General features: G+C 36.2%; 2 protein-coding genes across 3 annotated transcripts; one reads left to right on the forward strand and one right to left on the reverse strand.

Moving 5' to 3' along the window:
• Window positions 1-12781: 12781 nt before the first annotated feature.
• On the reverse strand, window positions 12782-32777 carry LOC145242322 (uncharacterized). 2 transcript variants are annotated; one of them, XM_080105332.1, is made up of 3 exons: window positions 32715-32777; window positions 32382-32501; window positions 12782-18482 (listed from the first exon to the last, which is right to left on the reverse strand). In XM_080105332.1, the coding sequence occupies exons 1-3, from the start codon at window positions 32729-32731 to the stop codon at window positions 18383-18385; spliced, it is 237 nt and encodes a 78-aa protein (XP_079961458.1). In that variant the 5' UTR covers window positions 32732-32777; the 3' UTR covers window positions 12782-18382. The 2 variants fall into 2 exon arrangements, with proteins under 2 accessions (XP_079961458.1, XP_079961457.1); XM_080105331.1 differs by having other exon boundaries at window positions 32715-32755.
• Window positions 32778-53066: 20289 nt separating this feature from the next.
• Window positions 53067-64639, forward strand: LOC145242323 (uncharacterized). Its single transcript, XM_080105333.1, has 2 exons — window positions 53067-53189; window positions 63385-64639. The coding sequence occupies exon 2, from the start codon at window positions 63475-63477 to the stop codon at window positions 64501-64503; it is 1029 nt and encodes a 342-aa protein (XP_079961459.1). The 5' UTR covers window positions 53067-53189; window positions 63385-63474; the 3' UTR covers window positions 64504-64639.
• The last annotated feature ends 7450 nt before the right edge of the window (window positions 64640-72089 follow it).

Genomic DNA, 72089 nt, shown 5'->3' on the forward strand with positions numbered 1-72089 from the left:
TGTTATGCATCTAGGTTGCATGGCAGCAGCAAGATCCTCATTCTGCTTGTCCACCAACATGGTGCACGCTCTTTAACGATAGGGTATTCATTCTGACGTGGCATGGTAGCCCATTAATGAAAACACTTTTCATCCAGCATTCTGGTGGCATTTAACCTCTCAGCCATGCCAGCCATTGCAACTCTATCGTGAACTCGTCTACAGTTTCTACTGGCGAATCGTAAGAAGGCTGCAAATAAGTAGGCTTTTACAAAGATTTACTTGATTTCCTCAATATCATTCTGTTGTTCTCCTGAAAGCTGCCAATATGTTTTCGGAGCCATACCTTTCAATCAGTGACAGGACTTGGTTATTCAACAAGTCAATTCAAGATCTTCCAACCATTTCATTGAAGTGTCCATTGCCATGCCACTGAATTTGGGAATTAGTTGAATATTGATTTTTTTTTAACATCATAGTTCTAATAAAGACAAAATAGATGTTTGCAAATTGGTAATCTATCCCCCCCCCCATTTTGCACCACACTGTGCCAAAACCAAAACGTAGATTCCATGAACAAAGCTTCTTTCTTAGAAGTGCACGCCTGTGGAACTCTGTTCTGTTTGCCTGTTTCTCACCTGACTACAACTTGGATGTCTTCAAGTCCAACATAAACAAATTCCTGACGAATGCGCCCTTAAGTAAGACACTTTATCAAATCTCAACACTCAAGTACTGTACACGCAATAACCCTTATATGCGAGTGGCTTCTGGGCCTTGATAAGTGGTGACCACCTTGTAAAAAAGAAAAAAAAAACTTCCCAACTACAAAGTGTAAAGTTGAATGTAATAATAATCAAAGAAGAAAGCCCCCCTCTGCGTGTGTGCATGTCGTGCGGTTATAAAACTTACCTTCGGATGGGATCTGAGAGAAAGAGAAATTAAAGATGGCAGCTATAGATTTATAAGGTGTAGTCTCGTGGAATCTCACGAGATCTCATCTTCCACTGCACACGTATGCAAATGGAATGGGGACAGTTTTCTGATAAAATGTGTGTTGGCAGAGGCAGTGGGGAGAAATGTGCTGGAAGTTGAGAGAGAAAATTGTCAGTGACGAATTCTAGCTGGACTTTTGCGCATTGTATTTGGTTTATTTTGTTTTGCTGTTTACCAGCCCATTTAACATCAAGCTATTTCGGCATAATGGGGGACAAATTCGACCTTAAATTAATACCGGAATTCGACGGCTCGACCCCGGTACTTGACTGGGTGAAGAAGGTGGAACTACATTATCTGTTGTCTAGTGTGAAAAACATTGAACATATGGTTCCTCTACGTCTGTCTGGCGGGGCTTTCGCAGTATATCAACAGTTTAGTCCTGAGGAAAAACAGGATTATGAAAGGATCAAGGCGGCATTATACAAGGTGTTCGCTATCGACCCCACCACTCTTTGGGAGCAATTTGAGGCAAGAATCTTGCATCCCAGTTAAACTGTCGACGTTTATTTGGCCGAGCTGACAAAATTAACGGTGCTGTTTGGTGGGCTGCCTGCAAAGCAACTCCTGTGGGCTAGCTCAAGCATAGCTTCATTGTCCCTTAACTACTTGGTAGACCGGGCCAGGACCCTGATGAAGAATACTTATGAGAAGAGAAAACCAGTAGTCGCTGCTGCACAGTGCGCATTAAATGATAGACCATCCCAGGGGCCCGTCCTGCGCGGCGAAGTCATGTGTTATAGGTGCAATGACCAAGGCCACATTGTGAGGAACTGCCGGCGGCGACTGACAGCTATTTGCTGCTACCAATGTAATAAGACTGGTCATATGGCCAGGGATTGTTCAGGAAACGGGGTCGAGGACAAGGTGCCAGCGTCGACCTCTTCCCCAAACAGAAATTATACAAGCCGCTTCCGACCATGCAGGTCTATGTCAATGAGACATTGTGCTCAGCACTCTTCGACTTTGGGTGCTCCCACACCGTAGTGAGTGCAGGCTTCTGCCGTACTTTGAAGAAGAAGACTATTAAATTAACCACCCTCAGTTGAGCGACGCAGACATGTTGCGGGGTTGGCACTATGAACATTCGTACTAAAACTGGAAATTTAGCTAACATTGAAGCTAGAGGATAGTGTATTACATAATCATGATCCAGCCATTAGTTCATCTTAGATTTATCTAACAGATAGTTGAATTGGTATGTTATACTTATGTTACCATAATATCATTGTATGTTTCAGACCTCCATCATTTTGGATGAATAAAGTTATTATCTCAAAATAGTATCGGCGTACTTATCTATGATGGAGGTACAGTAATGCCTATAACAGACGGATTCAACCAACTGAGAGACAACTAGACCAACATCATCACTAGCAGAAGATCAACAAAACCAGCAGGATGCCAGTGGTAAAATGCCCGATTCCTAACTGCGACTTCAAGACAGCTGATCTTAACGCAGCAATTGTGGCAGCACTTCTGACAAGCCATGCGCTAGTGCACACCACAACTCTCGCAAGTACTGCAAGCTGCAACAAGGTAGAAAAAGGCAAACGACCTACCATCTCATCAGCTGGTACGAGTGAGGACTGGTCATACTTCCTCTCACGATGGAAAGACTAAGTTGAAGCCATCAAAACAGCCATGAGAGTTCTGGCAGTGCGTGAGGAAAATACAATGGTGGCTCGGGTTACACTGAACAATATAACACAAGACCGTGAAGAAACTGTGCATTCATTTAGTGCTCATCTCTGTAGACAAGAAAGAGTATGCAAATTCCTTATACCGTGCCCCAGCTGCAGCCATGAAGTAAATTACATAGATGCAATCCTACGTGATGTGCTTGTTTGTGGACTCAATGACTCTGACAGTCAGCTAGACCTCCTTGGGGACAGAAATCAGAGCATGACCCTTGAACAAACTTTTCAGTTCATTGAAGCCAAGTAATCTGGTAAACGCTCTGCATCCAAACTACTTGATTCCCAAGGGGCCGAAGCAGCACACATCGTCACAACAGAAATGTTGCACGTGTCGTAACCAAGAAAACTGAAAAACAAGAGACAGCATGCACTTATTGTGGAAAGAGAGGTCGCGGTGTCAGAGCAACTCTCCAACTTCACAAGAAAGAGTTCCAGCATACAGTCAGACCTGCAACAACTGCAGAAGAATGAACCACTTTGAGGCTGTCTGCAGAGGCAAACAAAAAGTGACGGACACTAAGACTGAACATGAAAGTGCTGTATTTGACTCCCTCTGTGCTGCAACCAGTTATGACAAAAACTATGACAGACATGTTGTTCATCTAGACCATCATCTGTACAATCAGCTATCAGACACCTGGGTGCGCTAGTCATCACAGCCTCAACCGTTCATTCAAGTGACTGCTCGTGTTGATCCCAAAAGACTACGACCCCTTTGGCATAGACTCAAAGATCACACCAAAGCCAAAGGCAACTACCATCACTGCTATGGCTGACACAGGCTGCCAAATTTGTCTAGCCGGTATCTCAGAGAAACACTTAATTCCCGTGACAATGAAGATGCATGCTGCTAACAATGTCGGCATAAGAATTCTTGGAGCAACTATTCTCCGCATCTCCGGCAAAGAAACCAGACGAGAAACCTATGAAACGCCCCAAGTTGTGTACGTGACTGACAAATCCGACAAAATGTTTCTAAGCAGAGAAGCATGTGCAGCACTTGGCATTATTACACATAACTTCCCAACCATCAGTGAATCACAGAGCAACAGTCAAGCAGCAATGAACACTATCAGCCAATGTGTGGTTCCCCCATGTCCATAGGAAGATAAGAGCAACCCTGCACCGCAAATCCAGTCACAATCAACATCTTCTGAAGACTCTATGTCCACCTCAAGTAAAAACAGTGACAAGTGTAAATGCCCCAAACGTGAATCACCACCCCATCCACCGTCGGCTCTGCCATTTCCTGCAACTGAAGCTAACCGAGAGAAACTTCAACAGTACCTACTAGACAGGTACAAATCCAGTACCTTCAATACATGTCAGCATCAACCACTTCCTCACATGGCAGGCCCACCGATGCAGCTCATGGTCGACCCCAAGGATACACCTGTCGCGCATCACACACCTGTCCCAGTACCACTACATTGGCAGGATGAAGTGAAAGCAGGCCTAGATCAGGATGTTCAACTTGGCTTCATCGAGCCTGCCCCAATTGGAGAACCGGTCACTTGGTGTCATCGCATGGTGGTCTGCGCAAAGAAGAATGGCACTCCACATTGAGCCGTAGACTTCCAAAAAGCAGTCATCATCAGTGAAATTGAACATGGGGTCCAGATATTCGACAAAAACAAACCAACTTGCCTAGATACAGACTGGTCGAGTAATGGCATTGGATTCTGGCTGTTCCAAAAACATTGCACATGCATCAAAACTGTGCCCTTCTGTTGCCAAGACGGGTGGAAGATAACTCTTGTTGGCAGCAGGTGCACCAACCCCACAGAACCCAGGTACGCACCTGTCGAATGTGAAGCCCTTGCAGTTGCTGACGCCTTGGAGAAAGCAAGATACTTTTTTCTGGGATGTGACAAGTTGATCGTCGAAGTAGACCACAAGCCCGTAATCAAGCTTTTTGGGGACAGATCACTGTAGGACATCCCCAATTCAAGACTTCGCAATCTGAAGGAAAAGACCTTAAGGTACAAGTTCACAATGCTACACATGCCTGGTGCCAAAACACCGTGCTGCCGATACCGTATCTCACCACCCAGTTGGAAGGCCTGACAATATGGTTCTCATTGGTGACATAGCCTCTGTTGATAGTGGCAGCCGGAGTGAGGTGCCACAAACCATCCCAACACTGCAGCACAAAGCTTCGGATGTTATGACCGGAGAGCCAGATACCACCTCGCAATGTGGTGAAGCCATATTCTACTCATCAGCCTTGTCTTCAGTCACATCATTGCAGTGTATCTCCTGGGACAAGATTAGAACTGCAACAGCCAGCGATGAGGGCAAGTTCATGCTAGTACAGCAAATTGAAAGTGGAATGTCAGACATCCGAAATGATCTGCCACCTTCCTTGAGAGAATAACATCAGTTCCGCAACCACCTTTCCACCGTTAATGGTGTCATTATATACAAAGACAGGATAGTGGTTCCACCGTTACTGAGAAAAAATGTACTTAGAGCGTTTCATTCTGCAAAGCAAGGTATTTCATCCATGACGTCAAGAGCAGAAACCTGTGTTTTGGCCTGGTATAAGCAATGACATCACCAAACTCAGAAACTCTTGCAATCATTGCAACCGAAATGCCCCATCTCAACCAAGTGTGCCACCAATGCCACCCGTCTACCCCTTGTGTCCATTTTAGTGTGTATGTGCGGACTTCTTCCACTACAAAGGCAGTAATTACCTGATGATTGTTGATAGATCCTCAAACTGGCCCATCGTTGAAAGGACACACAATGGTGTCTCTCGCCTCATTGACTGCTTACGATGCACATTCGTCACATTTGAAATAGCAGATGAGTTATCTTCAGATGGCGGTCTAGAGTTTACAGCTTCAACAACCAGAGATTTCTTGAAGACCTGGGGTGTGTATCATAGGCTCTCATCTGTAGCCTTTCCACATAGCAACTGTAGAGCAGAAGTTGGGGTGAAGACCGTGAAATGCATGATTACAGATAACACTCGACCAAATGGTGAACTGAACACCGATGCTTTTCAGTATGCCATGTTGCAGTATCGAAACACTATTGACAGAGACACAAATTATCTCAGCAATGTGTGTCTTTGGGCGGGCGATCCGAGACTTCATCCCAATCTTGCCTGGCCGCTACAAACCTCATGAGACATGGAGTGACACACTTACTCCGAGAGAGTCAACCGACACATGAAATCTGCCAAACGCTTAGCTGAATATACAAAGCGGCTTCCACGTCTCAGAATGGGAGACCAGGTCAGGATCCAAAATCAAACTGGTCCTTGTCCAAGAAAATGGGACAAAACTGGAACTGTCATTGAAGTTCATCAATATGACCAGTGTGTTGTACGCATGGACGGATCAGGCAGAGTGACATTTACACAACAGGAAGTTTCTACGAAAGTACATGCCGGTGTATTCCCCTCCTGAAAAACATACCATTGACCATGATTTGAGATATCACTTCAAAGGAGGAAATACCAACCCACCTACACCAGTGAGTGGGATACCAATAACCCCAGCTGTTCCATCTCAGACCGTCACAGACTCGAAATACAGGACAACAGTGGGCATGCACCAGCTTCACCAAGTCATTGTTCACCTCCTGTCTGTATTACACCAGGTGAGCAGGGTAGACCACCTAATGTCACTCAGCCTAAATCATCAATGCCATCAGTCTTGGGCAGACCACCACTAGTGGATGACAGTCAACCTCCCACGCCTGCGTCTACCAGGCCACCTCCCACACCACACGGTACCAACTACACCGAGAACGAGCGTGACACCTAGAGTAAGACCAGAACAATTTTCCTTTGACCAGACTCCAAGACGCTCCAGTCGCCCACGACAAGAACCAAAGAGGCTCAGGTATTATGAACATTAAATGGGGCAGAATAATCCCTGAACCAGAGGGCAGTCTACCCAATGATGGTTCATGACTGTCTCTTTATTTTATGTACAAGCAGTACACTTATTAATTCTTATTTTAATTTCATTTTCCCACATGATTTGTGGTCATAGTGCAAAGACAGTATAAAGACACTATTAATATGTGCTTTGAAAAGAACATCATCCTATCTGTAATCATCACTAGTAACAAACATTAAAGCAGTCATTCAGAATACTCTCAAATGACTCGGGGAGGGATAGAGGATAGTGTATTACATAATCATAATCCAGCCATTAGTGCATCTTAGATTTATCCAACAGATAATTAAATTGTTATTATACTCATGTTACCATAATATCATTGCATGTTTCAGACCTCCATCATTTTGGATGAATAAAGTTATTGTCTCAAAATAGTATTGGCCTACTTATCTAGAAGCGCTAGTAGTATTCGAGAAACCGCTCAGCTTTGACCCTGCTCCTAGGCTATGATGCCATCAGAGCCCTAGGTGGTGCTCACATAACGCAGACAGGGGCGATACAGTTTCAGGAGAAGGTTTCAGTGTGTGCTGCTTTGAAGATTGATCAGCCAGACTTTATTGTCGAGTTTGACCAGCAGCAGAAAGCTTGGACAGCCATGTGGAAGTGGTCAGAAAACCAGGAACCAGCCAAACTGCGAAATGAGATAACAGAGTACCATGTGCCTGAAGAAATGAGGCCTGCATATGAAGAGGAACTTCGTGATTGGATCAAGGATGGCTGGTTGATTCCCTACCCGGATGAGAAACTTGGACATCTCAAAGGCCTGATTCCGCTGATGGCAGTCGCTCAGCACAACAAAGCAAAGGTGTGGCCAGTGATGGACTATTGCGAACTGAACGTGCATGTTGATGTGTTCATGGCAGATGCTGACGTTTGTGCCAGCAAGTTACGCAAGTGGCGCCAGCAGGGTTCCAATGTGTCCCTGCTGGATCTAAGAAAAGCATACCTGCAGGTCCGAATCAGTGAAACAATGTGGCCATTTCAGACAGTGGTGTTTGCTGGCAGGAGGTACTGCCTTACCAGACTAGGCTTTGGGCTGAACGTGGCATTCCAAATAATGAAAACCATTATTAACACTGTGTTGTCACAGGAAGAGCCAATAAAAGGTGGTCATCCGCGTACCTTGATGACATATATGTGAACAAAGACATTGTGTCATCGTAACGTGTGAGGGCCAAACTGGCTGAGTTTGGTTTGACGTACAAAGGTGCAGAACGTTTGGTGAATGGTGTTTGTGTTTGACAGGAGCGAGGAACTTTGAAATAGAGGCGTGGAACTGCAGTTCCTGAAGTGCCCGATGTCTTCACGAGGCGAGCAGTATTCTTCCTGTGTGGAAAACTTGTGGGGCACCTATCAGTGCGTGGATGGACTCGCGTGGCAACAGGCATCATAAAAAAGGAGGGCAAGCGCAGTCACCAAAGGCTGGGATGATGAAACAACCGAAGATCTGTTGGTTTGCATGGTGAAGGAGATCATCGCAAGGTTAAAGCAGGATAATCCGGCCAAAGGAGACTGGTGCGTGCAGGGAGACAAACTGAATGTGTGGGTGGATGCGAGCTCTCTGGCAATTGGTGTGCTGTTGGAGAATAATAGTGCTGCAATTGAGGACGCTTGCTGGTTGCGACCGGCGAGTGATGCTGCTCATATCAACCTGGCAGAGCTTGATGCGGTGATAAAAGGTATCAACCTGGCATTCCAGTGGAAAGTCAGGAAATTACACATACACACAGATTTACTATGCGTGTACCACTGGATATCAGACATACTGACAGAGAAGACTAGGGTGCGCACTAAGGCAGCCAGCGAGATGCTGATCAGATGGAGGTTGGAGACCGTAAAAAAGCTGGTAACAGAGTATGCCTGTCTGTGGATGCGGTACTGGTCACTTCCAATTGCAACCTTACTGATAGGCTCACTCGGGTGCCACAGAGATGGTATGACACCATGAAGAAGAAAGCCGAGCCAGTACCAGTATGTGCTGCCTCTATTGAGGTGGCAGATAAAATCAGGAAGATACACCACCTCACTGGACACCCTGGAGTGAGATGGACATGTTATTTTGTGTAGTTGTCCAATCCGTCTGTGTCCAAAAGTGCAGTGAAAGCGGTAGTCAGGAAATGCCTAACATGCCAGTCAAACGACCTCGCCCCGGTCAGATGGCAGAAAGGTCATCTGGGAGTAAGCGCAACTTGGAGCCGACTGGGTATGGACATAACCCACTATGGCAGCCAGCACTTCCTCACCCTGATCGTTTGTGAACCGACAAAGTTTGCAATCTGGCACCCGTTAATATATATATATATATATATATATATATATATATATATACACACACACACACACACACACACAAAATAGTGGATTCGTTTGTATGGCGACAATTCACTAGAAATGTGTTGTGTGTTTAGAGTTTACTTCATTGCAACAGAATGAAGAAACAATAGATGACTATTTGGTCAGAGTGCAGACAAAAGCAAATAGGCGTGAATTCAGTACCAACAAGGATGAGAGACTCCTGAAACAGATTATAAAAAGATTAAAATGTTCATTCGAGGAGAACTCTTATAAGTAAACCAGATCTAATACTGAAGATAGCTGCTGAAAGCATAAGGGCATATGAAGCTACAGCCCAAAATAGCACGTGCTACAAGGATGCAAGTGAAGTAGAAGCTGGAATATATCACGAGATAAAGATAAGAAAGGCCAAACCGTGCACAAATGTGAGAAGAATTCACAGAAAAAGAAAAGACTGCTATGCCTTCAAGAAAAAATGTAGAAGATGCTATGGACTTCATCATTTTGAAAATTGCTGCCTCACAAAAATGCGACAAAATAGAAAACATAGTCCAAATAAAATGAGACAAGGAAGTTCCTGTGGAACCAGAAACCAAAATTCATACAACATGCATAAAAGCAAATATTGAAAAAGAAAATTGTGAATGTGACTTACAAGTTTATCCCCATGGAGGGCACAACCATTGGTCGTGAAAGAGGATGGTAACCATAAAAAAGAATGGTTATTGACTATTCGCAAACAGTCAATAAATATACACTACTAGATGCATACCCCATGCCCAACATTGAAAGCACTGTGAACCAACTTGCACAGTATAAATATTTCAGTATAATAAATCTGAAAAGTGCATACCACCAAATCCCCTTACATCCCAATGACAGGCCTTATACTGCTTTCCAGTCTGGGGGTCAACTGTACCAGTTTACTAGGATGCCTTTTGGGGTGACTAATGGGACTGCTTGTTTCCAAAGGAAAATGGATGAATTCATTGGAAAACATTGTTTACAGGAAACTTATGCATATGTTGACAATTTGATGATCACTGGCACTACCTTGGAAAAATACGAGATCAATCTTTGGCGTTTCCAGAAGGCTGCCAGACTGGATAACTGGACTTACAATGAGGAGAAGTGAAAATTCTCTACCCAAACAATTGATCATTTCGGATACCGGATATCTGAGGGAACCATTAATCTTGACCGAGAATGTCAACGCATACTTGTAGACTTACCAGCATCCCAAAATACAAAGTTGTTGGAACATGTAATTGGAATGTTTGCATATTATACAAAATGGAAAAATAGGTTTTCAGACAAAATTAAAAATCTGAAATCCACAAAAATCTTTCCGTTGTCAGACGAGAATTTAACATCCTTCAAGACACTGAAAACTGACCTGATAAATGCCAGCCTAACTGCAATCAGCGACGATCTAATGTTTGCTGTGGAAACTGATGCATCCAACAACTCTATATCCGCTGTACTTAGTCAAGACAATCGACCAGTTGCCTTTCACTCAAGATCTTTACAAGGCAGTGAATTAAACTATGCATCATTAGAGAAAGAGGATCTTGCAATAGTTGATGCTGTCGAGAAATGGAAACACTTCTTAATTGATAGGCACTTCATTCTAAAAACAGACCAAAAATCTGTCCGAATCATGTTTGATACACAAAATCATGGCAAAATAAAAAATGAAAAGATACTGTGCTGGAGAATCAATCTTGCATCTTTTAGTTTTGACATCCAGTACCGAGAGGGAAAAGAGAATGTGGCAGCAGACACTCTCACGTGAACAAGTTGTGCTACACTTATGGACAACAAACTGTTAACATTACACAAATCCATATGTCATCCAGGTGTAACCAGAATGATACACTTTATCTGAAGTAGAAGCTTGCCATACTCAGTTGAAGAAATCCGTGCAGTGACAGCTAATTGCCAAACATGCAACATTATCAAACCGAATTTCCACAAGCCACCAAACATATATCTAATCAAAGCAACTCAGGCATTTGATCGCCTTAGCATTGACTTTAAGGGACCACTACCTTCTTCATCTCGGAACAGATATTTACTAGCCATTGTAGATGAATTTTCCAGGTTTACCTTTGCTTATGCCTGCCCAAACATGAAAGCCAAAACTCAACAGCTGCCTATCCAATCTATTCTCTATCTTTGGCATGCTAGCATACATACACAGCGACAGAGGATCTTCATTCCTTTCCCAAAAAACAAGAACTTTCCTACACAATCATAGAGTTGTCATAAGTAGAACAACTCCATATAATCCGGAAGGCAATGGCCAAGTGGAAAGGTACAATGGCATTATCTGGCAGTCAATCCTTCTAGCTTTAAAAACTAAAGGTCTTCCAGAGTCACATTGAGAAGAAGTCCTGGCTGAAGTTTTGCATGCTAGTCATTCATTGCTGTGTACATCAACCAATGCTACACTATATGAACGACTTCAAATTTAACAGACGCTCAACCACTGGGATCACCTTACCTGCTTGGCTAAGTCACCCTGGGAAAGTACTGATGAAACGGTATCCTAGAAACAACAAACATGAACCACTGATCGATGAGGTCGAACTGATATAAGCAAATCCACAATATGCGCATATTAGAAAATCAGATGGTAGTGAGGCAACTGTCTCAATTAAGCATATAGCCCCAAAGAGCAGAGGCCATAATGAATCACCACAAGAGAATATTTCCAGGGATGTACCTACATTAAGCCAGCCCAGAAGTCTACCCCCTAGAGACAATGATCAGGAAATGCACATTACTGGGGATTTGCCAACACCAGCTCAGCCAGGAAGTCAGTCCTCAAAGAAGAATCATAAACTACCCCCTAAAAGAACTGTGAACGACTCTGTAAAAAAAACACACAACTAGCCCACGAATCCTGTGTCGTTCCACTCGAGTAATACCCCCCAATCGATTAGACGTGTAAAGACACTAATTCATTTGTTTAGTAATTTTAATGACATCGCATGACATCTTACTTCTTTTCGATGTGGCAATGATTGTGGTAAAATAACAATGACTTGAGAGTAGTCTGCCCCTTTCTAGGAAATTGTCTCCCTTTGTTTGATATACCGAGTCGCCATCTTGTATATGTATCGTGTGTTTTTCTAGTTGAATAAAACCTAAATCTCCTAAAGGTATTCTTTATTCTTGTAATTCGCCACATGTTACGAATATGCTCAGACCTGAAACAACTGAATATGTGCATCAAAAAAAACACACTAAAAAATTCCACCCTCGGCATCTCCAGTAAACTGGCAGGTGCTAAACATTTTACAAAACTAGATGCAAAACATGAATACTCCATCCACCACAATGTTGTTTATTGTGTTCCTCCCAGTCACGCGACCTCTACTCCATTGTGTGGTGCAGCGTGCCCCCGGTAGCTTCACCCATACCCTGAGTTTAATTGTCTCTGTGGCCTCTACCTCTCTGCTTGCCGGCTCAACCCAGGGATGTCTCCAGGATTATGTGAACGTTGACAGTTGCGGAACCGTCTCTGGTACTTGTCCCAATCTAGGCGACGTATTATACCAGTAGACGGCTTGTTCAGGGGAGGTGCCTCCTCTTTCTGCAACTGCCTTTATGGTGCGGTGGTTTCTCTCCATGATCCCATTGCCACTGGGTCTGTAGGCAGCTCTGAAAAATTGTTGGATATTCCATTTTTTCATTTCTTTAGATGAAGAATTGAACCTTGCCCACATGTTTTTATACTCCGTTTGGACAGACATTTAAGATGCCGGTTTGGTCTTAAGATGTCACAGAACATATAACAACAAAAATGGACCAAATACTGGGAGATTGTGACAAAGATTTAGAATATTTGATATAAAGACAAATGCAAAATAAGACAAAAACAGATAAAATTTTATGGTTTTATTTGGGATGAAAATTGTTCACACCCAAACCCAGAAAAATGTGACAAAATTAAATCAAAACCTACACCTGCCAACTTAGAAGAACTCCAACATTTCTTAGGTATGATACTAATTGTTAGAATTTAATTTCTGAATTTCCAGGTAGTTTTTGGAATTGTTTTTCATGAGTCCAGTTGCTTCTATAATTACTGGATTGATAGACATCTTCTTAAGACACGAGAAACACCCGTCTGGCTGGAACTACTGTCAATAATTTCCCCCACTCTTTATCTGTGCCTAAATCCAAATGTAGATTCCATGAGCAAAGCTTATTTCTTAGAAGTGCACGCAAGTGGAACTCTCTGCCGCTTGCCTGTTTCCCACTTGACTACAACTTGGACGTCTTCAAGTCCAACATAAACAAACTCCTGACAAACCGCCCCCTTAAGTAAGACATTCTATCAAAACCATCAATACTAATGATTACTACAATACTATCTCATTGATTACTGTACACGCAATAACACTTATCCCTGAGTGGCCTTTGGGCCTTGATAAGTAGTGACCTCCATGTAAAAAAAAATTCTAGTTCTTTTCATGTCATACATAAGACCTTGGTATTTTGTAATCTTTTCATAGTAGAACTTAGTTCTAAAACAGCTACAGGTCATTTGGAAACGAAGCCAACAGATGCAATCATGCTATAATTTGGGAGAAATTCCTAGAACGGATAAAGCGTCAAGTTAATTTTCGGATTGCATGCTTCTGTTTGCAAAATTACTCACAAACCAAAACAGAAAACATTGATGATTTTCTCACGAAGTGCAGGCTGCAAATACATAAATGTAAGTTCAGAGAACAGCATGAATTGGAAGAACGTGTGATTGATCAGATAATTGTTAGAATTTAATTTCTGGGGTTGTAAAAGCAACTACTAAGCAAAAGTGAGGCCATGTCTACGCCAGAAGTACTAAATATGTGTAAAATTGACTACATGAAAAAGTGGGCGAGTTACAAGGAAAGGGTGCCAACCAAATAAACGCAATACAGCAAAGACATGAGAGCACAGAATCTGTGGTAGATGTGGGCTTCACTATCAATGCAATAATTGCTCTGCTTAGGGCAGCTATTGCTTAGCATGTGCACGAAAAATTCACTGGGCTAAGGTGTGCCAGATCAAAAAAAGTCAAGAAAAAATTGACAGGCAACCACAAACGAACAGGCCTACCAAACACAAGAAATTTGTGCCGGAACAATTTACATTTAAAAACCATCAGAGCTGTATTAACATTCAAAACCAGGTGGCTGATGAATTTGAGATTTAGTTATATTCAGTGAAGGACCACAGAAAAAAGAGTTCTCACTCACAAGCATTCACCACATTTGACTTTATAATACCAAACAGGAAAGCTGTTCATGAACTGAAAATCAAGGTGGACACATATGCAGAGGGAAATACATTTCCCTTATGTACATTCCAGCTAGTGTTTCCAAAATGTATACACCAGAATAGACATCAACACAGAATGAAACAGCAATTATTACTGCATGCAATGGTTTAAGTATCCTGCAGCACAGATCCATAGAAATCTAATATGCCTACTAAGGGGTATGAGGAGATGTGAAGTTCTATGTGATAACCTTGAATGGATCTATTTTAGAATTACCCTGCATTCTAAAATTGGATTGGTCACATTAGTTTCATAGAGAGAACAAAATGTGTGTCCATAATATATTATGTAACAGGTGCCCCAGTTTATCCTCCAAATTATACCACAATAAACTCAACAAGATATTTGATGGAAGCGTATCATGACTAATTCGAACAGATTGGAAACTTCACAAGGGAAAACCACATTGTACTTCGCCCCATAATTCAGGCACCCAGGAAATGCCCCATCCACATGAGGGACGAGATAAAAGCAGAACTAGATGAACTGGTATCCCAAGAAATAATTAAAAAAAACTTGATGAGTCAACGGACTGGGTGGACAGCATTGTATATGTATGCAAGAGCAATGGTAAACTTTGCCTTTGTTTAGAACCTAAAGATCTAAATAAAAAAATCATACACTGGCATCACAAATCCCCAACCATGGAGGAACTCTCACACAAACTATCTGATGCTAAATTCGTCTCCAAAATAGACTCCAAAAATGACTACTGATCAGCCAAGATAGAGAGTCACAGTTACTGAACAATTCACTTTTCAGGAGATATTGTTTCAGTTGGCCTAGTTATGTCCCAAGATGTTTTCCGACAGAATATGGACATGATCATTAAGAAATGCCTGGAAACAGCATTAGTCAATGACGTGATCATAAAACCAAAGCAGAGCATGACTACAACTTATGAAAGTTGATCGAAACTGCATGGACAGCTGGCCTCACATTCAACAGTAGCAAATGTGCAATCAATCAGAAACAAATCAGTTTATTTGGCACTATCTTCAATGAGAATAGGATACACCTAGATCCCCAAAATGTGAAGGGAATAAAATCACTTCCCAACCCAACTAATGTTACTGAGTTGCAAAAGGTACTCGAAATTAGTACCTATATGGCACCATTCATTCCGAAGCTTTCAGGCCTCATGGCAAACCTCAGAAAACTCTCAAAAAAGATGCTGACAATGAATTATAAAATCACATCTTACACATAAAGAGCAAATGAGAGCAACAGCTCCTAGAATCAGTTGATAGTGCAAAGCCAGTGAGCAAATCTGGAATAAAAACATAAAAATATAAATTGATATATTCATACATTTGCTCCTGGTGCTCAAGTTCTTTTTAACCAGGTTGTTGAATGGCTGTAAATTTTTCCATTATCATGACAGCCATTTAAAATTCACCTTGGGTTTGACAATAAGTACATCAGCTGTGTCAGAAACATTTTTGTATGTGGCTGAGTTCGGTACTGATGTACTATTGGACCAGTAAGGTGCAGATTTTGTGACAAGAAATTGTCATTCATGACTAAGTGTTGGCTTCCGGTAGGAATTATTGTGGTTCCTATTGGGATCAGGCATTTTTTTAATCTACAAAGGTACTCTTCCAGAGTGATGCATTTGAACGCAATTTCTTGCATTTTTGCATTCAATCCTAATCAATATTTTATTTCATAAAAAATGGAAATAGAAAGAATTTTCATCCTTTATTTAATATGTATCCTTTATTTATCCATTGACATTGGAAAAATGATTTAATAAAATGTCATTTCAGATAATCACTTTTTCATTATTACTTTACTAATTTCATGTTTCCAATGGACACAGTCTTTGTTGCTTAGGTGAAACGTTGCTAAGAGAATGTTGATTTTTGGCACCAAATTCACAAGAATATGACTTCTCTTCATTATAAGATCAAATACTTAATTATCCTTCTTCAGTAAATGATTTATTGCATATTTCACAAGAATATGGCTTTTTCTCATTATATTTTATTTTTCTTCTCAGTTTGCAAGGGACGGACAATCCTACTGGATGCAAACTATTCACCCACTAACTCAAATATTCAAATCGATCTTTTTAAGATTCCTACCATCCCTTTAAGTGCAATTGTTTGAATCTTTCTTGCACTTTGTTCACTGGATATATTTTCCAAGTAGTCTTTGGAATTGTTTTTCATGAGCCCAGTTGCTCCTATTATTACTGGATTGATAGACACCTTCTTAAGATTCTAGTTCTTTTCATGTCATCATAAGACCTTGGTATTTCGTTATCTTTTCCCTTTCAGCTCGGTTTAATCCCGCATCATTGGGGATACTAATTTCTACTAAGGTTGCTTTATTCTACTACTTGTCCAATATCACTGTCAGGTTTTATGGCTCCGTTTTCTAGGTACATATATGCAAGGAGTGGATAGTCATAGTGTATGATATTTTCGACTGATTTTTCTACTATGTCCCCAGGATTTGCTGCTGCATTCAATATTCAACTTTTAACAGATTGTTTAGTAGCACACTGTTGGGTCATATAAAAGCCGTCCCCTGCAGAGCCTTACAGTTGGATGTCAGGAGACTCACACACTCTACTTCTGTGTGACAGAACCTGCACTTGCTGTCATTGATTAGACCACTCGTTTTCTTAAAAGCATTATTCTTCAATTCTTGATCTTGGGCAGCCATTATAATAAACTCCTGATCGTAGTGGAACGATCCTCTTTTCAACTAGTATATGGAGCCTTCTTTATCTATATTGTCGTGGGTGAATTCACCCAGAAAATACTTGGCACGCTGTTGGTTGGCCCATTCTTCCAGTTTGTCACGATGAAAGTTCTTTGTGTGTTTTTGGCGACTCTTTTTCTCCAATGTGTATTTTCATATGTCTTGCCAAGACTGATTTCATTGAAAAAGACGTCCCACAAACCTCACAAGGATAAGGCTTTTCTCCAGTATGAGTTCTGATATGGTAGTTAAAACTTATTTTATGTGAAAACGATTTGCTGCATATTTCACAAGAATATGGTTTTTCTCCACTGTGTATTCTCATATGTTCTGCCAAGTTTGATTTTCGTGCAAAGGAATTCCCACATATTTCACAAGAATACGGTTTCTCTCCAGTATGTGTTCTCATATGTCTTGTCATGTCTGTCACAAACTTCCCACATATTTCACAAGAATATGGTTTCTCTCCATTATGTCTTTTCATATGTTTTGTCATGGCTGACTTCTCTGTAAAGGAAGTTCCACATATATTACAACAATATGGATTCTCTCCAGTATGTTCTCGGATATGTTTTTGTAACTGACCTATCCGTGAAAATGACTTATTGCATATTTCACATGTAAATGGCTTTTCTCCACTGTGTGTTATTGCATGTGTTGTTAACTGTGTCTTCTGTATAAAGGAATGGCCACATATTTCACAAGAATATGGTTTCTCTCCAGTGTGAGTTTTCATATGTCTTGCCAATGATGAATCACGTGTAAAAGAAGCCTGACAAACCTCACAAGAATAAGGTCTTTCTCCAGTATGTGTTCGGATATGATGCTTTAAAAGTCCTTTTGCTGAAAATGCTTTACTGCATATTTGACAAATATGTGGCCCTGCTCCAGTATGCACATTCATATGGCTTGCTAAAGTGCCACTCTGTGCAAAAGAACTTCCACAAACATTACAAGAATATGGCTTCTCTCCAGTATGAACTCTGATATGCCGTGGTAAATCTCCTTTGCGGGAAAATGATTTGTTGCATATTTCACAAGAATATGGTTTCTCTCCAGTGTGTATTCTCATGTGTCGTGTCAAGTGCGATGAGCATGAAAAGGAAGTCTTGCAAATTTCACAAGAAATTCCATGTGTTTCATCCATCCCTGTATTATGCTTCTTCATCGACATTTTTAGTAAAATATAAATTATCTCCTGTGAAAATAAAATTGCTTACACCAAAGGATATTTTGTGTAACAATCCAACAATATTTCTTTTTAGTGTTAATTCATATATTTTTGACATTAACTATTACTCCATGTTCCAAAGACTCCATTGTCAAATACTATATGCTACAAGAATATACTATGATGGTGGAAGCAAGGTAGAAATTTGGAAATGAAAGAATCAGTATTTATTTTAATATCTTCAAGTATATTTTAACATGAAATTATCATCCTATTTTTTAAATATTCCAATTGTTGTTGTTGTCAATTTTCCAGTTGTGTATGGAAGAATCAAAGACTTAAATGTTTGAAAAATATTCCAACTTGAAAATCTGTAAAACAAAAGAAAATAAAATGATGTACAGTTTTCAAAGGTTGATATGTTTATTTAAATTTTGAAATATAGATTTCATTTTATGCCCAAATTATTCTTATTTATTTAGAAATTTTTAGGTCAAACGAGAAGTCAACTTTTAGTAATAAAATGATATATAATATATTAAATAGTTTCTCAATCAATAACCTTTTATTAAACATTTACAAATCAACTTCTATTGTTCTCCAGAATTGTATACTTTATTTTAGATTTTAAATTATATGTCAATGAAAGACTGATCACTTTATATTTTAAAATATATTTGTATTACTGTTTCGCATTATATATATAACATGGTATAACCACATTGACACATAAGCTCTCAATAGATCAGTGAAGTTAAGCCATGATGAGATGACCATTTGATAATACGTGGCATGGTATGTATTGTGCTGGGATGTAGAAATTTCCAAGTTAGTATTTGAGGGCGTTTTACAACCACTAGGAAAGTTGAACCCTTCATCTTTAATAAAACTTGCATCTAGGAGAAGGGAAACTGAAGTAAAAAAATATAGTCTACTGTTTGCTCTGTCTTGTGGCAATCTTTTGGACCAACTAAGTTTAGCAGAGGTTTCAAAAAGTCTGGATGTTCCTACATAAAGCCATCACTACAATAAACAAATCATATATGTGGATTTCGGACAACTTATTTGCATGAATCTTATACATTAAAGCCCGATGGGAAAGTCCATATGCATATGTTGTGGTTAATGTTAGTTTTTTTTTTTACAAACTTCTAGCATTTTTGAAATTGACTTCATCGTCATAATCAAACTACTGCATTACTAAGTGTATCAGAATTTTTGTAGGAAATTTTGACACCCCTAACACGAAACTGCGAATAAAATATAAAAACCTTGTCATTTCTCTTTTCAAAGTGGGTTGTTTATTTTCTTTATGGATTATACTTCCAAAATAAACTATTAAAGTTGTTTTAAATGTAATAGAAATATTATTTTTTTATTTTTTAAAAAACAGTAATGAAATTGATTAAATTTTTGCGAGTTCAGTATTTTTACATTTTCAAACTTTAAAAATTTATCAACATTTTTCTATTTTTACGATATTTTCAGGGTCAATGTGAAATTTTATGCTCTTTCCAATAAACCGAATATAATATTTTAGACAAACATTTTTTTTTAATTCATGCTCCCCAATTTTGAAATGTCTATTAAAATGTAAATAATTAATTTACTCACCAAAGTTTTATATATCACAAATTGAAGATAAAAAATCAATAAATAATATATTCAAATTTAAAACAAAAAAGGAGTGTTTTTTAGAAATTTACCTGTAAAGTCCGAAGTTTAAAACCTTTTTTTTTAGAAAAAACGTTGTTTGTTTTTTTTGTTTTTTTTTTAATGAAACCTGGGTCCTTGCTTCTTTAATTGAAAATAAATTAGGGTTTGAATTACATAATAATTACATTTTCCGAGTAGTTATAAGCTTGGAAAGACAGGGGGTCGAATAATCCAATATTTTTCACAAAGTTTCTGACACACGGTGTATTTGCATAATATAATTCACTTTGAAAAAAACTTGATTATTGCCAAGTCTGAATGGAAACAAATATATATAAAACGTTTTGTCCCATTAAAAACGGGCAAAGGTTATAGTCCATCAATTTAGAACAAGTTCTTTATGTAAAATTGATGGTTGGATATGGTTAAATTTGTACTCATTGTTGCATTAAATCTTATCTCTGCCACTCCCTTAATTATTTCTAACTGTAACTTAAACAGATAATATATATATATATATATATATATATATATATATATATATATATATATATACTTTCTTGCATCTTATCATAGTAAAGGTACATACAAAATTTCAGCCTAATCAGCCCAGTAGTTTCTAAGAAAACATTTAGGGTAAATGTGGTATTGTGAAGACTAATCACTATTAATCTGTAACAGTACATCGAACAGATACCATACTTAGTTTGTTACACAGTATCATAGCCAAAGTCTGTACAAATTTTCAGGCAGATTGAGTTAGAACTTTCTAAGAAAAAGTGGAACAGAGACAGTCAGACAAAGATAAATATAATACATAATATATATGCTGAAGAATAAACATACAAACGTATACAAACATTATATATATATATATATATATATATATATATATATATATATAGTAATGTGATAATTTAAAATTTAAAAATCAAATTATAATTAAATTAAAAATCCGTTTCATAAGAAGGAACAACAACAAAATCAATTATTTGTACGATCGTTTCGGAAAACAGTGTTTTTATTGTGGTAGACATCAAGTTACGGACAATAATTATTACATATAGTTTTTTAATAAACAAGGTTTCCTCATCAGCCAATTGTGAAGGGTTTTATTAAATTTAAATTTAAAAGACACCATAAATAAACCTAGCATTAAAAGTAAAGCAGATGTATCTGGAAAAAATTAAAATAAAGGTCTGGATTTAAAATTGATAAGAAAATTAATATGGGTTAGAGATAGAAAAGAAATAGAGTAAAATATAAATTTGGTTTAAGTACAATATTATACATACACACATACACAAATATATACATGCATATATATGAAAAAATAGACACATATATACATATACATAGATATACAGATATATACATAAAAATACAAGTACAAATATTTACCTTTTAATTTTTCGCTTTTGAAATCAGGAACTATGGTTAAAGTACTCATATAGATGTTTGCTATAGCTTTTCACCTTATCGAATGATAAATTTTCAAAAAGGACGCCCGTGCAATAATTTATTTCCGTTAGCATAATTTTGATTTAAAGACGCCACGGTTTATAATTCGAAAGAAATTGTAAGTTAATGTTATTTGTATAATTACATAATGTAAGGGGGATAATTAGTCATATTTTCTTTAATTAAAGGGTGCAAGGGGGATAATTAGTCTAACTTAATTTATTACAGAAAAAAAAAATTGTAATCTATTTTTACTAATAAGTAATTTTTAATGATTTAAGGTGGTTTATATTTATTAAATTTAAACCAACGTTTATGACTGCATGTGAAAATTAGTTCCTGTCTTGAATTTAATAGAGTGGTTGCATTTTTTATATCTTCATATTTCAAAATTTTTAGGGTCTCTTTTGTACATAGCGCACAGAATTTATCTCCTGGTTTATATGGTTTGCAATATTCAATTACTGGCCATTTCAATTACTTACAATTTCTTTCGAATTATAAACCGTGGCGTCTTTAAATCAAAATTATGCTAACGGAAATAAATTATTGCACGGGCGTCCTTTTTGAAAATTTATCATTCGATAAGGTGAAAAGCTATAGCAAACATCTATATGAGTACTTTAACCATAGTTCCTGATTTCAAAAGCGAAAAATTAAAAGGTAAATATTTGTACTTGTATTTTTATGTATATATCTGTATATCTATGTATATGTATATATGTGTCTATTTTTTTCATATATATGCATGTATATATTTGTGTATGTGTGTATGTATAATATTGTACTTAAACCAAATTTATATTTTACTCTATTTCTTTTCTATCTCTAACCCATATTAATTTTCTTATCAATTTTAAATCCAGACCTTTATCTTAATTTTTTCCAGATACATCTGCTTTACTTTTAATGCTAGGTTTATTTATGGTGTCTTTTAAATTTAAATTTAATAAAACCCTTCACAATTGGCTGATGAGGAAACCTTGTTTATTAAAAAACTATATGTAATAATTATTGTCCGTAACTTGATGTCTACCACAATAAAAACACTGTTTTCCGAAACGATCATATAAATAATTGATTTTGTTGTTGTTCCTTCTTATGAAACGGATTTTTAATTTAATTATAATTTGATTTTTAAATTTTAAGTTATCAATCACATTACTAAATATTAAATTAGCTCTTGAATATTTATCTATCGAGCTTATTATATATCTAAATTACAACGAGCACTTTTTCTTTCCTGTATTTTAATTAAAGTAGTAATTTCACTATTACATTAAAATACACTCTGCTCTTTAGACTATTGTTCTAATCTCCTTTATATATATATATATATATATATATATATATATATATATATATATATATATGGGGGTAATTCCACATTAAATCATCCAGAGTTAGGGTCTTCAGCTTTTGTTGTAACTTGCATTGCAGATAAACATCATAAAATCTAAGAAATCCTGAAAATTTGAACACGTAACTACAAACAGTTGTTAATATAGAGCATCTTCCAATTTGCATAAATCACCTGAGATGTTGCCCAACCAAGATTTGATTAATTATTTGTTTGCTTAAGGTAAGTTGTTGCCACTCTGACGTTGATCTGTAATTTTGAATTGATAACGTTTTGGAATTTTAATTTGAAACTTAATTGGTCTGTACATTATTTTTATAATTGTTTGTTTGCAGAAATAAAATGGCAGTGTAATTTCAGTTAAAACCGTCTGAATGTACTAAATCTATGCAAAGTAAAAGTAAAACCTGATATGTGTTAGTAGAAATGTGAGTTAAGTGTGTACACTGTTGTATGTGTAACGGGGGTAAAAGTTATGTAACTGGAAGAGCTTTGCATGGTATAGATAGATTGCAATTTCTCATTTGCTGATTTATTTATTATCTTTACGAATCTTTATTTTATTAAAGAATATCAAAGCTGTTTCGCAGTTAAGGTTTTGAAAATATGTGGATTTTTCAAGTATAAATTCTAGCTTTGAATATATAGTTGGAAATATGATGGAGTATATAGGACTTGACATATATTTATGTACATATTAAGATGTGGGATGGCTTTGAGGTGGATATGTCTACAAGTATGTATTGTATTTGGATGTGTGTGTGTGTGTGTGTGTGTGTGTGTGTGTGTGTATGCATAGATAGAAGTTGACTAATGTATATTTGTTCTGATATGTACATATAGGATACTAGGATATGAAGAGAGGGAGGTTCAATTGATTTTTATTTAGATTTATTTTTATTTTTATTTAGATTTTTTTTTCATTCATTAATTTTTCATTTACATTTTTAATTTATTTGGTTGAACACACGCACACACATGAGAGAGAACTTGAATGCCTACACAATCTTCGAGTGTCTAAGATCTCTTTGTACAGAGGTTTTTCAGGAGAACCTTACATGGGGATAATTTTCTCTTACAAGTAAACCCTGACTAAATATTCAATAGTATTTTCAACTTAAATAATATCTTCTCAGTATGGCTAACCCACACTGACTTTTACGAGGAATGTTACACCTTCTCCAAGTGAAGTTACCTCAAGTAACAGCATGAGACTAGATACTTAACCAGACCATATAAACTCTTGTCCTAGAATCCAGTAAGACCAAGCGATTACAAGAAAGATTTACTATGACATATTATAATAGTCAATAATAGTCAATTGAAGAGAGGAAAATTATGTTCTTAACTTGTTCACTAACTCAGTGTTTGAGAGATAATGGAGAACTTTAATGAAATATTCGAATATCTTTGTATCTCATATGGAGATTAAGTGTCAGCCCCAGGAAGGCAGCCCTCTTGATTTCTGAGAACTTTGATCGAAGTAAAATGAAACAAACAAATATAATTATGCATATGTGTGTGTGTGTGTGTGAATAGATATAGTTTTCTAGATAAATATATGTGTTTGTGTGTATATGCATATTTTATTGTATATATTGGATATGTTCTCCTTTTCTGTGCCATCTAGGGATTATAGCTTTAATTGTAAACATCTAATCTCATCAATATTAATATCTGTGTCCAAGAGCATGTTGACATCTCAACTAACTTATATGGGTTGGTTAGAAGATCTACATTGATGGATGTGTGGAGGTAATTATGATGAGTGTATACATTTGAAGGGGCAAAAGGGTATATAATGAAATGTTAGTGTAAGAACGTGATGATCATTGTAGTTGCATAGTTGTAAGAGTAGGCTATAGGTAACTGTAAGTAGTTGAATTGAGCTTGTGTATGGGCAGGTTGGGTCAATTAAGATAGGCGTATATAAAGCGAATAGAATATGCATGCATGTCAATATATTTCTGCACATTCATTGTATAATATGGTATAATCGCGTTGACACATTGGTTCCCACTGGATCACCGAAGTTAAGCAACGTTGAACCTGATCAGTACGAAATGGGTGACCATTTGGGACTTTCAAGTACTGCATGTGCTCTCTGCTTATCTCAGCATTGTTTCCAGTAGTCCTGGACTTCTCCTTGCCACTGGACTCAAGCAGTGCCGATTCAGGAGAGGTGGGGTTAGGAATTGCGCAACCCTTGCCTCACATGTGCAGCTGTTCCTATAGGGATGTCCTTTGTCTTTCAAGACTGAACAGAGGCATTAAATCGAATTGTATAAGTGTGGTGATTTGTATAATTTCGGGTGGTAGAGGTGTAAATATACATAATATGTAGTGACGTAGGTCTAAAGGTACTTATTAGAATACTGGCACATTAGCAATAATTTTTGCTACATCTTGTAAGCCATTTGATTTATAAGTCAGGCACATAAGACCAAGGAGCATAAGCAAGCAGTTAGTATATCACCCTAGCAGTGGCATTGTGCTGGCTTTTGTTCCTGCTCCCTACTTTATCCCCAACTCCAACTTCTCCCTCCTTAAAACGGTATGCATTTTTTTTTTCATTTTTCAGTTGGGTGGCAACCCTTGACTAGCTTACTCATTTGAAAAGAGCTTGTTGGGTTGAAAATAATTCATAATTAGATTTAGCTACATTTTTGGTTGATTTTTTTTCTTCTTGTAACTGCTGGTTTTCAAAAGTATATAATAACAGTTCTGCTCATAACCAAGTGTATATATGCTTGTGTTGGTCTACTATGTGTAACAAACCGAAGCATGGAAAATGGGAGATACGATAAAATATTGAGTATTTCCAATTATTTTGTCTTGTTTGTGATGTTTTTATTACTCGCATTTTTATTCATTGTTAATATAAATATTTCTTTGGAGAAGTCTTGCTAAATCGTTTATATTAGCAGATATATAGACAGAAAATAAAGGTATATATATATGTACATCTATATATATGTACATTTATATGTAAAAATTGAAAAAGAAGTTGCTTGAGAAAGTGAGAAAGACAGTAATAAAGGAAGCAAAATAATGATATATATATATATATATATATATATATATATATATATATATATATATAGGTTTAAATTAGTTCATTTTCGTTTTAAAAATCATTTATTGTTGGTTTGGATTTAAAAAAAAATATTTTTGTTCCATTTGATTAAAAAAACATTGTTCCTTTTGATTTTTAAAAAAATTATTTTTTCTTGTCTGTTTTAAGTAAAAATATTCATCGTTTCATTTTAAGTTGATTGTTTAATACTTTTTTATTGTCTAAATTCATATTTTTTGTTTGTCTTCTGCTTTAAACATATGTGGGAGTTGAAAGCTCCAAGCCTAACTCGATTGTCGCTCTTTAACTCAGAAGAGCGATCTAGCTACGTCACTTCCTGTTCCCCATATTTCTTCCTCTTTCGCACCGGACCCTCAAGCAGTCAAGATGTAAAAAAAAATGGTCCGGTGGCATGGGCCACCACAGTGCTCCTGACTAGCCTGACCAAGCGCAAGTAACAAACTCTTATCCTAATGAACTCTCATTCTTTCTATCTCTTTATTAATATTCTTCATGTATATTTATGTAAATAAATTGTATTTCTTTCACTGATATATAACCGTATGTTTTCATCATCATTATGTGACCTTTTGCCTTTTCAATTCCTCTACCATTAAATACATCCACCATTACACATGGAGACGGGGTCGTCTATTACACAGCAGACCATCCTGTCCCCAACACATATGTAATTTTACATGCATAAATTTTTTATATATTGAATAAAACTCAGTTTTACTATAAATTGAATTGTGTTCTTTCCTTTTCTTCTTTTAAAATGTAATTCATAAGTAAATAATGAACGCATTTTAGTCTTTAAAATTCATGAAACAACAAAAATGTTTGATTATGTTTAATGTATATACACACAATTTTTCTGTTTGAATGAGTTTCAGTACAAATCATCATCTTTCTTATTTTTCTCTTGTTTTTTAATGCAATTTTTAAGTTATCTAATGCTTTTTGTAACATTGTTTGATTATTACTAATAGTCTGACTAATACACAGGTCTTGCTTGCTAGGACCTCAGTGATAGTGTATTTTTTCAGCTCATGAACGTTAATGGCATATATTACGAAGGTCGTGACTGAAACCAGATTTTTAGAAACAAAAAAGCTAAATGAAAAATTGTCTATATTAATACTATTAGCCAACCTGTGTCCTGGCGTTGCCTGGCAAATCAAGCTTAATATGACTAATACTTTTAATAGTAAAAATATTATTGATAATAATAAAAATAAAAAGTAATAATGTTAATGATAATAGTCATACTGAGAAAAATATAATACAAATAATAATAATGATACTACTGATAGTAATAACAGTAAGAAAACTAGTAAGCATACAAATAATTGTTATAATAATACTGATAATATTAAAAATAATAGAATAATAAAAAGAGAATACTACTACTGCTATTAATAATGGCAATAAATCAAAATAATATAAAAAAATATGAAGAATGGCAGAAAATAAATTGTAATGTTAAATCAAAATATTAGCTATAATAACAATACTAAAATCACCGACAATAATAATAATACCCAAAACAATAACACCATAACAATAGCAATATTACTACTAATAATAATGATGGTGATGAACATGTTGATGCTTAAGTAGTTTGAGTTACTTAACTTTTGTTGTGTGACAATTGTTGGGTGAAACTGCCCATGTTAAGAATGGTTACAGTTGTTAACTGTCTATGTTGAAATAATCTTATTTAGAAAGCCGTTCTTAACATGGTGGAGTGTGGCCAGTTTACAATATCTTTTTAATAAATTGTTAGTTGAACGTACATAATAAATTTTTTAAATACTGGCCCATATTCTGAAAAAATAACTTAAAAAGAATAAAAGTAATTTTTTTTAGTATAAATGAAAATTCAAGTATAAATCTTGCAATGTTTAAAACAAAAAAGTCCTTTTCTTTACATTTCAGGTTGTCTAGACTTTTAATGTCATAAATTCTGTTTTTTCAAATTATCTATATCTCCAATACGTAAATCGTAAATATATGTAAATATTGAAAGAAAGAAGTAAAATGTATTTTCTAGGATTATTCAATGTATATGGGAATTATTATAATCCTCATAACTGTATATAATACCTTCTATGTTCAGAACATGAATATGTGTAAATATTGAAAGACAGAAGTGAAATGTACTTTCTAGTTTCATATGACACAATCATTGATTGAAGCTATGTTGTTTGTTGTCAGTGTTCAAAAAAGAAATTCTAGCAATCTGGTTAAGGTCTGAGTCAGATAATCAAATTGCTCAGAGTTTAATAATGCCAACGTAAAGGAGCATTTATCATTTATGCATGGCAGATGTAATAGGTAAATGCTAAATGTATGGAACAAAAAGATAAACATTGATAGTGTGACAGGTATTACAAAGCTAATGTAAGAAAATACCAGGTCTCTTCTGGACTTATAACAGTAGATATTTTAAAGATTGTGAAATCACCTCCAACCTTCTTTAAGTATGACGATTTGGGGAGAGTGAGTCTCTGCAGAACTATTATATGAATTTACAGTATTGAATAAAATTGACTGATATCTTCAAAACCTAAAACAGGTGTTGCCTGATAGTGTGACCATATTGAATTTTTATGTGGCATTTGTACATATCCCTATGTTTTTTTCAAGATGGGAAAAGTCGTTTGCATTTTATTAATTATAAATAAATAATGGCTACTTTGAAGCTGTTAACTCTAGGCAACGTTGAAGATGATAGCTCCCAAATATTTATGTCTTTTCTGTTTTATTAGTTTCATATTGTTCTTTTAGCAGTGATGAAGTAAAGACGTTCCTATGAAATTGAAATCGTGGGCCTTTTAGAATTACTTTTGAGGGAAATTAATTTTATTTTAGATAAGCACACTTGTACTAAGGAACATTAATAATACTATCTCTACATTTTACATATTTTTAAAGTGTAATAAAAAAAACTTTAATACTTGAAATTGTTATACTTAAATAATTGTTGATTAATTTGTAGATGAGTAGTTTAGCTAAATGCCAATCATCCAAATTGAGATTTTCCATTTTTAAGCAATAACCTGATGGGGGAAAAAACAATTATTTTAGAATTTAGAGTGGGGAATTAATTTTGCATGTAAATGTAAAGTAAATTTATCACCAATTTCAGCTTGATCAGCTATGTGAATAGTATTTTAAGAGAATATAACAAGATATTTTAGCTATGAAAGGTTTTGTGTGTCATTAACCTTACCACAAACCCTAAGTCCAAAGTGGGGAGAGCCTCCCCTCCAAAAAATACCCACCATAGTCCTTTCATTAACTTTAAGTTTGGAAGACCTCCCCTACCGAAATGAATATTTTAGACCTAAGTTTTAACTAGAATGATTAGATGTCATTCAAATATTCTCAAAAGTGAAAGATCAGTTTATGTCAAACTAATATGTGAAACTGAACCGTCAATCTAAATTCTAAAATAATTGTTTCTTTTACCCAAGTTTTACAGAGCGTTCATACCTAATGGCTTCAATGTATAATTTGTTCTTGAAGGGGTGGGTGTGATTTAGTAAAGGATCTTCACAACAATAACAACTTTGACATTTGCACTCACATTACAGTTTATTTACAATTTTACACTTGAATATATTTTAATTCTTGCAGATTTCATATTTATTATTACAAACTAGATATATATTGGATGCAGTCTTGGTCGACAAAGTCATGGCCAGAATGTAGTGGGTAGAGGCAAATGTAGTGGGCGGGGACAAAGGCATACTCAGAATGCAGTGGGCGGGGACAAAGGCAGGGTCAGAATGTAGTGGGTGGGGACAAAGGCAGGGTCAGAATGTAGTAGACAGGGACAAAGTCATGACCAGAATGTAGTGGGTAGAGGCAAATGTAGTGGGCGGGGACAAAGGCATACTCAGAATGTAGTGGGCGGGGACAAAAATATGGTCAGAATGTAGTAGACGGGGACAAAGGCATACTCAGAATGTAGTGGGCGGGGACAAAGCTATGGTCAGAATGTGCTAGGCAGTGATAAAAAAATTGCTAGAGCAAAGGGATTAATAATAATATAAAAAAAATGTCTTTTTTCTTTGTTCGGAAGGGCACATTCTATTGTAGAATGCCTTTATACTTGCTAAAACTTTAGCAATGTATTCTTCAGAAGAAAAAATAATTACATGTAAACGCATAAGGTTCATCTCCAAATGAAAAAGTAAATTTTGTTGCTTGCCAAATATTTGTATCAGTTCTCTTCAGACTCAAAAAAAGTTGGAACTGCTTCAGCTTTATCTGTTCATAGTTAAAAAATCTTACATAATGACTGCCAATCTATAGATGTTTATTCAGAATTAGCACCAACATTAAATATTGTTTCAACATTAAATATTGTTTTAACAATAAATACTGTTTTAATATGTTATTTTATTGTGTGCCCTGCACACTTTTTTTAACAAAAAGGGTGTAAAATGCTAAAACATTAAATATTGTTTCTGCACTTTATCTTTTATTAGACTGCACAGAGGGAGGAAAAGAATGTGAAAAAAAAGGTGACATCTTTGCTGTTGTGTCCATCGCCAAACCGAAAGTGGCAAAGGTTCAAATTAAGGCTAGTCAATCAAAAAGAGGTGATGACTTTCAAAAATATCGGCAAAAAAGCGACCCTTTTTTGTAGTAAAGTGCCCAGTTGAGGATAAAGGAATTAATGTTTTTAGCCAATTTTTTGATATTTGTCGTCCGAAGAGTCGAGCTTCAAAACGATACTAACTCATGAAAATCCCTTGCCTCTGTCGAAAGTTTTAGGCATACATGCATACATTTAAACAGACAGGTGAGATTTATATAATAGATTGCAGAAAACAAAACATGTTCCTCTTCAATTTGTGTCAGTGATTTTCACCATCAAAACTTATTTACTTACACCTGCCTGCATCTCGCTCAAATTTGAATTTTCCTCTAAAATATTGAATTGCAAATTTGATTACACATCCCGATTAACCATTCAATTTCCTAAACTAAAATGCACCATATGTTGATTAACGAGGGAAGAAAGACAGGACCAACTCAAAGGAAAAAACTATATATTGTTAACGCATGCAGCAGTATGACTGCAGCAACTATCAAGTCAACACAAACAATAGTCTAAATATTACCCAACACGGTATCAAACACTTCCAACAACATGACCCAGCATGATTTCAAACAATTTCATTGGCACAACCTGGTACGGTCCCAGACAGTTCCATTAACACAACCTTACACAATCCTAAATAACTCGGTCAACACGAAACTGACACGATCCCGAACAACTCAGTTGACATTAACTGACACGTTACGACCAATTCTGTCAACATGACCCGATGCCCCACTAGAGCAACCATGGCAGTTACTCAATGAACGACTATGACATTATCTTTTTATAGCCTTTGGACAAACTCATTTTCGCCGTAGGTGGGCCCGACTAAGACACTGATATACAAGTCTTCAGCACTTCCGCACATGCCCGTCACACCATACATTGATGGTATTGTTTATTTTTTCTTACATTTCCCATTGTGAAACACAATAATAATTTGCAAAGGCAAAAACAAAATATTTTCTCTACAAAACAATCAAACCAAACACCATGAACAGATATTTGAAGCTGTTAAAAACTTGAAGCAATTTTTTTTAAACCAAAATTACCATATTTGACATTAAATAATCTGGAAAGAGTTGCTATTGCGTAAAACAAAACAACCAAACCAAAATTCATTTACCGTCAACTGACCCAGAAGTGGGTGCTCATTTTGGTACTCATGCAGAGAGTGATCCATCCATGCTGAAATAATAACGTTATTATTTAAAAAGCCATTCTAAACATAGGGAGGGGAGGGTGTTTTGTACCAATTCTGTACTTCAACCTTACAATTGAATAAAAAAAACATATCATAAAACTTTAATTAAACGTGGAAATACGATTTTAAAAATAGCGCAGATAGATCAGATCACTCTCTGCATTAGCACCCTCATTTTATATTAAATTTATATAGGAAGATGATTCCCTATTCTTAAATATTCCTTCTTTTTTTTTTTTTTTTTTTCAGGTTGTTTAGATGTAACTACCTCTCTCCTCCCCCAAGTTGATTTGGGGGTAGGGGTAAATTTCCGATGGGTTCGATAGAAAAACAAAATACCAACTTTTCATTTGACATCATTAGTAATGAAAATAAAATTTTAAAATAAAATGTCGATTTTCGAAAGACGCAACGGTTGGTGAGTGAATTAACCCAAGTAAATCTATTACTAATTTTTAAAAGAATAGTTTACATGTTTTTAATAGAATAATTTAAATGTTTAACTCTGCGGAGATGCCAAAGTAAAACAAAGCCAGTAAATTAACCTTAGTAAATCTATTACTAATTTTTAAAAGAATATTTTACATGTTTTAATAGAATAATTTAAATGTTTTGTCGGGTTTTAAGCCGACAAAATTGGGGGTGGGTGAACGAACGGTTTAGCACCAAATCCCGAACTCGACGTGAAAGGAAAAAACAATGAAATCGTCATCATGTGTGATAACTCCTTCATGACTTTTAGGTAAACTTATCTTAAGAGTTGCGACGTATTGCCTTGTTGCTTACGGCAACTCGTCTTTGTAATTGTAACAAAATAAATAAAACCATCAGTGAACAAACTAAAATTGATTAACCAACTATGAATCGACTTTAGGAATGTGTTTATAATCACCTAGTCGATGCAAATGTCTCATCCAATCCACATGCGTGGAAAGCAATTCCCGATTTCTTGCTTGAACGACCGCCACGGCGCCACACTGAATTCCATCGTTTCACCCCGCCACATAGAGTTCTGGTAAAAAAAAAAAAAATTACAACAGTTTAATTCTATAACTTTTGGCGTAGAAAAAAAGGGGGGGGGGCTCATTTCTTCGTTTAACCCTTTTAATTCCTATACACGTTTCTCTTTCAAACACAACAGATTTAATAAGATAAAATCATTATTATTTTTTAACATTTAAACAATACAACATTAACGAATACATCCTTTTCGTGCAATGTTTACCTTATTGTAAGGTTCATATATGTCTTCCGGCGACTTTAAACTCATGATTGCAAAAAAAAAAAAGGGGGAGATAATTTCGTCTTTAAGATATTTTGCTTCCTAAAAAAGAATTATTGGTCAATGTCTAGATTCTTTCCAACTCCAAAAAACTTTACAATGACGACGTTTATCTGTTTTTCGGGGGTGCTGAAAACGAATATAACATTTAAAAGTGGTGCAGAGAAATAGTTTTTATGATATGAAAAAATTACTTTTTCAAAAAGTAGGGATCACTTTTCTATATAAATTTAACGTAAAATGAGCACCCACTTTCTGGTCACGTAGTGATATTGGGGGGGGGGGGGGTCTACCTGAAGGTTTTTTTTTGGGGGGGGGTGAATTTTTACTTACTTTCTATCTTAACCGTCACCTTTAAAATGCCGACTTTGAAAATTCTTGGGTATACTAAAAACGAATATCGCATTTAAATTTGCTGCAAACAAGTAGCTTTTCGGATATTAAACAAAGTAATTCTGGTAAATTTTTACTTACTTTCTGCTTTAACAATCACTTTAATAAAATGACGACTTTTATAGGGTTTCGGTGATGATGAAAACTAATACCGCATTAAAATTGGCTCCAAACAAGTTTTCCAGATAATAAGCAATGTAATTCCTTATGTTATTAGTGGCCATTTTTGTAGGTACAAGCATGCGCATATTTTTGATGCACACATCAAAATATGTGTGCACTTGCACGTACATAAATAGCCAACACTGATAACATAAGAATTACATTGCTTAATATCTGAAAAACTAATTGTTTGTAGCAAATTTAATGCAGTATTCGTTTTCAGCATACCCGAAAAGAAAATTTTCAGCATACCCGTAAGAAAATTTTTTCAGGTGATTTTTAACGTGGAAAGTAAGTAAAAATTTACAAAAAAAAAAAGTAAATTTTAGGCAGCCCCCCCCCCCAACAAAAATTATCACTAGGTGGCCAGAAAGTGGGTACACATTTTACTTAAATTTATATAGAAAAGTGATCCCCAATTTTTGAAAAAATAATTTCTTCAGATTATAACTATTTCTCTGCGCCACTTTTAAATGTTATATTCATTTTTAACACACCCGAAAACCTGGAAAATTCGTCATTAATAAGGTTTTCTGAAGTTGGAAAGAATCTTAACATTGACCAAATTATTATCTATTATATAAATCTCACCTGTCTGTTCAAATGTATGCATGTATGTATGTATGTATGCATGTATGTATGTATGTATGCATATATGTTTGTATGTCTGCCTAAAACTTTCAACAGAGGTGACGGATTTTCACAAGATCGGTATTATTTTAAAGCTCCGCCCTTCAGATGACAATTATAGAAAAAACTGGATAAAAACATTAATTCCTTCCCCCTCCACTGGGCACTTTTCTACAAAGAGGGGTCGCTTTTTTCGCCCATATTTTCACAAGTCATCCCCTCTTTTCAATTGACTAGCTTAATTTAAACCTTCGCCATTTCTGGTTTGACGATCAACTCAATGGCAAAGATGTCACTTTTTTTTCATGTTCTTTTCCTCCTTTGCGGCATGGGTTCGAGCCTGCCTGCCTACTACCACTTTTTTTTTTTTTTTGCTCAACACACACCTTCAAACACCCGGGCAATGCCGGACACCCAGGCTAGTATATATATATATATATATATATATATATATATATATATATATATATATATATATATTTCCCCAAGACATTTGGCCTTGATGGAAGGGAGACTAAAACTTGCTGCTATGGTTTCAAATGATCTGAAATAACAGCAAATATTCCAAATATTTCTCATATGTTATATCTCCTCTCTTTTGGAAATAAGGTACGATTATGAATATCTCCCGTATCAAATAATCCTTATACACTGTGAAATTTACTTTATGTATGAAAACCAAAGAGGGGAGTTATAACATATGAGAAATATTTGGAATCAAATTTCCCCTTGCTGTTATTTCAGATCATTTGAAAGTATAGCAGCAAGTTTTAGTCTTCCCTCCATCAAGATTTTTGGTGAAATATCAGATATTTTGTAATTCATATGCAAAATTAGGAAAGCAAATGACTGATTGAAACATTTTACGGCTGTAAAAATGTACCAAAAATAGACTCTAGATGATGGATGATCCTCTTAATGAGCGACCTTAAGAGCAAATATCACATAGCCCACTACACGATTCAGGTTAGTACCTTTCCAATGAGCCTTCATTTGTTAATTTCTGATCAATAGTCCCTGAGATTTGGAACTTATAAAATTGCCAAAACAGGTGGTATATCTATACTGAACTGTTCATATCTTTAAGTATCGGTTGAGAAAATAAGTTAACATTACCCTTTATAAACATGAGGAATGAATTGGCACTCCCTCCCCCCAATAAAACGAGACATAGTTATATATGGAGTTAGAATCATCATACACCAAAACCTACAAAAGCGGATCCTGAAATTGGTGCCTGAAACACATATTGGGATGATGAAAACAAAAGCCCGACTCAGAACTAAGGTATGATGGCCCAATATAGATTAAGATGTATCCCGTGCACAACATTAGACCCAAGGTATCGTCATCCAGTGCATATGGCCAAAATGAAAGCCCCCTAGGAAATACTCCGCATAGACATCTGTGGGCCTTTCCCTAGTGGGAATTATGTAATCAGAATAATCTATGTGCGATCAAGATGGCCTGAGGCATTTGTTACTAAATCTTCCAGGGCTGATACAATAATAACACAAGGAAGGCCTCTGAGTTATCTCTGGCATATGGGGAAACTTGATGTTTGTTGATGAACTTCTTGATGCTGACAGGGTCTCGAACATTTAGTTGTTGATGTTGTGTTTCAGGCGAAACTGTCTGTTGAATCAGGCAAGTTAGTTTGTTGTGTGAGGTGTCCTTCTCTGACGGGTGGTGTTTTTGAATGAGAAACTCAGTGTCTTGAGAGGTGGCGACATCAGATTTTACACCGCTATCCAAGTATTGTTGTACTTCAGACGCTATACCAATTGCAGTATAGTGGTTGTCCACCATCTTGACGAGGTGGGAGTAGATGTTTGTTTTCCCTACTTTCACTTTTTTGGTCATAATCATTGTGACTATGATGGAAATAAATCTGTCGACAGATGTTCCGAGTTTCTGCCCTTTTTAAATTTACACTTAATGTGGACGGACGCCTTTCTGAATATAGTTTTTTTTTTTTTTTTTTTACATAGGCATCACCACTTATCAAGGCCAAGAGGCCACTCAAGGATAAGGGTTAAAGAGTGTACAGTAGAAATTGGACAACATAGTAATCATTAGTAATGAAAATTTGGTAAATTTGATAACTTATATAGAACGGCTCATCAAGAACTTATTTACGTTAGACTTGAACACAACCATATTGTAGTCAGCTGGAAAGCAGGAAAACGGAAGACAATTCCACAGGCGTGCAGTTCTAAGAAAGAAGCTTTGTTCATGGAATCTACGTTTAGGTTTAGGCACAGATAAAGAGTGGGAGAAATTATTGATAGTGTGTACAGCTAGACGAGTGTTTCTTGTGAAAGTTTGGCGAGGGGGGACCATAGATTGAAGCCCAGTCGAACACTTTCCATGAAAATAACGATACATCAGATACAAACTCGCAACATCTCTTCTGTGAGATAGAGGTTGCAAGGAAAAGTAAAGGACATCTCCTACGAGGCTACGAAGTCTATTTTGAACGCTATCAAGGCAGGACAAGTCCTTTCTAGCAGCTCCTGCCCAGATGTGGCAACAGTATTCCATCCTTGGACGTACCTGGCTCTTATATAGATAGAGAATAGCATCAGCAATGAGATATTTACCGGATCGATAGAAAGATCCCACCATTTTTCCAGCGGCCTTGGCAACAGATTTGATGTACGTGTTCCATTTAAGATCAGAAGTAATGGTCAAGCCCAGAAGCTTGTCAAAACTTGAGGCCTCCTCAAGACGAGAGCCATTCATTTCAATTGATGCCAGATGGGGATCAGAATGTTGATGATATAAAGAGAGAAGCTTGGTTTTAGATGCATTAAAAGTAACCAGCCACTCCTTTCCCCATTGTACTACCTGCTCAAGATCAGAGGAGAGAGAATTGGAGAGAACTTGGTCGTTTACTGTCTTAGATGTGCAACCATAAATGGTAGTGTCGTCAGCATAAATGTCTACAAATGATGTAAGGATGTGATTTGGAAGATCATTAATGTAGATCAGGAAAAGAGTTGGGCCCAGGATGGACCCCTGAGGGACACCGGCATTAATACTGTGAGATTCTGATTTTTGCCCCTCAACTACTACTCTTATGAACCTATCAGAAAGAAATGATTTAATAATTGAGAAGACATTTCCAGCTATACCATAGCTGGAAATGTCTGTGGATGTGTTCTGCTCCGGGTCGAGCATCTGCTAAAATACACCATGGTTCAGCATGTCTTTTGTGGACTTGACAAATTTGCCTTCCAGCCTGGGATAGGTGGTTAGCTCTGGTACATGTATTATGTATATTTTGTTCAGTACCATGATGAATTGGTTCATGTTGTTTCTTAGACAGAAAGCCTTCTGTGGCTTCATAACGTCTCATATCATTTATTGGGGCATTAGTAAGTTGTAATTACTGTTTTTCTGAGTCGTGGTGGTTTTTGTTACAGGTGTTGATTTTAGGGCATCTATTGTCGCTTTGAATCTCCCAAAGTGCATCCTCAGATGGTTGTGTCAGTCCCATCTTCAAGTGGAATAATAGCTGTTTCTGTTCCTTGATTAGAGTGAACAATTCTGATCGTGTGAAACCCATGTAACTGCCTGCAATCATCTGGCTGAACGTTCTAATGATTTGTTATATTACAAAACTGAGCATATGGAAGAAGAAGGACAAATAGAAGATTTTTAAAACTTTTATTGAGGTCAATATGATCATAGTGAATGCTGTTGATATTGTTAGGATGTGCCGGTGCTGGTGGAGACAATGACGAGGATATTGATTAGCTACTTGGAGTAAGGATAGCAATTGGTCGACAGGCTTTTGGGAGTCAGTGGTGAAGGAAGGGTCGTTTGGACAGCTGCTACAAGTGTCATCTGGGGTGAGGTCGATGACAGCTTCCTGCTGCTGATGCTGTGGCTTGGGGTGTTGCTGATGTTATCTTAGGTGAGGTTGATGACGGTTAGATGCTGCTGATGCTGTGGCTAGGGTTGTTGCTGATATTGTCTTAGGTGCGGTTGACGATGACTGGCTGCTGCTGATGCTGTGGCTAGGTTAGGGTTGTTGCCAATGTTGTCTTAAGTGAGGTCATCAACGGCTGGCTGCTGCTGATGCTGTGGCTAGAACTGTTGCTAATGTTGTCTTGGATGAGGTCGATGATGGGTGGTTGGTGATGATATTGTGGCTTGGGTTGCTGCTGGAATGGCAGCATTGACAGACAACCTCACTGCTCGGCAAATATAGTCTAGTTTCCACGTCTTAACATACAGCAGGGAGTCATCTGTTTAGGGGGGTATGTTCACTTGTCCATATCAGATTGATGCTGATAAACTCGTGGATGTATTCGAGTAAGAATTATACTCTCATAGTGTCCCATGAGTAAATTATTTGTGTCGATGTACATGTAGGAAAGTCGTTGGCTGTTTTGTTCATATTTCAAACTTGATTCTTTTTCTGTTGAATGGTTCTTTCTAGTGGTTTTCTTGCTTGGATGACTTGCAAATTATACTGCTGATGTAGACACAGAAAAAGCAGACTTTGACACTCTCATGTGCACGTGGTATGTCTGTTTAGTTTGTGTGAACACGGTTTGTCTCAGTGCTAATCATTGTTATCACTATCACTGCTTCTGCTGATTTTGTCTTTTGTTTATGTAAATCTGGAGGAAGATGTAATATAAGATACTTCTATGCAATTACTACTGCCTGCCTGCTCCCTGAGACTACCTTTCTTCAACCAGCGGCTTCCAGCTTCCTGCAACCTTCCAGCACTTCCTGCAGCCTTGTAGCACGTCCTGAAGCTGTTTCAGTGCCACCTACAACCTTCCAGCGCCTTCTGCAGCCTTCCAGTAACTTCTGCAGCCTTCCAGTGCTTGCTGCAGCCTTCCAGCACCTCCTGCAGCCTTCCAGTGCCACCTGCAGCCTTCCAGCACCCCCCTGCAGCTCTCAGCTGCATATCAGTGCCTGTAGCTACTCCTTCCAGTGCCAGTCGTCATCAGGCTACCCATACCAGTGCCTACTAACGTCCAGCAGTCCTATTCCAGTATTCACTGTCGCCTGGTTACTTCCTCCAGTTCCTACTGAAGTCAAGCTGCCCTATTCCAATGGCTGATCCTGATTTAATTGGACCGACCATAATTTCCAGGCCTTTCGATTTTGCTACTTGCATTTATTTCTCTTGGTAAATAAAGACGATTCATCGTCTTTAAACGTACTTCAGCATTTGTCTGTCTTCCTTTGCTATTGTTGTTCTCTTTTGCCTCTGTGTCTATCTTATAGTAGTACAGTTAATTGGCGCATCTTCATACTGGCTTCCAACCCACTGCAACAAATTTATTTTATGACACATCACAAATAAAAAGACTCCCCAATAGCAGAACTTGTCAACAACAAAGGGATGACAACTTAATTTTTAATAACGACTTCTGGGGGGTAGAAGCAGTCAGAAAAATATAGAAGATTAGAAAGATGGCATATATACTTTGGGATATGGAGATATAAACACATAAACTCATCCAAGCAAGGAGGCTGTCCTAGCAGATCACAAGATAAACTTAAGTGACAGAAAATCGACTGAAAAGAATATGGAACATGAAGAAAGTCAATATACCAATAATTGTATGAGCAGTAAGAACAGTCTCAACTATCTCGGAAAGCAAACTAGGAGAAATTGGAATCAAGATGAAGACTAAGACTGTAAAGCAGATGGTAATCCTGAAAACTCTTGAATGCGAAAACTAACCCACATGAACTTCAAACACTAACCAACCACATAGAAACTAAAATAAAAGTAAAACAAACAAAATAGAAGAAACACCCAATGAATCTAAGGAATTTGAAAGTAAGAAAACTTTTCAAATTTCCAATCCCCCTAAAATAAGAAAAAGAAATCATGCCACAAAGAATATGTGGGAAAGGTCTAGGAGGATAGAAAGATCCAGGAGGGCAAGCACTAACTAGACCTCGACTGGGTGAGTTTAATGTCTCTTTTCCATGCTAGCATGGGTGAGACACTTTTGCCTGATGGTTCTTCTCAACTTCTCCAGGTTGTTGATCTAAAAGTATTGAGTTTTCTCCTCTTGTCTATAGATAAAAGGAAGTATGTTTAGAGGAACCTCCTCTTTGTTTGTTTGTTTTATTTGACTAGATGGCGATTTAGCGGATACTGGGTGAATGGCTAGAATAAATTAATACAGGCCTCTTGGTGTTGTGCAAGGTCTGGTCCTAATCTCAATTTCCTAAGAGCATTCTTAATTAATTAACACCATATCTTACATGGTCTACCTCTCACTCTAAATCCATCAACCTCAACCTTATGGATAAGTACATAAATATGTTCTCGAATCTGTGACACATGTAGCATAGTTGATTTTCAGTGAGATAGAACTAAAATGAAAAATATTACTTTTCGATAAAAAAATGAAAATTGCTAATAACTTAGGTACTAGTTACTAATAAAAAAAACTATTATTATATAGAAAATAATGATAATAATGTATGTGTCACCATAAACTGTCGCCATGCCAAATAAGTAAGGATGGTCAAGGAGGATGGAACGACAGAGAAGTGAAAGAACTAGCCAGACCTCCGTTGGATGAGTGCAAAGAGGACTGGGACTCTGCGGAGGCTTATTGCCAGCAGAATTTCAGGGAAGACCAATAGTTGCTGCCAACGAAAAAGTAATGGTAACTGACTGTTGCAATAACACAAATTCACCTGCAAAGGTTATCAAAAGGCGAGGAGAGTACTGGAAATCTAGGGAGAATTGTTGTCACTCAGACTCCAGAGAACACTATAAATTTTTCTCAAAGAGAAGTCCTTTATGATGGTCTGTGACTACTCCTAGTGAGTAAAATAATAATAATAATAATAATAATAATAATAATAATAATAATAATAATAATAATGTACAAGTTTTGAAAACTTGAATAACGTCTTTATTTTTACTTGTATTCATTCCAAACAAGGCACATGGCCACTGACACATATGGAGGAAAGTATTGTGATTAGAGGACAAATTTATAGGAAACATCCTAAATGAGTAGTTGTGCAACAAGGTGGTTTTTTACATTACATTTAAATTTCTACACCTTACTACAACTGGGGGAATAGAGAGCGGAGAAAGAATTCCAAAAGCAAGCAGTCTAAAGAAGGTGTCATTAAAGTAGTTGTACAGAGAGTTATTTTATTTTTTTATTGCATTTTATTTTATTTTATTGCATTTTCACCCCAAACAAGGCATAGTGCCTCGTTGATGTAGAGGGCTACTATCTGGGACATAATTGCAGGGACACTGTTAAGGGAGTTTAACAGCAAGATGTCTATTCAGATTACACTTGAATTTCTTTGGAGCATCTACCATAAAATTCTTGTAAAACAGGCAGAGGTTTGCAACTTTTTGTCAGTGGAACAGAGGCTGAAGACCAACTGACTGTTCAGGACTAATTAGGTTAGTGAATCTCTTTTGAATCCTGTCCAGGTGTCAAAGACAAGTAGCAGGTGCACAAGCCCAAATGTGACAACAATACTCCATACATGGTCGAATAGTGGCCTTGTAGAGGTACAGGATACTCTCAGGTGTAAGTACCTTTCTAGCATGCTAGAGAGAACTCACATTTCTCGCAGCAAACATGGCAATGCCCTCAATGTATCTGTTCCAACTCATGTTCCCTGTGAACATTAAACCAAGGAGTTTGAAAGAAGTACTTTCAGGTAATATATTATTAGCCATAACTATTGGTGGTTGAGAAATTTTCTTGTAATTATTAATGGAAAGAAGTTTAGTCTTGGCAGCATTAAATGCGATGATCCAGTTTTGTTTCCATTCCACTGCAGATTGGAGGTCTTCCTCCAGTGTTTCCACCATTACCTTCGATATGTGTTTATTTATTTTCCCCTCGTGCCTGTTATAGAGCGTGGTGTCATCAGTAAATATACCCATCTCAGAGACAATTTTATCAGTGAGGTCATTTATGAATATCAGGAATAATAAATGTCCAAGGACTGACCCCTGAGATACACCCGTTTAGATGTATGACCATCGAGTGCGACTGTGGTATTTCCATGTGGGGACAACTGCTTCTCTGTCACATTCCACAAAATCAGCCACTTCCCCTGTGTTCAGCGGGAAAGGAGCAGGTTATAATCCAATCTTTAAGGAATTTCCAAACAGCATGTTGGTAATATCATAGTTTTTTGAGAAAAGATGTATAGGTAGTTTTTGCGTGAGTGCACAAAACCCCTAATAAAAGGTTAATAAATATAAAAGACGCAGAATAATTAAACACATCTTTTTTATAACAAAACAACGAAAAGTTTTATTTCGCATTAAGAAGGACTGTATCTGAGGCGAAAGAAAATAGAAAGGAACAGAAAGTTCTCGGGTGGTCTACTGTCTGGAAGCAGAAAACTTGATGTGTCCCCAGACTGTCCAGCCTTAAGTCGAGTAGTTGCAGCCTGAAGGGATTCAGTGGACAGAGAGCGAAAGAAAAAGAGAGAGGTTTGTGTCTTTGATTGTTTGGGCTCCTCTACTGGCTGCTGGATCATCCCAGACAGGAGTAAATAGTCCATTGAGGGACACATAGAATTAATGCGCCCTGGTAGCTGACTGGTCAGTGTGTGGCCGAATCAGTCAGTAAGGAAGCATTTAATCCACAAAAAAATAGTCTGTTATGGTAACTGCTACAGATGCTTCTGATTAGGTTTGCAGTGGTAGTGGTAGTGGTAGTGGTGGTTATGAGCATATCAACCATTATTACAAGGTGACATAGGGCCGACCACTTCTCTAGACGAATTCATAATTAAAGGATACTCCAACTTAACATCTAAATCTGACCGCCAAGATCGCCATGGGCATGGAATATGTGCCTACATCAAAGATGGCTTTCCATGTGGTAGGGATATCTCCAGAGAAGACCCAATTTACCTTATATGTGCTTCCGGGTTGCACTGGCTTTGTGGGAAGATGATGAGAATTAGCAGCGAACCGGATGTTAACGCATCCACCATGAGAGACAAAATGAAAAATCGTCTTTTGCACATGGCTCCACGCATCGCTCCCGCTTGGGAAGAAAAAAATAAGATAACCACAAAATAATTATCGACCAATGGCAGAGCTTCGTGCCTAAAATAAACACCTCAAATATCACAGTCACTTGGAGCCGGTGTGCCACTACAAAACGAGGGATTTGAGGGAACCAAAAGGAGGGAAGAGGAGATTCGCCCTGCTGTGTCAGTGAATGCACGGACAGATTCTCCCACCCGACCTAAAGAGATGAAGAGAAGAGAACTCGCCCCGCTGCGTCAGTGAACGTATCGACGGATTCTGTCACCAAACCTGAAGAGACATAATGAAGAAGAAAAAGAAATAAGGCACCAGTGAAGTGAAGCCGATTACGCTCTCATGTTATGGGCCAAACGCCTTCAATTCTAAACACTGCCTAATTCACACAAATCAAGGAAGAGAGGAGAAAAAAGAAGACGAAGACGCTGCTGCTGATGAAAAAGTCACCCGCTTTCCAGTTACAAGCCAGAACACGCATCACCGACAGCAGGATGACCGGCCTACCCTAACCGTCTCCATCGTCCAAAAGATAAGCTACATTTCACGAACATTCATTCCTTGTCAATTCATACATACCTACAAACAGTTTACGAACATTCATTCCTTGTTAAATCATACATACCTGCAAACATTGTACGAACATTTCACCGTAATACAAACTGTCAAATATCTCCATCGGACAATCCATTCTTTGTTAAATCACATTTCATCCTACGAACACTTTGCCTCTCCTAATACAAGTTGTTAGTAGTAAATAAAGTCGGTTCTCAACCTTCAATATTCGTCTGTTTTTAATTATATGGAGTCAGAATCTACACACTTCCAATGTTGTTCATTTCATGTATTCTTTGTTGTGACCTCTATGGCGTCCTTTCCTACCCCTAATCCTTTTTATAAATACTGAGGCCATAGCTTACACCACTGCACTTATATTTGCCCTCTATCGCCACCACAACAGTGAGGTTACTATCTTTAAGAGCATATCTGAGAAAATTGACCACATCCTGTCTGCTCATCCTTCGGCTAACATTCACATCTGATGTGACTTCCATGTTCATAATGTGGAATGGCTGACCCACTCAAATAAAACCGATGACAAGGGGAGGTTTTGTCATGATTTTGCCATTGCCTATGACCTCACTCAGATTGTTCACGAACCCACCCTTGTGCCTGATACACCCGGTCAATATGCAAGCCTTCTAGACCTTTTCCTCACAACTTCCCCTGAACTGTGTTCATGTTCCGTTCTATCTCCTCTGCGATCCTCTGACCACTCAGTTGTAGCAGTTAAGATAAAAATGAAATGTAATAAGTCTTCAGACATACCTCTCCACCGTACTGTATATCGATACTCTATGGCTGACTGGGATAGCTTCCGTACATTCATATCTGACCTACCTCTGCATTCCATGTTTAAAAAGGATGTGTCCTCTATAGTATCAGACCTGACCAAATGGTTAATTGTAGGCATAGACCGATTCATACGATCCAAAAAATTCGAACAAAAACCTAACAGCCAGCCATGGTTCTCCCCTGAATATGCTGCTGCCATCGCGCACACAAATCACTTTTTACATAGCTACCAACGTAATAGATGTACTGAGACTGATGCAACTACTGTAAAAGAGTAATAAAACATGCAAGAGAGCTATATGCTCAGTCTGTTAAATCCAAAGTAGCTGAGCAGCGGCTTGGTTCCCACCAGTTCTGGCAATTACAAACAGGATCTTGAATGGAAGCGTGCATTCTATCCGAACTATCATCAATGGACCTGAGGTCATCTCGTCAGCATCAGACAAGGCCAGACTATTTGCAAAGAACTTTGCAGCAAATTCTACCCTATGCGACAATGACCATCAACTCCCTGTATTTCCTCCTATAACAGACAACACACTATGCAACATACAAATATCTGTGCATGAGGTCGCCAAGCTAATCAAGAACCTTGATTCCAGTAAAGCAACTGGCCCTGATGGCATTCCAGTTATAGTGCTGAAAAAGCTTCAACCAGAACTTGCCCCCATACTTACAAAACTGTTTAAGCGTTGCCTTAAGGAGAAGTGCTTTCGAACACCCTGGAAAACTTCATCAGTATGCCCTGTATTTAAGAATTCAGGTGAAAAGTCATCTCCTTCTCAGTACAGACCAATAAATCTCCTGTATGTCATGAGTAAGTTGTTGGAATCCATATTAAATAAAGAAGTAGTCAACCACCTCAACAGAAACAACCTTTTTAGTGACATGCAATATGGTTTCCGCTCTGCAAGATCTACAGCATGGCACGCATTAAATGAGGATAGACGGTCCCAGGGGCTCGTCCTGCACGGTGAAGTCATGTGTTATAGGTGAAATGCCAGGACCACATTGCGAGGAACTGCCGGCAGTGACTGATAGCTATTTGCTGCTACCGATGTAATAAGACTTGTCATATAGCCAGGGATTGTTCGGGAAACGGGGTCATGGACAAGGTGCCAGCGCCGATCTCTTTCCCAAACAGAAATTAGACGAGACACTTCCGACCATTCAGGTCTATGTCAATGAGACATTGTGCTCAGCACTTTTTGACTCTGGGTGCTCTCGCACCATAGTGAGTGCGGGCCTCTGCCGCGCTTGGAAGAAGAAGACTACTAGATTAACCACCCTCAGTGGACTGACGCGGACATGTTGTGGGGTGGACACTGTGAACATTCGCACTAAAACTGGCCAACATCGAAGCGCTGGTAGTACTCAAGAAACCGCTGATCTGCTTCTAGGCTATGATGCCATCAGAGCCCTAGGTGGTGCTAACATAACGCAGCCGGGGATGATACAGTTTCAGGAGAAGGTTCCAGTGTGTGCTGCTTTGAAGATTGATCAGCCAGACTTTATTGTCGAGTTTGACCAGCAGCAGAAGGCTTGGACAGCTGCGTGGAAGTGGTTGGAAGACCAGGAACCAGCCAAACTGTGAAATGAGGTAACAGAGTACCATGTGCCCGACCAAATGAGGCCTGCATATGAAAAGGAATTTCGTGATTGGATCAAGGATGGCTGGTTGATTCCCTACCCCTATGAGAAAATTGGACCTCCCAAAGGCCTGATTCCGCTGATGGCAGTCGCTCAGCACAACAAAGCAAAGGTGAGGCCAGTGATGGACTATCGCGAACTGAACGCGCATGTCGATGTGTTCATGGCAGATGCTGACGTTTGTGCCAGCAAGTTACGAGAGTGGCGCCAGCAGGGTTCCAATGTGTCCCTGCTGGATCTAAGAAAAGCATACCTGCAGGTCCGAATCAGTGAAACAATGTGGCCATTTCAGACGGTAGTGGTTGCTGGCAGGCGGTACTGCCTTATCAGTCTAGGCTTTGGGCTGAACGTGGCACCCCAAATAATGAAGACCATTATTAACACTGTGTTGTCACAGGAAGAGACAATAAAAGGTGTCTATCTATATAGTGCCCAATGTCTTCACGAGGCGAGCAGTATTCTTCCTGCGTGGAAAACTTGTGGGGCACCTACCAGTGTGTGGATGGATTCGTGTGGCAACAAGCATCATAAAAAGGAGGGCAAGCGCAGTCACCAAAGGCTGGGATGATGAAACAGCCGACGATTTATTGGTTTGCATGGGGAAGGAGACCATCGCAAGGGTAAAGCAGGATGACCCCGCCAAAGGAGACTGGTGCGTGCAGGGAGACAAACTGAATGTGTGGGTGGATACGAGCTCTCTGGCAATTGGTGTGCTGTCTGAGAAGAATGCTGCTGGTTGCGACCGGCGAGTGACACTGCTCATATCAACCTGGCAAAGCTCAATGCGGTGATAAAAGATATCAACCTGGCACTCCAGTGGAAAGTCAGGAAATCACGCATACCCACAGATTCACTATGTGTAACACTGGATATCAGACATACTGACAGGCAAGACCAGGGTACACACTAAGGCAGCCAGCGAGATGCTGATCAGTGGAGGTTAGAGACTGTAAAAAAGCTGGTAACAGAGTACAACCTGTCTGTGGATGCGGTACTGGTTACTTCAAATTGCAACCTTGCTGATAGGCTCACTCGGATGCCACAGAGATGGTATGACACCATGAAGAAGAAAGCCGAGCCAGTACCATTATGTGCCGCCTCTATTGAGGTGGCGGATGAAAGCAGGAAGATACACCACCTCAGTGAACACCGCGGAGTGAGACGGACATGTTATTTTGTGCAGTTGTCCAATCCATCGGTGTCTAAATGTGCAGTGAAAGTGGTAGTGAAGGAATGCCAAACATGCCAGTCAATCCGGCCAGATGGTGGAAAGGTCAGCTGGGAGTAAGCATGTCTTGGAGCCGACTGGGTATGGACATAACCCACTATGGCAGCCAGCACTTCCTCACCTTAATTGATTGTGAAACGACACGGCTTGCAATCTGGAGTCCGTTAATAAGATAGGATTCCTCCAGTGTGATCCGTGAATTGGAGTCTATATTTTATGAAAGGGGGCCGCCTGAAGAGATCCTCGCAGACAATGACACGGCTTTCTGCAGTGGGGAGTTCAGACGTTTCGCAGACAAGTGGGGGATCCAGCTCAGACACAGATGTGCATATGATATGTATCAAGTGGCAACGCCATAGCAGAGCAGTGCAATCAAAGTGCGAAGAGGATCACATCAAGAAAACAATGCAGGATCACAGAGGCAGTCTATAGACATAAGGCAACTCCAAAGGACGGCATGACTGCTGCAAGTGCACCCACCAATGCGATCCATTGCTATCGAGTGCACATCAAGGACATTGACTCCTGTCTGACTAATTGGCTGGAAACCCGAGGGGCGTATGACATAGGGAACACTGTTTGGGTGAAGCCTCCCAATAATCAATGCACCAGCAGCTTTCAAAGAGGCCGAATCACTGGCATTATCAGTGAGCAATTCGTGCTAGTCAATGGTACTCCACGCGATGTGAAGGATATCCGGCTTACCCGGAATACAAACCAGTTGGCGAGTGGCAGTGATGCTAAATGTGTGGTCTGAAGACCAGGGGGGAGTGTAGAGTTGAATGTAATAATCAAAGAAGAAAGCGCCCCCCCCCCATGTGTGTGTGTTGTGCGGTCATGCAACTTACCTTCGGATGGGATCTGAGAGAAAAAGAAATTAAAGATGGCAACCATGGATTTATAAGGTGTAGTCTCGTGGAATCTCATGAGATCTCATCTTCCACTGCACATGTATGCAAATGGAACGGGGTCAGTTTTCTGATAAAATGTCTGTTAGCAGAGGCAGTGGGGAGAAATGTGCTGGAAGTTGAGAGAGAAAGTTGTCAGTGACGAATTCTAGCTGGACTTTTGCGCATTGTATTTGGTTTATTTTGTTTTGCTGTTTACCAGCCCATTTAATGTCAACTGCTTATATTTAAAAATAAATAAATGCCATCAGTTACCCTCCCAAATCAGATTCCACTTTTGTTAGGTGGTTATGTGTGAATACCCTGAAAAAAATGTGGTTTAGAATTTAAAGTAGGTTATTAGTGTAGCATACTTATCAAACATAAAATGATCCCCATTATCGGATTATTCTAAAATTTTAGGGGAGTTAATTAATTTTTATCTCTAACTTCTCTCAGTATGACTGGCAAAACCGTGAAACTACAGGAAATCGCCTTAAAACGTTGCAATGGCCCAGAAATTAGCATCATTTTACGTTAAATTGAACAACACTATTTTATGGCCAACACTTTCCACCAGCAATCATAATTAATAATCAATGATTTTTTTCAGTTTGCTCTAAATATTTTAAAAAAGAAAACAGCATTTTCATGATTAAAATATTTTACATTTTTACAATATTTTCTTTTGGTATTTGTTTAGTGTAATCTAGACATAAAATAAAATGAAAATATTGAAAGCAAATTATATTGTACGTACCCGTTATGGAATTAAGTTCATATAAAAACAAATTCACTTAATTTGATCAAGTACCTTTTGTTTTTCATAGAGGAAATTCAATATAGCAACAGCCATCCATTCTACTGCCACTATAAGAGTTTGTTCTGGTAGACATTCCTGGTATAGTCAGGTACCATGTCACCCTGTTAATCAGTTTACTAGGAGAGCGAATGTTGACAAATTTCTATGATTGAATCTATTCCTTGTCATTGTGATCACACATCAAGCTGAAATCCCGCTCATCGATTGAGATGTCAGCACACCAATTCAGGCTTCTTAGATGTTTAATCATCAGATAAATGCCATCAAGGAACTTGATGACATCAGTCCCAACAGTAAACTGAACTCCAACAGCGGTTCATCTACAACTAAAGCTTCTAGGTCAATGGCTGAAACATGCTCAACCTCTAACTTCCTGCTGTGTCCTTGGCAATTCAATATCCTTCTGTAAGCTGTTAGGACTCGCACTGCCTTCTGCTTCCAAAAATGACACATGGCTTTGCTCACCAATATCTGCAAGTAACTGGAATCAATCAAAACCATGCAATCTTGCAAATTCGCGTATCTGCCCATGCCTACTTCGGACATGCAGATCATATGTGATACTTCAACAGATTCACCTAGACCGTTTGTTCCCATGACTCATTGTAGAGCTGTCTTTGACACACTACATAATCTGGCACACCTCGGACGCAAAGCCACATTAAAGCTGATTACAGTGAGATTTTTTTGGCCTAATATGAGGCGTGACATCACTTCCTGGACATGTTCCTGCGTTTCCTGTAAGAAGTCAAAGGTGCACAACCATATCCGTGCGCCCCTGGGAACATTCAGCACCCCAGATGCTCGGTTCAGCCATGTTCACATCGATCTGGTTGGACCATGGCCACTCAGCCAGAGATTTACTTATCTCCTGACCTGCATAGATGGTTTCACACGATGGCCTGAAGCTATTCCCTTTAAGGACATTTTGGCTGAATCTGTAGTGCAAGCCCTTATATCGGGCTGGATATCGTGCTATGGAGTCTCCACAATAATTACCACAGCTCGTGGAGCACAGTTTGAATCCTACCTGTTCCAGGAATTTTCCAGGATTTTAGGGATCAAACGTATTCGAACAACAAGCTATCACTCAGTTTTGAACGAAATGATAGACCGCTTCCATTGACAATTGAAAGCTGCCTTACACGCTTACCCTGACCAACAGCAATGGAGCCAATACATACCTGTTGTCCTTCTTGTCTGCAGCTATCAAAGAGGACCTGGGATACTCTCCAGCCAACTTGTCTATGGAGTACCTCTATCCCGATAGAACTAGGATTGTCAGATCTAGCTCTGTTTATAAACAGACTGCAGGCTTATTTTAGTAAGCTCCCACCCATGACACCTAGGGAACAAACCATAGAATCTTTGGTCCCCAAAGACATTTCTTCATGGACACACGTGTTTTTTAGAAAAGACTGTGTGAAAGCCCTCTAACACCGCCTTATACTGGTCCTTATCGCGTGTTATCGTGCACTTCTAAACTTTTCACCGTGGATATTAGGGGCAAAAAAGAAACAGTATCTGTTGACAGAGTGAAAAGAACTTTTCTTGACTCAGAAACACAAGACACACATATCCCACCTACATTCACACAACAAACACCTGAAGTGAATACTGAAAATGACAACTATGTCACTATTACACGTAGTGGCCGCCGCATACATTGGCCCCAAAACATTATGCAAAACTTTGTATATTTAAACCCCTGTAAATTCGGTTTATTTAAAAAAAAAACCCAAAAGAACAATAAATTTTAGCTGGAACTTTCTATTCTCATTACCCCTTTATATATTCTTTCTTCGGCAACATAAACTTCCAGACATTACATTACCTTGTGTTCTGTATTTTTCTAAAGACTGCTACCTTTTTATTTTTCTTCATCGGCTTTTCGCCTAAGCAGGGGGTGATGTAGCAGTTAATGAACTGTTTACTATAAGCGGATCAATGCCCGGTGCCAAAGTGATTTGGCCACACTGACCAATCGGTTGGCAGGACACATTCATTTGAGCTGTCCCCTTAAGGAGTATTTTTAGCCCTTTGGGATCTCAGCTGCAATCACCAGAGAGACACCAGCAAGCGACCTATACAGGCCTCTCTCATTCACACCTCCTACTGCTACTTGTTGACGACTGCAGTCTGATGGCAGACGAAACCTTCAAACAGACATTTACACTTCCTTTCTTTCTCTCCAGTTTGAGATACAATCTCGCCTTTTTTAAATAAACCCTTTATTATTGTTTTGTTAAAAGCAATGTCGTTTCGCATTGTGTTTATTTAAGTAATTATTAGGAGAGAAATCCACATTTCCCTTCTATAAATCACATCACTCTACATAAACACATATAAGATATCAATGGATATATACCTGAGAATCAAAACAAGTAAAAGAATATGCTGTTGTCATAGCCCTACTGATTACTATTTAATTCCATGACTGTACTAACATGCAGAAGTTTAAATGAAAAGACACCTCACTAATGACATTACTTAGTGCGCCCCTGTAGATAAGGTTCCAAATAGCAATATTTGCTTTTCTGTACAACAGTTTAAAAAATGTTTTTAAACTATGATAATTAACATTGCATGCAAAAGTGTAATACAGTTAACAATGAAAAAAAGGAGGAAATAAACAAATATATAACAACAAATAACTTCTACCAAACGATAGAAAATGTAATGTTCTATTGCTCTGACATTTTTAAAGTTTTGAAAACTGTTTGTAATTTTAGTTATTTTTTAATTTATTTCGTTATTGTACCTATTTACTATGCCTCCCCACGGGACAGAGTTAGACACCAGGGTCGTTTTTTAACGTGGAGAAAAGGTACAAAAATAAAAATTGTCTCAGTCGTGAAGGATTTCTCCTCCACCGAAAGAGAACAAGAAAATGAAGTGCAGCATCTGAAGAACAGATACTACACTTTTTATTTATTTGCTTCCCCACTGAGCAAATTAGGCAGGAGGCCGTTTTTTAATGTGGAGATAGGGGGAAGGGGGAGGGAAAGGGGGATCCAGCTCCCGAGAGAAGGGAAGTGGGAGCCAGATTAGAAACTGTTGGTATGAAGGGTTGCCCCTTCAGTGACCAAGGTCAGATATGTGGGGTTACCCCCACATATGGTCTTTGCTAGTCATAGCTGGTCTTTGCTAGTCTTAGCTTTGCAGCATCTGCCGGAACAGATTGTATTTATTTGCTCCCCCACCGAGCAAATTAGGCACAAGGCCAATTTTAAATGTGAGAAATGAAGGGAGGGGGAAGGGAAAAAGGGGACCAGCTAGATACTACACTTTGATACTACACTTTGATCTTGTCCAAAGAGCCAAGAGCGAAATTCGAAAATTGGATTTCAAGTGAAACCAATGCTATCTACTGAATTGTCATGTCACAATAGTTTGCGAAGACAATTCGCGAATATCTGGTTATTTTTATATTAAAAAAAGAAAGAAAAAGAAATGAAAAAGAAGCAACTGGAGAACAAAAGGGGAGGTAAATATTTTCTGAAAACTAAAAATCTTCGGCCAATTTAGCAAAACTTAATTTTCGCTAATTGTCTTTGAAAAAAATGTTTTCGCTAATAATTAATTTTCTACCTAATTGTTTTTCGTGATCTTTTTTTTTAATACTTTCATTACTGCGACATGATAATTCTGTAAATACTATAGGTTTCACTTGAAATTCAATCCTTCAATTTTAGAATTTAGCTAAGGTGTAGTATCTGTTCTTCAGATGTGGCACTTCCATTTCTCTTTTGGCGGAGGAGAGGTCCTTCACGACTGAGACAGTTTTTATTTTTGTACCTTTTCTCCACGTTAAAAAACGACCCTGGTGTCTAACTCTGTCCCGTGGGTGGGGAGGCATAGTAAATAGGTACAATAACGAAGAAGAACCCAATTTTTTTCCAAATAAAATAGACGACGATTTTTTTCTCCGTTTGAAGTGGTCGCATATTTATTATTAAAAATAAATAAGCTGGCGCAACTACAACCCTAACCTGAATTTTCCCACGGGTAAGCTTTTATTATTATTATTATGTTCTTAGACATATATACTCTGACTACACGATCGTTTACATGATAATTAGGAAAAAAAAAATTTAAAAAAAATGCTTATTTACTTTATTGAATTATCTCCCTTGTTGACTCTTTCATGTTTCTTCCCATGTTGATTTCAACTTTAAAACCTTCGTTTTAATTAACATCTTACTTACTTCGTAAATTTGCCTTTGCTAAAACAAGACAAAAGAAACACATAAAGGTAAGTCCAGTCACTATCGAATTTATTTTCTTTTACGTTTATTTTACGACAAAAAAACTATATTCTTGGTCTGTCATTAAAAGTTACAGTTTAAGTTTCCTGGTAAATGTTTTAACAACAAAACATAATTTCTCGCGGCTTAAAAAAAAAAAAAAATACCAACTTATAATTAAAAAAAGAAAAAAAGTAGGCACTTCTGCATGGCAATGACATGAGGCGTGCGAAATGAGTTAATGTCTTCTATCGCCATCTGCGAACCTCAAATATATAAACAAGTGTCTCCAAGAACGCAAAATATATAATAACGAAATAAAGAAAAAGCAAATATATGAAAACCAAAGCAATTTATTGTATAAAAAATGTATCAAAATATAATTTTAAAGTTTTAATAGTATTTCGGTAGTCAGCACTTATTGGTCCGTGCTGAAATAATAACGTTATTATTTAAAAAGCCATTCTTAACATGGGGAGGGTGTTTAAAAAAACATATAAAACTTTAATTAAACTTGGAAATACGATTTAAAAAATAGCACGGATCAGTAAGTGCATTAGCACCAGTATTTTTTTTTTTATGGGTAATTTCTAACTGAAAATAAAAATAAATATGTAAAAAACATGACACATTTATAGATTGTTTTTAGAATTATGTTTTATTAAAAAAAATTTTTTTTTTTTTACAGTATAAAAATGTATCAAAATATAATTTTAGTTTGTCAATGTAACAAAATAGAATTTTAAAAACATGAAACATTTCTAGAGGTTTAAGAATACTTTTTTGTACAGAAAGATTGTTTTTTGTTTTTTTTTATCACAGTAAGATTGTAAAATATAATTTGTTTGTCAGTGTAGCAAAACATCATTTTATTAAAGATAATTTTAGTTTGTCAATGTAGCAAAATAGAATTTAAAAAAAAACAACAAGAAACATGATAGAGCTTTAAGAAAGATATTTTCTGTACAGAAAGATTGTTTTTTTTTTTTGTTGTTTTGTTTTTTTTGTTGTTTTGTTTTTTGGATTTTTTTTTTCACAGTAAGATTGTATAAAAATATATCAAAATAAAAGTATAAGTTATCAACTCTGTTCTAGGCTGACCCCCTCCCAGCCATTCTTGAAATTAAAACGCACACATTATTCGCTTCATATCATTAACATGCAGAAGTGCCAAAAAGTAATTAAAGTAATTTAGTGTTGCAGATTATCAATTGGCTTTTAAAAATCATATTGCAAGCATTTTTTTTTTTTTTTTGCTATATATTTTTGTGGATATTTTATCGCCATACAGACTTGTGGTTAGTTGTAAACTGAACGAATTATCGTCATTATTGTAAATTTATATTTCTGAAACGTATATTTTTTGTATGGTTTAAAAATAGATATCCAAGAAAATTCCAGTTCTTACGTCATCAATTCCAAGTTTCACCAAAGATTTTGCGCAGCTGGCAAACTTCATTGAAATAACTTTTCCTGTTTTTTTTTTTTTTTTTAAACAGTTATTTAATGAAAGACACTGTTGAGGTCTTGTTCAGAATTCTCTTTATATTAAAAAGTAAAGAAAAATCTATATTTTATACATAGCTGCGACGAAACAAATATTATATTCCAAAAATCATGTATAATTAGTAACTTTACTTTTAGGTACGTACAAAATGAATAGCCAATACTCCAAATGTATGAGCATTTTGACCCCTCCATTTGCTTAAAAATTTACCAAAAATCAGGAAATTAACTAATTTTAATAAAATTTTCAGTATTTATCAAAGAATGATCACGGAATATAATGAACACACTACTTTTATTTGAATCTTAGTGAAAATGTATTATTTTGTTTAAACAAAAATTACCTTTACTAAAGTTATGGTTTTCAGTAGTAAAAAAAAAAAAACGAATGAATTTATTTTTGCTTTTTTTATGAAAAGAAAGCATCGTAAATTGTAACAATAAAAAAAAAAATCAGGAACATTATGAAAGAAAGATCCTAAAATCCGTTTTAATGGATTCAATATAACTTGAACAAAAATTAATTTCTCAAACTATCAATATTATCATTGAATTAAACATTCACTGGTAATTGTGCATAAAACCAGGTTTTAACTTTCAAACATATCCAATATTATTGAATTAAACATTGTTTATTTAATACTATCACACAAAAAAATTATAACTGCAAAAAATATTTCTACTTTTTTTTTAGATTACATGTTTCACGAAATTTTTATATGTAAAATTCTAATATTTTCCTTGCTTGAATGAATGTTAAACTTTCGGCATAACATAATTTTCATATAATCTTGAAAAAAATTTTTTTTTTTTTATTTAAAAGCAGGAACACGAAAATAATTAAATTAAAAATTGGTAAAAACTATACAAACATTTACAGCTTTTTGACTTTCTGACATTTTGGGCTTCCGTAGAATCATTGCTTACACAATTTTGTTCTGTTTACATTTAAACGAAGCTAGAATGTTTTTGCTTTTGAGGTTGTCAATAATTTTAATTCCTACTCGAGTTGGGCTGGATGCTCTGAGATGGCGCCAGTATAAAAGATTGCAAAATTATTGTTATTTTGTGATCCCAACTCAGGAGTCAGTTAACACCTAGATAAAAGATGCCACGTCAACTCTGTGGTAAGTTGCTGGACAAGCTTAGAAAGAAACTAATGACACCCACATCCCACAGAAGCTCCCATCCGCAATGCAACACATCATCATGCCCAGACTTGGTATGATACGTCGGCAACAAACTGGTAACAAATGAAATGCTCACTGAGGCACTGCTAGCACTCTACTGCATCAAATAAACTGAATAAGCACTATGCAAGAAGCTATAAGGCAGACAGGAAACACCGAAGAATATAGACAACGTCGGCACCCCTCAGAACTCTATGGAATGAAGTGGTGTGCTTCAATTAACCAACTGACCTCCAACTGGCCCAAGGCACATTTAGTATATATCCAAGGGCCTGCGCCTTCCACCACTCCTCCCTGTACATTTACGCTAATCACCCCTCATAGATGTAAAATGGCAGAGTCAAAGATGCTTTAGGTTGAACCGAACCTCTCAGATCTTCACCACCCTCTTGGCGTTGGTGCTTCCCTTATTTTTTCGACAAGGTCTGATAAAGCCATTTTTTTTGTACAAACAAGATGTTTTTTTTAATTCAATATCTTAGGACTTTATTAATTATCTTTGAAATAGACTCAGAAAACTAATATCTTCCAAAGGATTTTTACAATGGATTTATTTAACTTCAAAATTTAGTTGAATTTGTTAGCTGACGATGTTGCCATAAAAACTTTTTCATTATAACTTTTTATTTCACATTTACAAATATTTTTTTTTTCCTTTTGGAAATTAACTTTAGTCTGTAATCCTCTAAATACAATCAAAAGTAGCTGGAAACCTTTAAAAAAGTTAAGATAAACCGGCTGTCAAAACTATGTTCCCCTATTTTTTTTTTCCATTTTGCCCATACCTATTATAAAGAAAATCATTTTTAAGCGGTTAATCGGAATTTTCTGAGTCTATTAGGCATTACAACATAAATCGTCTATTCGGAAGTGTGGGCGACCCTAAATCCGGCTGTCCCGGTGTCAAGTGAAAATCTTGATTTTTAAGTGAAATTGTCCTGTTATCAACCAAATTTCTTGTTCACAAAAATATTTACTGTTTTAAGCACCTCCAAATTCTTGTTTACAATCATCAATGTTTTATGCAATATCAGCGATGTCATCATCTTGTGTCTAACTTATAATTGTGTATAATTTTTATGAATGACCCAAGACACTGCATTGAATGAGGGGAAGCACCGTTTTTGCTTATTTTGCTAATGTTTACTGTGCTAATTTTATTAATTAGAAGCTTCCATAGATTCTTTTTTAAAAATAGACACTAAAATCAAATTGACCCCCCTGCCCCCTAGAAATAAAAATCTTATAATTTTAAGTTGAATTTACTATTTTAAATTTTCCAATAGTCATTTTATATATAATATGGAAATATTTTTTTAAAGTGGAAGCCAATACTCCAAAATCTATGTTTAAAACTTCATATTGCGGAATATTGGAATTTTATTTACTTAAATCTTTTTTTTTGTTTAGAATTCTGTTTTTTGTTGTTGTTTTTTTATTTGTAATTCAACTAATTATAGTATTGAGAAAAACATTGATTTTTTTATAACACAATAATATTGATTTTTTTATGTCCATTTTCTATTTACATCTTCACGGTAAGTAAAATAAATAATTTCGCAAGTTTTCTCCTGCTAAATTTTTTTTTGTTTAATTTTAGTAACATGAAATATGGGGGGGGGGTAAAACACTTTAAAACGCATATTTTCCCTCACATATTTAACAAAAACTGCTTTTAAAATATAAGTTATTTTAAAATTGAATTCATATCGAAAATTTCATGAAAGTGAAATAAAAATAAAGCACTTTAAAAAAAGACACTAAATCATGGCTGCCAGTGAATTTAAAATAAAACAGGAAGTCTGGAAATCAGGTTTGGTAAGCGGAACAATTGTATTTCAGAATACGATTTGCAACTGACATGCAAATGTGGCACAATGTACCATTCACAAATATTTACCAATATTGATAGCGTTAATAGTAATGTCAAGGATAATAAATTGTTTAATTAAAGTAAAATTTAATTTTGTTTTTTACAAAGGAGTAACCATTGAAGGTCATTTGAGGATAGGGGTTAATGAGTGTAATGTGTTCAGTGAGACAACAACATAGTGATTGGTGGTGGTGGTGGTGGTGGTGGAGATTGGGTAGAATTTTATTGTTTTAGGGGATGGTTTGTTTAATTTAAAAGTCATAAAAAAATAATCATGCCTTCCTTTACCCATCACTAACCCTAAGTCTGGGTGGCAATAAGTTAAAAAAACAATACGGGAAAGATATAAATGGAATGACTGTGGCAGAACCATTGAAAAACAATTTATAGTCTACAGAACACTCAAAGCTATTTAGCCTAAAAGTGTTTATGCTTTTACTTGTTGCATTGTATTGTAACTTTTTTTTTCTTAGTAATGAAATGTGCACTGATGAACTCATGCCACTTGTGCTCCCTCAACATGCATACTCTTGAATAATGCAACAAGTAAAAAAAAATCTCATACATTTACTGTTAAGGTCTCAAGATGCTAGAAAGCCTAATTTTTCTTCCCTCGGACTGCTAGACTTTGAAATTCCCTCCTTGTTTCTTGCTTCCTTGACTTTACTTATCTGCAGAAGTTAAAATGTTATATGAACAGATATTTCACTGCTCAATACTTCATGATCTCATATAGTAGCCTCTCACGTTCCCAGCGGCAATAGGCATTGTATGTGGTGAATAAGATTTCAAAAATGAAAACAAAATGCTATGAAAAGTAGAAGTGAAGAAATGGAAATAATTTTGCTGAAGTCAAGATATCTTCTTTCATTTTTTGTCATGTCTAAAGTTTTCAAATAGACAAAACATTTTTTGGTTACTTGTTTACAGCCAGAAAAATGACAGTTTAACCCTTTCTGCTAACTAGTTAAAGGTATAGCTAATGGAAGCTATAAATAATGAGATAGTCTTGTGAGACTAAAACTTACCTGCATTATAGACTCTTCCAGTATGATATTACAAAGTGAGATAACACTCTCAGGGGGCAGTATTGTAATACCATAGAATTGGCAGGGGTACTAGTAGCGCACAGCATGTACAACTATCCATATTGGACACTATTGGATAATAAGCTCTGCTTTCCCATTATCCTATCCTTGTAACCTTTTTTCGTTAATATATCTTTCTTACACCTTATCCATGTTTGGTGTTTTCCTTCTGTGGTCCCAACCATAGGTCTACATCAGATAGAAAAAGATGCACTGAAAATAAACAGAAAAATTGAGTTTTAATGACCTCAAAAGATTGAATGGTGCTAAACAAATGTCCGACTGACAACACATTAAATAAAAACATGACAGAGATTATTTTTTGCATTGCCACCCAGACTTAGGGTTAGTAATAAAGAAAGGCATATGTTATTCTATAACATTTAACACTGACATCTTGATATGAATGCTAATGTAGAATAATGGGCCATTCAGAAACGTAGTAATATTGATGCTGGTAATAGTAAAATAAATCATTTCATAAAATAAATTTTAACTTATCGGGTGAATAGTTTCATTATGGTTGTGTCTAATTTTTATGAATGCCCAAAGATTTTACATTTAATAAGGCAAGCAACGCTTTTTTTTTTGCTATTGTTTATTGTGTTAATTTTATTAATTAGAGTCCTTTGTATATTTTTTTAAAATAAGTGCAAAAATTAAGTTGACCCCCATCCCCTAAAAATAAAAATCTAGCAAGTTAATGAGTGTAATGTGTTCAGTGAGACAACAACATAGTGATTGGTTATGGTGATGCTGGTGGTGGTGGTGGAGATTGGGTAGGATTTCATTGTTTACGGGGATGGTTTGTTTAACTTAAAAGTCATAAAAAATAATCATTGCAAGCTGGAAGGGAAAGTTTCCCCTACAAAAATCTGCAGCTCGCCATTGCACAGAAGGATACTTTAAAACACCATATGAAGAGGCACACAACTGGAAGATCTGTGGAGAGATGCAACTAAATAGGTCGTCGAACATCTAGGAGCATTAACTACCACCGATAACATCAAATGGAAAAGTGACAGTGTTCTACGACAAAGACATACAGGCAGGCAGATACATAAAAGACAAGGCCATCAAACCAGATATTGTTATATGGAACAAGCCCGAAAGAACTGCACTCATTATTGACATCACAGTTCCAAACGACTTTGGCCTTAATAGAGCAGAACGGGAAAAATAACAAAATATTAGGACCTAAGAAATGATCTAAAAACAACATGGTCTCTTAAAGAAATAAATATTATACCAGTTGTGACAGGAGCAACTGGCCTAATAAAAAAGAACCTTCAGAAATATTTGGAAGCAATCCCTGGAAAATTAAGCTATAAGGAAATACAGAAAGCAATCATAAAGGGAACAGTGTCTATTCTTAAAAGAGCCCTCGGATATAAATTTAAATTGTAATTGAATCAAGTGTTAGCTCCAGGAAGGAGCCCCTTGATCTCTTAAAATAACAAAAGTAAAATAAAAAAAAAAAAGAGAGAAACTTTCTGTTGCAATGTGTGTGAAGTCATAGAAATAAATCATGTTCTTCTTTTAACTTTTCACTATCTCTAAGTCTTAATAGCAATACAAAGAATAAGTTAAACAAAATGGAAAGGACATTAATTGCATGACTGTGATCCCCTATCCAGCCTTGATAGAGTTGAAAACCAAATTAAAAACCTAGTAGTGTCCTGTTCTCTTTCCCACAACGTCTTTCTCACAGAAGAGATGTCACGAGCCTGTCTCTGCTCTATCATTATTTTCGTGGCAAGTGCTTGACTGAACTCCAATATATGGTTCCCTGTACCCAAACTTTCACTAAAATCATGACTAGCTACAACCACTATATACAGTTTCCTCCATTCTCTATCTATGGCTAACTCTAAAGGCAGATTCCATGAACAAAGCTTCTTTCCCAGGACTAACCAACTATGAAACACTGTTCTGCTGGTCTGCTTTCCGGTTGAGTACAACATGGTAGCCTTTAAGCCCAATGTAAGCAAGTTCTTCTTGAGCCGTCCCCATAAATAATCAAATTCTACCCAATTAAAACCACTAATTATTACTACACTACCATCCTACATTCATTAATCCTTATCCTTGAGCAGCTTTTGGGCCTTGATAAATGGTGACTCCCAAATAAAAAAAAAACGTTTAAAAGCAATTTATAGTCAACTGAACACTCAAAGTTCAGTTTTGTGATTGTTTTTTTTAGAATAGCTAACGAAGCAAAAAGTGGTAAAAATATAAATACACAACAAATAAATGTTACCAAAGGCAAGCTAAATCAATCTTCTACCTATCTGAATATATGTTTTGTGGTTTAACTTATTTTTAAGTGTTTTTCCCTGAAAATGAAAGTAACATAAATGCTATCGAGTTTAAATCAAAAAGTGGTCATTGTTAAGCCTTGATAGCTGCTCAAAAACGAAAATTAAAATCCTGATAGAAACACATCCAATAAATGCCAGCAATTGTGCAAAAATGTGATGTTCTACCAGTATCTTGTTTTTCGAATTTAGCGTGATTATCAAGTCTCGACTACGGTTGTGGTTTTCTTTAGGATTTATGTGACTGTATACTTCCTCAAAATCCCAGCACTCTCCAGGCAATGTTTAAACACTGGATACTTGTGCAGAATACTAACTTTTTGGTAGGATTTTTAAGTTAAATTCAAGTTTTATGGTATTTTTTGTTTATGAAATAGTTAGGTGAACTTACAGAATAATTACAAAACGCTCTCCCTTTCTCATGTTAAGAATGGGTTTCTAAATGATAACATTATTATTTAGACACTTTCCATAGTCTGCATAAGTACTAAATGCATTTCTCCCTTCACAGTCTTTCCATCCTCTCACTTTCTAATATCATTTTCCATATCACAACCAGTGCTGGTATCACTGTTTTTTTTAATGTTGGGATAGGACGATGGTTATAGAATTTTTATCTCTTTACCCAGGCTAGTTATACTATTTACTCTTTTTCATTGTGAATGACAATAAGTCTCATTTCTCATACTGAATAGCAACAAGTCTCCCTAGATATCTAGTACACTCTTTAACTCAGTATTCTTATACTAGCTATGCACTAATGATTTATTGCTCGTAAAAATGGTTTTCTCTGAGATTCCAGCACTCTCCAGGTAAGGTTAAAATGCTGTTTTCGGTCTTTTCATTTTCTCTGACTTTCTACAGAAAGAAGCTGATGGATTTTAACTTTGATTAACTTCCTCAATATTTAAGTTATGCTTACCAATTTTCAGATGTAGGTAGATGAGCCTCTCCGTGATTTTTTGAGATATAGTAAGATATCATAGTTAACTTATTCTAATTTTATTTACACAACTTAATCTAGGGTATGTTTTTCACAAGGTCTAATTTTAGTTATGAAAAATGATGTCACTCAAATGTTCACCATTTTAATTTTTACACTCTTGTGCTCTCTGCAGGGCATTGTCCAGCACATCACTTAATGTTTCAGGGCTTATGTCCCTAATTTCCTCCTCTGTATTGTTTTTAAGGGCATTTATTGTGGCTGGTTTCTTTGTGTATACCTGCTGTTTGAGGTAACCCAAAGGAAGAAATCTGCATATGTGAGGTCTGGTGAGCGGGGTGGCCAATTTATCTCACAGCCATGAGAAATTATACGGTTTCCGAATATGTTGTGGAGCAGATTTAATGTTTCTTGTGCCGTATGCGCTGTTGCACTGTCCTGCTGGAACCACATTGATCAAGAGACCCCAATTTGACTTGATCTCCTTTTTACTGATGTGGATGGATCCTCGGCCACACTCTGCTAATCTCTGACGATTCTCATCATTTCTTGCCATACGGGGTCTACCAGATTTAGGGAGGTCACATACAGATCCTTGCTCATGAAATCTGGCCACCATAGCGTTTATTGCATTGGGAATAGGGGAATTTTTGGTGTTGAAGTTCCGTCGAAATTCTCTTTGAGTTTCTGATATTGACTCATTCAACCGAAAATACGACTCTACAATAAAATATCTGCTCATCGGTAGTGTAATGACTCATGATGACCTTGGAAGGGTTACTCTAGATGATCTGAAAAAATAAAAGAAAAATATAAAAAATTAAGAAAGTTATGAATTTTTTTTTTTTTTTAACCATCAGCTTCTTTTGGGACACCCTGTACTAACATTTTTCATGGGCTCAACCAATGTTGTATCACTATGTTTTGTATTTTTTCTTTTTTGTAAGGCAAAGGAGAAAAATTATAGTATTTTTATTTCTTTACCCAAACTGTCTCAGTACCAGCCAAGGCTGGTTTCTCTATTTTCATTGATATACATTATTTAATGAATAGTTTCATTCACAGGATACTAGAACAATTAAGAAATCTGAAAGAACCTTGTGCAAAAGGCTAAGTTTGAATGCGTTACTATATTTTTTATTATTGAAATTGATGAAAGAAAGATTATAGTATTTGTCTCTCTATCCACATAGTCTCGGTACCAGCTGGTTACACAATTTATTTTTAAAGGCAAACGGTCAGACTGTTTATATACATTCTTTAATCAACTCTTTTTCATTCACAGGATACAGGAAGAGTGGAGAAATCTGAAAGAACCGTGTGTAAATATAGTGAATGAATAATTACTTCATTGTATTTTACGCAAACTATAATAATGCAAATGCAAGCAGAAAGGGAAAGTTTCTCTTGCGAAATCTGCAGCTCAGCATTCGCACGGAAGGATACGTTAAAACGCCACATGAAAAGGCACACTGGAGAGAAACTCTTCACCTGCAATGTGTGTAACAAATCGTTTGCGGAGAAATACCAATTAAATGTACATGTACAAACTCATACTGGGGACAAACCTCACGCTTGCGAAATCTGCGACAAGGTATTCACACAGCGGTGTCACCTGAAGGAGCACTTGGCAAGACATACTGGAGAGAAACCATTTTCTTGTGGGGTGTGTATGTCATCATTTACGACGAAATCGGATTTACATGCTCACATGGGTGTCCATACTGGGAAGAAACCATTTTCTTGTGATCTATGTTCCTCATCGTTTGCGAAAAATTATCATCTAAAATTACATAAGCAATCTCACTCTGGCGAGAGACCTTATTCATGTGAAGTGTGTCACTCGTCGTTTGCATTCAAGCATGTGCTTAAGATTCATATGCTAACACACACTGGAGAGAAACCTTTTAAATGTGACGTGTGCGACTCATTGTTTCGAACAAAAACCAATTTAGTCACGCACATGCGGTCACATACAGGAGACAAACCTTATGCATGTAACGTGTGCGGGGCGAAATTTTCGTATTATTCATCTTTGAAGAGTCATACGCAGTCACATAATGGAGACAAGCCTTATTTGTGCGGAGAATGTGGCGCCTCATTTTCACAGAGTATTTCCTTAAAACGACACGTTAAAAGACACGGTGTCGTGAAACATTATGCATGTAATGTTTGCAAATTAAAATTTTCAAATAATTTTCTTCTAAAAAGACACATGCGGACTCACAGTGGCGAGAAACCCTTTTCATGCGAGACTTGCCAGGCATCGTTTTCACGGAAGGATCATTTGAAAATTCACATGAGAATGCATGAGGAACGGTTAGAATCTAAAAAGGAGCTCTCAGTTGGAATGAATGAGTTAGCGAGTGAATGTTTGGCGTCTGATACAATGCCACATTCCTAGCTACAATGAAATAATAAAAAATTAGAAAATAATGATAATAATATGACTATGACTATGCAATTCCTAAGTCTAATGGCTACTATATTATGTGACACAGTAGAGGATGTATATATTTCCACTACACGATCTATAAAAAGTGTAATATTGAATATAGAAGTCTTGGGAACATAAACCAGAATGAACATTTGCAAATAAGTTGTACGCTGTCCACTATGACTATGCTATCCCTATAGCTACGTACTTGGATAATGGAGCTATTAAAGCTGACATAATGATATCAGACAAGAAAGAGAAAGAAGCAACTTTAGTAGAAGTTAGTTTCCCCAGTGATGCTGGGATAAACAGAGCTGATAGTGAAAACATAAGGAACTACCAAGAAGATAAACAGTGCCTTTCCAGCTTTTCTACTCAATTTCCGTGTGTTGCGAGTTTTCTTCATTTTTCCCAAGCAACACTATGGCACAGGTCTTATTAATTAAAAAAAATGAATGCTGCAACAAGTAAATGAACTTTTTCTTTACAGGGGAGTCACCACTTGTCAAGGCCCAAGGGCCACTCGAGGATAAGGATTAATGAGTTTAAGGTGGTCACTGAGACAACAGCTTAGTGATTGTTAATGGTGAAAGTTTAGTAGAATTTGATTATTTTAGGGAGTGGGACATCAAGAACTTGTTTACATTAAACTTGAAGATGACTATGTAGTAGTCAGCTGAGAAGTAGGCTAAGAGAATATAGTTCCACAGGTAAGCAGTTCTAGAGAAAAAATTTTGTTCCTAGAATTTGCGCTCAGATTTAGGCATAGAGAAAGGTGTTGGTGGTGCTTTTAGATAGACAAGTGTTTTTTTTTGTGAAAGTTTGGTATGGCGGAAGGGGGTATAGACTGAAGCTCAGATGAGCACTTGCTATGAAAATAATGGTAGAGCAAAGACAAGCTCGCAACATCTCTTCTGTGGGAAAGGTTGGAGAGAAGAGAAAATGTCAAAGGTTTCAGAGAAGAGAAAATGTCAAAGGTTTCAAAGCTAGTTTTGAACTCTATCAAGACAGGATAGGGTGCTCTGCACAGCTCCTGCCCAAATGTGGTAACAGTACTCAATTTTAGGGTATATTTTGGCTTTTAATAAAGAATTACGTCTAGACCGAGATACCTTCTGGAGCGGTAGAATGATGCAACCATTTTTCCAGTGACCTTGGCAACAGATTTGATGTAAGGTCAGTACCAGAAGCTTGTCGAAGCAGGTTGCTCCTTTGAGATGAGAAACAATCATATAAACTGTGGTTAAGTTGGGATCAGGGTGTTGGTGGTGAAATGAGAGAAACTCGGTTTTAGATGCATTAAAATTAATCAACCACTTTTTGTTTCATTGCACCACATGTTCAAGGTCGGAGGATAGAGACTCATGGAGATCTTGGTTGTTGCTAGCTTTTACAGTATTGCCATAGATAGTAGTGTCATCTGCATATATGCCAATAAATGAACTTAGAATGCGATTTGGGAGATCATTGATGAAAAAAAGGAAAAGAGTTGATCCCAAGATATATCCTTGAGCCAGACCAGTGTTGATACTTTAAGCTTTCATCGACAACTACTTGTATAAACTAGGTACAAAATGAATGGTGATGCTAAAAATGTATAAACATTTTGACCCCCTCACTTTACTTAAAAATTCACTAAAAATCAGGAAATTAACCAATTTTAATGAAATTTTCAGTATTTATCAAATAATGATTAAATATAATTAATTATTTTTATTTAAATCTGAGTGGAAATGTATTTGTTTAAACAAAAAATACCTTTATTAAAGTTATGGTTTTCAGTAGTAAATAAAAAACGCAAGAATTTATTTTTGCTTTTTTTATATAAATGAAGCATCGTAATTTGTAACAATAAAAAAACATTTTTACCGGAACATTACGAAAAAAGCCCCTAAAATCCGTATTAATGAATTCGATATAACTTGAAGAAAAATGAATTTCTCAAACTACCGATATTACCATTGAATTAAGCATTGTTTATTTAATATTTTCACAAAAAAAAAATTATAATAGCAAAAATATTTCTACTTTTTTTTTTAAATTACAGATTTTGCATAACTTTTATATGAAAGATTTTAATAATTTCCTTGCCCGTAAGAATGTGAAACTTTCGGCGTAATATAATTTTTATGTAATCTTGGACTATAATTTAAAAAAAAATTAATTTAAAAACAGGAACATAAAAATAATTAAATTAAAAAATGATAAAAATTGATACAAACGTCCAGAATAAGAATGTATGGATGCACGTCTGGGGGGAAAAAAAGAAATCTGACACCCCTACCTCCTTTTTCTATCATGACTTTTTTTTAAACAGCATTTCGATTGGCTGAAATTTTGGGCCTCCTTATAATCGTATTTACAAATCTTTATTTGTTGCGTTTTTGGCGAACGGTAAATTACTTGCATTTTGAGGGCTAATTAAGTTATTTTTGCACAAACAAGGTGTTTTTTTTTTAATTCAATATCTTAGGACTTTACTTCACTAATTATCTTTGAAATAGACCCAGAAAATAATATTCATCTTTTAAAGGATTTTTACAATGAATTTATTTAACTTCAAAATTTAGCTGAATTAGTTACCTCACCATGAAACATTTTCATAACTTTTTTTTTCACGTGTACAAATATTTTTTCCTTTAGGAAATTAACTTTAGTCTTTAATCTTTCAAATACAATCAAAAAGTAGTCAGAAACCTACAAAAAAATTATGATAAATCGGCTTTCAAAACTAAGTCCCACTATTTTTTTCTGCCCATTTTTGCCCGTACCTAGTATAAACCTATCAGAGGGAAAGGATTTGATGATTGAAAAGACATCTACAGATATTCCATAACTGGAGATCTTGTAAAGATGCAAAACCCTATCAAATGCCTTTGATATGTTCAGAGCTATTGTTTGATAGATACACTGGTCCTATTACAGTCAATACATCAGTTATAGATCTCAGAGGTCAGAAACTATTGCTTGTCATTGAGTTGGTTATTTTGCTGAGATAGTTGACAATTTCTCTATTTATCATGGATTCAAGCAACTTATAACAGAAGATCGGTAATGAGATGCAGAAGCCCCTTCTCCAGTATTTTTTAATACTGGACAGACTAGCATGGTTTTCCAAGGTATTTTTACTTTAGGCATCAATTGAACAGTTTTGCAAGAATGAGTTTTAGTTCTGGTTGCAGCTTTTTGACTACTATGACTGGAATAATTTCAGCACTAGTTGCTTTCTTAGCATCAAGGTTCTCGAGTTTAGCAACATCTTGAACAAATATGTGAATGTTGCTCAGATTATTTCTGATCTTTTGAGGTAATTTGAGAGGTAAGTGGCTCTGATCACATAAGGTTGAGTTTGGGGCAAAGTTCTTAGCAAAGAGTTTGTCTTTGTCAATTACTGAAAATATCACTTCCGGCTTGTTGGTGATGGTCAGGATAGAGGATGCACATCTGTTCAGGACCTTGTTTGTTATTTACCCAGCTCATATTCTTCTACTTTGAACTTGATGGACTGAGCATATGACTCACGTTTTCTATAATCATTTTGCAGTGATTGCTAATGGTCCAAACAGTGACATTATTTCAAAACATCTATTACATTTAAAGCAATTGAAATAGTGGTTTCTATTTGCAGTGGTGGCAGCACATTCCGACTAGCTGTTTAGTTTCTGTTCGAATTTTTTGGAGGATATATGTTTGGTAATGCTAATGGTTAACCAATTAGTTATGTCGGATGATATCACGGACACATTTTTTTTAATATAGAGCATGGAGGTAGTTTCTATATAAACGTTTGAAAACAATCCCAGTCAGCTTTAGAGTACTGATACATTGTTCGATGGAGATGTATGTTTGGGGTTTTGTTATATTTTGCTTTTATATATACTGAGACAATTGAGTGATCGGAAGATTGTAGTAATTTAAAGAACTCGGGATAAGCATCGTTCAATGCAGGCTGTTAGAAAAAGATCCAAAAGATTTGCAAATTGTCCATCAACATCAGGTATTCGAGTGGGTTTATTAACAATCTGTGTTAAGTCATAAGCAAGCAAAAAATTATGACACACCTCCCTTCATTATTAGTTTTGTTTTAGTGTTCAACATTGTGAACATTAAAATATTCACACACGTGAATGATGACTGAAGGTTGAGCAGACATGGTCCGATCAGTTTGCTTAGCAATACTCAAAGATTGCGACAATGTTGTGCTGTAAGTGCTACTCTAAAGCACATGTAGGGATGTTTGAGGGCTTCTTTGGAGATATCCCTGTCACAGAGGAAGCTATCCGTAATGTAGGCACATATGCCATGCTCATGGTGATCTTGAGGGTCAGGTTTTGGATGTTATCAATTAATATTTGTCACTTAAAATATACACAGCCTTACTGCCACAAATGCATCTAAAAACTAATTAAAAAATTTTTTTCTTTTTTTTTTGTAAATTTCTTTTCTGAAAAATATTTGTCTTGAATTCATTCAGAATTTATACAAAAAAGAATGGAGATGCAAAGAGAAAATTAATGTTATTACCAGGTCTTGAACTCAACTTTTGCATCACCTATATATAAATCACCTATATAAAATTAACTGCCCTAACTGTAATGACGATATCACTGGGCAACTATAAACGGAACCAATTCTCAAATAAGATGCAAAAACTTACTGCTGTGGCAAGAAAGAGAAAGCAGCAAACATAGTAGAAGCAGGGTGCTGATTTAAACAAGGTTTTATATATGGCATGAAAAGAAACCCAAATCTTAAAAATATCTCCATCATCTCAGTAATTACAAAAGCACCTGCAATAATGAAAAAGAATTTCAAAAACAACCTGGCAAATATACCCGGTGAATCAAATGCAAGACAAATACAAACAATTCCACCTAAAGGGATGGTAAGAATCTTTAAAAATCTTTTGGTTGAAGTGCTTGTGATAGTGGGTGAATGTCTGGCATATGGTAGGATACCCCATCCCCAGCTAAAACAAAATAAGAAAATTGAAAAAAAAAATAACATTTTGGATTCAGACTACTATTTTCATGTTATCCGACAAAGTTTTGGCAAATGTAACCTTTGACCTTCAGCTTTCTCTTTTGAAGCTTGTGAACATATAAAATATTTCAAATTGAACCCTTTATGTAAATGCTAACCGTCTTCAGGTAGATTTATTTTTAATTTGGAAACTCATGCAAAATTTAAAACTAAACCCTATTTGACAGAAGTATATTGTTCTTGTAGAGGGTGTAAATAAATAAATGGTTCAGTTTTAAATTCTATATAAGTTCATGAGTTCAACATGAAGATTCCAGTGTTCGTAAAAACATACCTGAAGGTGCTCGACTGAGCATCAATCTCTAGATCCTCCTTCAAAATATTTACAGTAAAAACTCATCTATTTACAACCACTGCCAAAAGCATTTCTATTTTTCTGTGTACCTAAAACCAATTCAAACATTATTAAGCAGAGTTTCGACCACTTTGCACTTACTATGGCATTTAAAAAGAATCTAATGTCAACAAATACTTGTTTAGCTGTCATTTTAAGTAATTAAATTCTCATTGTTTTCTACGGTTTCATAGTATTTATCATCCAAACAAGAATCAAATTAACTCTAATCGCTGTGTGGCCTTTGACATTGGTAACTGATTACTTATTAGTACTTAACAAAAAGAGAGTAAAAAATTATGGAGCTGAAACATTACAACATAAATAACAACCAAGATGAAACATTACAAAATAAATAACAACCAAGATGAAACATTACAAAATAAATAACAACCAAGATGAAATATTTCAACATAAATAACAACCAAGATGAAAAATTACAACATAAAAAACAACCAAGATGAAACATTACAACATAAATAACAACCAAGATGAAATATTACAACATAAATAACAACCTAGATGAAACATTACAAAATAAATAACAATCAAGATGAAACATTACAAAATAAATAACAATCAAGATGAAACATTACAAAATAAATAACAATCAAGATGAAACATTACAACATAAATAACAACCAAGATGAAACATTACAACATAAATAACAACCAAGATGAAATATTACAAAATTAATAATTACCAAGATGAAACATTACAACATAAATAATAACCAAGATGAAACATTATAACATAGATAATAACCAAGATGAAACATTACAACATAAATAATAACCAAGATGAAACATTACAACATAAATAATAACCAAGATGAAACATTACAACATAAATAATAACCAAGATGAAGTATTACAACATAAATAACAACCAAGATGAAATATTACAACATAAATAACAACCAAGATAAAACATTACAACATAAATAATAACCAAGATGAAATATCACAACATAAATAACAACCAAGATGAAACATTACAACATAAATAACAACCAAGATAAAATATTACAACATAAACAACAATCAAGATGAAACATTACAACATAAATAACAACCAAGATGAAATATTACAAAATTAATAATAACCAAGATGAAATATCACAACATAAATAACAACCAAGATGAAACATTACAAAATAAATAATAACAAAGATGAAATATTACAAAATAAATAACAATCAAGATGAAACATTACAACATAAATAACAACCAAGATGAAACATTACAAAATAAATAAAAATTAAGATGAAACATTACAACATAAATAACAATAAAGATGAAATATTACAAAATAAATAACAATAAAGATGAAATATTACAAAATAAATAACAATCAAGATGAAACATTACAACATAAATAACAACCAAGATGAAACATTACAAAATAAATAACAATTAAGATGAAACATTACAACATAAATAACAATAAAGATGAAATATTACAACATAAATAACAATCAAGATGAAACATTACAAAATAAATAACAATCAAGATGAAACATTACAACATAAATAACAACCAAGATGAAACATTACAAAATAAATAACAATTAAGATGAAATATTACAAAATAAATAACAATCAAGATGAAACATTACAACATAAATAACAACCAAGATGAAACATTACAAAATAAATAACAATTAAGATGAAACATTACAACATAAATAACAATAAAGATGAAATATTACAACATAAATAACAATAAAGATGAAATATTACAAAATAAATAACAATCAAGATGAAACATTACAAAATAAATAACAACCAAGATGAAACATTACAACATAAATAATAACTAAGATGAAACAGTACAACATAAATAACAACCAATATGAAACATTACAACATAAATAACAACATAGATTAAATATTACAACATACATAACAACCAAGATGAAACATTACAACATAAATAACAACCAAGATGAAATATTGCAAAATAAATAACAACCAAGATGAAACATTACAAAAGAAATAACAACCAAGATGAAACATTACAAAATAAATAACAATCAAGATGAAATATTACAAAATAAATAACAATCAAGATGAAACATTACAACATAAATAACAACCAAGATGAAACATTACAAAATAAATAACAATTAAGATGAAACATTACAACATAAATAACAATAAAGATGAAATATTA

Source organism: Euprymna scolopes, chromosome 21 (assembly GCF_053919585.1).
Source record: "Euprymna scolopes isolate OS-2025 chromosome 21, ASM5391958v1, whole genome shotgun sequence".
NCBI lineage: Eukaryota > Metazoa > Mollusca > Cephalopoda > Sepiida > Sepiolidae > Euprymna > Euprymna scolopes.

Excerpts from the sequence above, each read along its gene's own strand:
- LOC145242322 (XM_080105331.1), bottom strand. The coding sequence starts at position 18,114 with ATGTCGATGAAGAAGCATAATACAGGGATGGATGAAACACATGGAATT.
- LOC145242323 (XM_080105333.1), top strand. The coding sequence starts at position 63,475 with ATGCAAATGCAAGCAGAAAGGGAAAGTTTCTCTTGCGAAATCTGCAGC.